Source organism: Strigops habroptila, chromosome 2 (genome assembly GCF_004027225.2).
Source record: "Strigops habroptila isolate Jane chromosome 2, bStrHab1.2.pri, whole genome shotgun sequence".
Taxonomy (NCBI): Eukaryota; Metazoa; Chordata; class Aves; order Psittaciformes; family Psittacidae; genus Strigops; species Strigops habroptila.
The window spans coordinates 92443865-92515953 of record NC_044278.2 but is presented as its reverse complement, the minus strand read 5'-3'; the positions used below and the strand labels follow the sequence as shown (position 1 = coordinate 92515953).

General features: G+C 41.1%; 1 protein-coding gene across 1 annotated transcript; it reads right to left on the bottom strand.

Annotated features, from left to right (window-relative positions):
* Positions 1 to 15743: 15743 nt before the first annotated feature.
* TNFSF11 (TNF superfamily member 11) lies at positions 15744 to 39612 on the bottom strand. Its single transcript, XM_030476362.1, has 5 exons — positions 39388 to 39612; positions 31333 to 31500; positions 24532 to 24577; positions 24351 to 24449; positions 15744 to 16809 (listed from the first exon to the last, which is right to left on the bottom strand). The coding sequence occupies exons 1-5, from the start codon at positions 39610 to 39612 to the stop codon at positions 16388 to 16390; spliced, it is 960 nt and encodes a 319-aa protein (XP_030332222.1). The 3' UTR covers positions 15744 to 16387.
* Between the last annotated feature and the right edge of the window lie 32477 nt (positions 39613 to 72089).

Sequence of the window (72089 nt, the reverse complement as noted above, 5' to 3'; positions counted from 1 at the left end):
CAGGTGTATTTATATATCCAATGGTTGTTTTAAATAGGAGCTAAGTTCTACAAAATCCTCTGAGAATCTAATCCTACCTTGAAAGGAGACTGGATGTTCAGCCACACTTTACTGAAAAGAAACCCATAGAAAGAGTTATACAAGGCTAAGGGCTAATTACAGGGTACTAGAAAAAAAAGTGTTGCTCTTATGAGTGATATGTGCATTACAGCAGTCATCACCATTATAGCAGACAGGATCATGGCTGGCTGTAAGCAAGCGATCAACTCCCTAGGCCATAACAAGGGACGAAGTTGTTCCTGAAATATCCAGAAGCACTCTGGCTAAGGAAAGACTGTATAAGGAGAGGTAACACTGGTCAATCTGCTCCCACGTACATGCAAAATAATAATTTTTACCTCACTTACGTAGCGTATACATCTTTGATCAAGATTGTGTTTAATATTGGATAACATAACCTCTCAAATGCTTAATATTCAGTGATTCTGCAGGAATTGAGTACTCTAGAACACCAGAAGGTCTTTCCCTGACCTCACTCCCTGGAGACACAGCACCAAATCCCACAGTGTTCTGCAGGCATCGGGGTGCACTGGAGTCCTGCACCTGGCTCCACCAGAGTAACTCGAAAATTAGGAAGAATATTCAGAGGTAGAAGTCTTGACACTTGAAACAGTAAATGTTGCAGTTAGGAACTGCAGAAATGCAGACAGGCAGACAAAGCCTGAGCTCAAGATGTAGAGGGAAACAAAATAACTTCTTTTGTGGCACAGATTTTTAAAGATGTTTAGGCTCCTAAATCTTGAGGAATCAGTGGGAGTTGGCTGTCCCTGAGGCTGTGCAACATGCTGATTTCTTTGACAGACATATTCTTATTCATCTCCTGTCTCTATGCTCTCTCTCCTTTCTTTCTCCTGCACAGCTTTGTGGAGGAAAGGCAGTTTTACTGCACATTTCCAGATAAAGGTGCTATTCCTTAACATCTCTCTAGGGAAGACCTACACAGAAATTGGTATTTGGGGTAAGGAGAATTAGACTATAAAACACCATGACCTGGACAGGGGTCCAAAACTAACCCACTGAATTTTGACATCTCCAGATTCCCACTGCAATTCTTTACCTGAGCTGTGATCTGGGTGATGTTTCTCCCTTTGGATTAGCTTTCTCCGGTTAACACCATTCGGCTCTGCATTTTTCTTCTTACCATCCCCAGAGACTATATTTGTTAATATTTTGCCAAGAATACAGAGGATTTTGAAGTCTGATGTGCTCTCTTTATTTCTGTAAATTGATACGCTCTGTTCATTTACTCAAAGGAGTTTGGCAGCAGTAGCCACAGCTCAGTTGTGCATGGCACACACTGCAGATTGCAGAGAGATCAGCATACAGATATGCCTACTCTGCTTACCAAGCATATCGTTTGCTGCTTTGCAAACAGTGAAAGGCTTGATTAAATTCAGGTTTTGTGTGTTTGCCAACCTGGCTTGAGGTCGTAGCCGGTGGAATCAAAATCTCATTAGAACTGAATTGTACACTCAAGAATAAATCACTATCTTTTTCATATGCAGCTCTTCACTGTCTTACATGCATTGTTCCTGTGTGCACAGTTTGATTCAGATTGGTCCTCAATAATAAATGCTGTATCCAGTTACTTCCTGATGACAAGAAGACATTGTTTGACACTGTATGGCTTGGATACATTTTCAGGTTGTTCTCATCTGTATTATTCTTCTGCTGAAGGCACAGGATCAGCAAGAAAGATGCCACAATAGGCATCTGCTACAGATTGCCTAGTCAAGAAGAGAGAGTAGGTGAAGTCTTCCTTAAACAACTGGCCTTGGTTCTCAAGGTGGGGGTTTACACACTCCAGCATCTGCTGAAAGAGCAGTGTGCGGGGCTCAGACAAGCCAGGAGATTTCTGGAATGTGCAGAGGGCAATTTTTTGCAAAGGTACTGGACAGGACAACTTAGGAAGGTCTTGGCCAATTCAGCTGCTCACAGATAATGGAAGACCACGGGTCAAACTTAAACAGGGGAAGTTTAGGAAGAAGTTCTTTACTGTGAGGGTGGTGAGGCACTGGAACAGATTGCCCAAAGAAGTGGTAAATGCTCCATCCCTGGCAGTGTTCAAGGCCAGGTTGGATGGAGTCTCACATGACATGGTTTAGGGTGTGGTGCCCCTGCCCATGGCAGGGGTTTGGAACTAGATGATCTTAAGGTCCTTTCCAACCCTAACTATTCTATGATTCTATGACCAATCAAGGATGTTAGCAGACTTGCCTGTGGGGACCATGAGACGCTAGAGCCTCAGCTCCTGAGGGAACTGAGGAAGGCAACTAGTGCAAAAATCATTACAAATTTCAGGAGGGTGGAATCCATTTTTTCAGGGCAGTAGTAGGCAGGATCCATGGAAGACTTTTCAAAAAGCCTGGGAGAGCTGGCTGAGCAACCTCCTCATTGCACAAGAATAGCCCACTCCAATGTGCAAGAAAATGCTCGCAGCATTAGTACAGCAGGAAGCCAGCCTGGTTGAATAGGGAAATGCCAGGTGAGCTCAAATGCCAAAAGGGGATGTTAGGGAAGAGGGGAGCAGAGACAGGCTATCAGGAAAGAATATAAAGACATTGCCAGAGCATGACAGAAGGACAAAGAGTGTGGTTGAAACTGGTGTGAAAGGCAAAATGGAGCAAAACAGCTTGGACAGTCATGACTCTCTGGACTTCCACATCCTTGAGAGATTGACCCCACACAGAGTCATTGCTTCAAAGTCTATTATGTCAGCTTTGCACCAATAACACAGAAATAGCTGGAATTATTTTAGTGTGAAAATAACACTTCCCTCACAAAAAGGCAATTATCCACGAGAAAACTTTCAGTCTTGCTCAAAAATGGTTTGATTTTTTGTCAAGCAAATTGAGTAGACAGCAGCCCAGCTGCTGAACTTGGAAAGTGTGTTTCATGGTGGCAAAAAGTCAAATCAACCAAAGCCTGCCAAGGAGGAAGCTAAAGGCCACATTCATCCTCTTTGGTTTACAGTCTTCTCATCTCCTTCATTTACCAGTGTCTAGCAGGAAGGCTGAGTTTCTCAGCCCTCTGCCTCACTGTCTTCTGCTCAGCACATCTCCAACCATCAGGGCAGGAGGGGAAGGTGGGCAGCTGGTGCTGTGGCTGCTGGAGCTGTGGGGACCAAGTCTTTTCTCCTCCTACACCCAAGCTCTGTGGAAACCACCAGGTGATTTCACCTGGCACCCACTCTTCAGGTGAGCAGCCAGAAACCTTCCCCCTGAGGTCGCTTTGGTTCTTGACATCCCTTTTGCAATATTCACCTCTACTTGGCAAGTCTGAGGCCAAGCCCTCAGGTGGGCTCCCAGCCATCCTGCAGAGAGCTGAGCCCCATGTCCTGTTTGATGAGAGGTGGTACCTGCAGCAGCAAACAGCATAGCCACAGATACACAGCACACAGCACAAGCGAGCCTGTGCTCCAGCTTGCTTCCTGCTCCTCTTCTATTTAGCAGCACAGCCATACTCTTTGGTGCAGACTAGGACCTTGCTGCAGACCACTCCAACATATATGCTATTGCACAACAGGGCAACTTACAGCATCTTCTGAGCCCTCCTTACCCCTTTTGCCACTGGCAGAGGTGATCTCTCCCACCAGTCTCTCGTGTTCTGGAGAGCTCAGCAGTAGCCCATTTTCCTCTACCCTCAGCAACTTGTCCTCCTGCTCAGAGAAACATTTGTCTGTGCCGGAAGGCTTCTGTGGGGTGGTCTCAGAAATTTGGTTTTGCCACTGATACCGAAAGCTGTCCTCACCAGAAACAAACAAGTCCATCTAGATAGCTCTGGTGGGGTAGAGAAGTCTCCTGGAAGCATCTAAAAGTTAGGTATATGGAGCCTCCATGAGCCAGTGGGATGAACACCTTCACAAGGAGTATCCTCCCACCTCTTCTACCTCCTCTTTTACAGCAGATTTTGCGCCATCTAGGACACCTGCTGTCTCCACTGACTGTTTGAAGAGCCTGAATACAGACCTCACCTAGATGGCTGAAACTGAGGTAGCTTCACCACCAAGTTGGCATCACATAATGCTCTTTACTCTGATTTTTGTTTAAATTCACCTCCTTTTAGAAGGACAGCCCAAGGCCTATTTACCTCTTTAGATACCACAACTCTTCTTCCATCTTCTGGTCTTGTTTATGCCTTTACATGGGATTTAAAAAATGTCTCAGAAACCTAATCCTCACATGACTGGCACTTGAAAGGCCAAGGACCACTGTGCCCATTTTATCTAGTCAGTTAATGGCTGTGTTTCTCTGAAACTGATAATGTTTAAACATTTATTAAGGGATGTGTTTTATCAGAGAGCAGAACTTCTTTGGACCCATTCATGTTGCTGTGGTTGCAGGGAAACCAAATGAAGTCAATTCAGAAGTGAAAGTTTTCATTTGTGAGTGTATATCTAGAAAATATGTAAGGACATACATGTATATACGTGCTCTTCATCATAACCCTATTGCGTAATTTACACTGACACCTGTGAATTTCAGCTCCTAGATGAAAGCTGGAAGTGCCATTTTGGAGAAATAACCAGCAGATAATAGAGCAGAATGTGTGTGTCTACACCTTCACTAGCAGAATTTAAATGAGCAACAGCTCATCACAATTGAGCTGATTTCAAGGACTGGAAGGCAGGTGGTGAATTCTAGCATGGGCTGAGGTTATGCCAGGTAACAACATCATTTGAAATTTCACCAGATAAGCTGTTTCCTGCTTCAGATTTTTATTTTGCATTTCAAGTGAAGAGGAAATTCTAGGTAGTGCGGCTGCCTTGCTGTGTTACACGACTCCAGTCTGCCAGTGCCTGATTGCTGGTGCAGTTCTAGCACTGTGGATGCTGACTCGGAGTACGATAAGCAGCATAGGTCCTGATTAATGCAGATACTTCCTTTGGTTCTGCAACAGAGGCCAAATTAAATACTGCAGATATCTCAGTATCTTGCTTGATATGAAGCAGCTGCCATCACACTATGCAAAAGAAGGTCCCTAAATCTGGGCCATTTATGGCGCATCACACCTGAAGAACTTTGTGTGTTTTGGGGTGAGGAGGAGATATTGTTAGAAAATAGGGATCTACTTGGGTCTGGGAAGTATTTAGATTTTGGACATCTTTTAGAAGGAGGTAGGGTCTTCCCAGTGACAGTCACTGGAAGAGTGGGGCTGACAGCTCCCTAACCAGAGGAGAAAGAGGGGTCCTGGGAGGACACATGTTCTTTCTGAATCATCTAAGCCAGCACACTAATACTGGGTCAGAAGAGGGGAGGACAAGTACCCCCTCACCTCCCTTGAGGGGATGTGTGCTGTCCTGTCTGTGCTGCAAAGAGGGAAAGCTTTCCAGTGCATAGGTATAGGAGTCAAAAAAACCTGCACTTGTCTCATTTGCTGACCCACTGGTGAAAGTTACTTCAGCTCTATGTAAAACATAGCTTTAATCACAATGATTACAGTGATGCTGAAGGATTAATCAAGGATTCCACCAAACTAGGGACTGCACGGACACAAAGAAGCAGTCTCTGTCCTTAACACCTGCACCCAAAATGGGCATTGGTGGGGTCAGCTAGGACTCACAGCAAATGAAAAACAAGTCATCGGGGCAAAGACCCTATCAGTGCCAAATGGGTGCAAGGCTTCTGCAGGGTGGGAAAGGAGATGTTGTGGGACAGGCAAGCTAGGAAAGAGTGAGGGAGAGGGACAAAGTACGGAGGAGAAGAGAACCTGAGCTGAGCAGAGGTGAAGTGACAGAACAACAGAGATGCTGCAAGGAACAGGATGTGAACAAGCTGACTGTCAGCACAGGGAGAGAAAATGAAGGCGGCAAAAGTCCCTGGTGTGCTTTCTCAAGCCTCCCGGCTGCAGGATTTCCCCAGGGCCCTGAGCAGAGGCAAAACATGCGTTGTCATGTAAGTCAGAGAGGATTTAATGTCAAGAGGGATCTCCCCTTACCAGCCTGGGGTCGGAGGGAAGGTACTACTTTGGGAAAATGTGGCTCAGTTTTATCTCTCCCCAACAGTCATCCCAATATTGCTTATTCTCTGTTACAGACATTAGTCTGGACACTTCTCTTTCCACACAGTGGACAGGAAGATTCAGAGGAGGACAGCTTAGCCCGTGTTTTTCTGAGCCAGTAAAGGAATTTCAGCGCTCAGCTCTCAGCAAAATTAGTAGCTATACCCCTGAGTTCAGCTTCAAAAATCAGCCAGATCATTCACTGCTGTTGCTATTCTATATTCAGATAATTTTGGCCAGGTTTATTATTTACGATCTTAAACAATGTCCCAGTTACTGTTTGCTATGACACCGAGCTAGGACACAATGGTTATGTTAAGAAGAACCTACAGGTACCAGCCCTTTCTTGCACAGAAATCAATGCTTGCAGACATCAGCACAGAGATGTCAAATTGTCAGAAGAGTTACTTTCGATCAATTGATTCCACAGACGTGGTGGGCGTCTGAGGCTGATTTTCCCATTAGTAAATCTGAAGAAGCTATTGAGTATTCTAGGTTTTGATATATAATTTCCAAGAGCTACCTACGTTGCATGGTATTGTGACAATAATTAATATTAAAATGATTTGTTGATTAATTTAGAAAGTGAAGGTCTAAATTTCTTCTCTGATCCCTGCAAACGCAAGTCATTTTCAAGCTTGGCAGAGCAAACCTCCCCCTGACTTATGCAACTTACAGGAATGGATCCAGAAAAGCCTGTGTCAAATGTTCCTGCACACAAAACTTTAAATGACTCAGTAGCAGCTTAAATCATTGGCAGCATCAATGTTTGCACACCAATTATTTTGAAAGGGAAATATATTTCCATTTTCATGAAGTGGAGGAAGATAAAGTGATGTTATATGAACTTCCTCTTATGTGTCAAGCTGGCTTGTTTGATTTTTTGGATAGCACTTAATCATGCTGGGTCTTTTTCAGGAAATGATAATTTACAAGCTTTTGAAACTCATACTCCTCCTCTTCACTAGTCAGAAAGTATGACCTAGTTTAAGTTACAGCTTCAAGATGTGACCTAGTTTTACAGGTAGCCTACATCCATTCTGCTCAACTTAGCATTGTAAAAATTGGAGATCTCCTCATGAGATGTCACCTTGGATCATTGCTCCTTTTTTTCTGTCCCCTGAAAAGTTGAGTATTGCCTAATTTAGAAAGGTCAGGACAAAAATAAATTATAAGTATTTTATCTCATAGATTTGGGTCCTCAGAAATACTTTGCTGCCCAGCCTCAGTAATGAAAAAGGCCTAGGGGTTCTTCTGTAAATTACTGCAAAGGATAGTCACCTGAAGTCCACAGTTTAAGACTTCACCACTGAAGACATGGCTGGGATGCCCAGTGGTTGGGAAGCACAGGTACAGTGAATGGCTGACACTGCTGACATAAGAACAACTTTGGGAAAACACAGAAAGACATGAGGAGTGCACAGCTGTGGGGTTTTTTCCTTCTCACACAAACAGAATGCAGTTATGGAGGAAAATGCTCCTTGCTTTTCTGATCTTCCCACTTCATGGCTGAATGTCTGAGCACCTCTAAACATTGAGAAAATACACTGTTTTACAAAGAGCCAGGACTTATTCGTGACTTCAATGTTATCTTAGTACAGCAGTTGGCCTATTTGCTTTGGAGCAGAGAGCACCAGTGCACCTTCTGTCTACATCTCTACCTGGATTAGGAAGGAGTTGCTCTGATGAAGCAGACCATGTGCAAATCAGAAAAAAATGCAGCCTTAAAAGCAAAGACAGATGGTGATGGTAGGTCCTTCTACATAGAAGTGCTCTGGCAGGCTTTCTGGAAGCAGTTTTCCTCTTAAATGCTTTGATAAGTCACAGATATAGCAAAGGCATCAAAACCTTAGTGACTATATCGTAACTGCTAACTACTGTTTGTAGAGATCTCCATGTGGTCTCCTGCTACTTTTCCAAACTTTTCACTGCATTGAATAAGGTTCTGGAAATAACTGAAAGCACTGTTTGTTGCTACATCCAAACAAATGAACAAGAATTGAAATAATATTAAAGAGAAAAGTTTGTGGTGGTTAACCAGGGAAGCACTGATGCAACTAAAATGAAGGGTTGAGGGTCCTCCATGTGGAAAGCTACACATGATCACATCCATCACACCAGTGGCTTTAGAGCAACAAGCCATGCATCTAACAAACAGCTCACTTCAATAGCAGAAGAAACACCAAAACATTTGGCATTGAAATTTAGGAGAGACACAGAACTTGTGCCTTCAGAGGCAAGTACTGAGTTAAACTTTCTCTTCGTGAAAAATAATTGCCAAACAAACACAAGTATGGGGGAGTCATAGTGACGATTATATGTCACCTCCTTTGCATATAAATAGGAATGGGTTAGGTGAACATGGTATTGCAAGGGTTATTTGCACCACCTAAATCTAGGTCACATCAAGAAATTCAAAGAAAAACTTCTGAGTTTACCGACACATTTTTAGCAAGTACCACATTTCCGACTATGCAGGAGTTGATAATATGAGAAATACCAGTATTTCGTTTAGCCTGGCCTTTTCTCACTTTAAAATTAGTGCTGTGGTGAACTTTTGGGTAAGGGTTATACAATGCGAAACAAACTCGTAGGAAGGGCTTTGGTCTAGATCACACTCATCTGCTTGTTTTGATGGCTTGAAGTAGCACCATGCTCACTGTCACCTTCAGTCCTATTTTACTCTCCATGAGAAGGTGACTGGCATGTGTTGGTCTTGATGTTCAACTCAAACTACTGACTCCAAACAAAAGACCATGATGAAAGATAGTTCATCGGTAACCATTGGGCAACATCAGCTATAATTACTTCAGGAGGAGGAGCTGGTATTAAACCCATGGTACATTCTTGGTGTTGGTCCTTATTTTAGTGGCTCTTATAGTCTGTTATTTTTTCCTCCCTCTAATGGCCAAGAGGGAGAGGAGATCCTGCCCTGACAGCGGGAACTTGCTCCAGCAGACTCTTTGGTAACTGGCCCATTCCCATTGTTGATTCAGACTGTCTCGTGTTGGGAGCAAACCCACATTCGTATACTTTTTCTTTTTTTTTTTCTGTAAGAACTTAAATTACTTTTCGTTGAATGTGTCTCCAGCCCATAATGGTCATAAAGGCCATCTCTGCTCCCAGGCATTTGGCTCGCAAGCAGAGGACAGCAGATGCTGACTGGAGCCTCCTCTGTTGTCTGCCTTTCAGTTTCATGAGTGTCATCAATACCTGGGCAAACCCAACAAAAATCAAAACAAAAACAGCCTCCCTACCACTAAGGCAGCATTTCTGCTTGAGTCATATTTTACACACATTGCACAAGCACATTTGATAAGGCAATGTGAAAGTCAAGTGTGTCATAGCTCTTGTCCCTCACTAGATTATGGCCTCTAGTCAGAATGGAGCAAGTACGAGATCTTGTTCCCGTTCCTGGCTGGGATGCTGACAAGAGATGGGTACTTCCGGGCATTTGGTGAGCAAAGACAGCATTTCTATCACCTATTCATTAGGTATTGATACTGCCAATGTCATTTGGTATCATTTTTTTAACTCAGGCACAGAAATGCCAGAACAAGTTATAATCTTCTTTTGTGACAGATCTCAAAAGAGGTACAAAGAGAAGAGATGTTACCAACGAGCAAATATTATTCCCAGGGCTATATTATTCTCAATTACATGTAGACTGTATATGCTATATTTTAAATAGATACAACTAATGGATCTTACATAGAAGAAACATTACTTGTATTGTTACTATGTTTTAAAGCACTTTATACTGCAAAGTGACAAATACCAGCATACCCTAATATAGCCTCCTCCTGAGAAAAGCTTAAAAAGAAACGGTCTTGTATAAGACCATTTATAATACTAATCTTATTGATGTCAGCAGGAAAATGTCCACTGATTTCAAAGTGAGAAACTAAGCTCTTTCTTACCAGTACAATATTAACAAAGATTAATAAAACTGAATGAATCGTACCAAGCAACTTGTGTATTTAGGGGGAATTATTTCCCATTCAGCAAGTGTCAGAGCACAGCTGGGCCAATAGTGTTCTCAATTATCTTTTTTTATGTGAGCTGCTTTGTTTCACAATCTCACACATCAGCAAAATTCTGCAAGTGTACAGATGGCACATACTAGAGACCAAGAGCAAACTTGAGGAAATGTGTTTAGATATTTTCAAATAAATCATGGGAGCATTTCTATTTGGCTTGTATTTTTGAAAGAGAAAAAAAAAAAGTTTTTTAAAATGTAATTTTCAGCCAAATTGCAAACAAGAAAAATATTCAGATGACAAAGCAGAAATAGAATAAAGTACTACTAATCCACAGGCAGCAGTCCAACACTTAATACTAATTTATACTATTTCTTTTTACATTTGTAATAAGGCTAATGAGATTTAAATGAAATTCTCATCTTGTTCATAGTGGTATAATAGGGCTGTTTGTTAGAGAGAAGATGCAGATTCACATAAGCAGAATTTCAACTATACATTTACAGGTGACAAGAGATAGTAAAATCAACAGCTCTTTCAGGAAATACTAAACAAATTAAAAATGCTTTGTGCTACCACATTATTCTCTAATTTATTACTCTCTAGCGACAATGATAGATCAAATTAAAAGGCAGAAACTCAGGCCTTGACCTTTGTTGCCCACATGGGTTTATTTTAGCTCTCTTGCTGGCTCTGTTTTGACCTGCTTAGAGGAGCCCTCTCTGTTGAGCCCCAGGGTGTGCAGCACATATGCTCAGTTTCATGCGATAGAAACACAGCTTAGAGGGCTGCAACTTGGTAGGATCTTCTGCTTAAAGGGAGGCTGCCTTAAGCTGCAAGTGCCTCACAACTCCAGCCCTCTTCCAGTTAGCAGGACAGAAATAACCTAACTATCCATTTCCAGAACTGCAGCTGTTTTTCCAGGGCAAAGATCTGGAGCCATGATGAATGATAAAACATTAAACCAGATGGATCTTGTTTTGTTTAAGCTGTGTTATTGCATGTGATATTGTACTGCAGAAAAAATATTTAGTGATGCTAGCGTTGCAAAATGCTGCAGGTAGCCAGGGAGCTGGTCAGACTTCTATGTAACACAGAAAACATTGTATTTGGGAGATGTTTAAAGGAGTAGACAATCTCCAAATTGTTAGCTACATCAGTGTCATTAGTTACTAGTTCCCAGAAGGAAAAATAAGTATGCACAGGTTATGCCATTTGCCATACATCAACTCCCCAGGATCTCAGCAGGGTGCGGATACGTACTACTCTTCACAATTAATAGTGAAGAGTAGGTTAAAACCTTTCAGACTGGAGGGACAGCAGGTGAAAACATTGTGTACGAGAGAGTATTTGAACTTCCCAAACAGTCATGGTTCTGTACTCCAAAACCCATGACCTGCTGGGAAGAGGACAGGGGGAATCCTCCCCTTATGAAGTTGGGGTCCCCATAACCACCCACCAGGCAGACTTATTCACGCGTGGTAGTAGACTTAGGGACTGAGAGAGTTTGGGACCTACAGGATGAGGCAGCAGCTACATCATGGTTACAAAGACATGATAGCACCTAAAAGGTGAGCTCGGCAGTCAAAGAAGGTTTCTGTCATCCTCTACTAAAGGAACAACCAGGAGTCTCTCATGCAGTGAATAAATCAAGAACCAGAAGGTTGGAAAAATTCATCTATCATTTTGTGACTTGCAGCATGTAAGGAGCTGAAAGCAATTGGACTTCCTGCTTGTCTTCTGCCACAGCCAAGCATAAATTGGAGTTGGGTGATGTGTGGTCTGGGGAAAAGCAATGTCTCACACAAGAGGGCAGGTGGTAAGGAGCACATAGCTCAAATGCTGAACAAATGGCATGAAAATAGGCCCTCCCTAAACTTCATCAAATGGATTGTGAACAGAGTAATTAATCAGAGATATCCAGCCCCTCACCACCACCCCAGCACAAGTATTTCCTTGGAAACCCAGCTAAAAACCAAAACGCATTCAGATTTAAGGCTAAAAAAAGCAGAAAAAAAACCCAACAGCTGAAGTTGTCTAGAAATTTGTGAAATCTGATTTAAACAACCCCAAGCTGTCAGTTTTCTCAGCTTTTTATGACCGAGCTTTGCTTTGCATCTAGTCACAAAGGCAAAAGTATGGAATCTACAGGTCAGGCCCCAGTGAGCTAAACAAAAAAAACCACCAAAAAAAACCCCACAACAGTTGGCAAAGTCCACAGGTTGTGATCCCAAATACCAGCAACCAGGAAATACCGGACAAGACACTAATACAGAGGGAGAAAGAGCAAGAAATTGCCAATGTATACATATACGAATGCATATTTCTGGTTTAGATAGAGTTTTTTCAAATCACTGCAGCAAAGTGCTGCATATGATCATGTTTGTGATGTTTTGCTAGCAACTGACTTTGCAACAGCAAAAGTAGAAGCATGCGATAATTGTTTGAAGCCCTCCGAAGCTGGTGCCTCAAACCGAAGGGCAGTACTGACTGCTTTGTGTGTCTGATCTGCTGGTTCCTTATTCCCCAGCTACTTTTCTTTGTTCCTATCCAGCTCAGCCCTTGCATCAATGCTTCAAAAATCTTCTTGAAAACACAATTCTTCTTGTTTTCCACCCAAAGACACAGCAAAGCCACCTGAAAGTAAGCCGAATAAGGGGAAGTATGCCTAGATCTACCTCAAGGCTGCTGCTACTAGCAGGAAAAAGAACCGTAAGTCAGTGAGAGTGGGGTGGTCAGGAGACACTGGCAGCTGGAAGGAGCCAGAGAAAAGGAAGTGGGATAGACAGAAAAAGAAACACTCACTGGCTGGGAAGAGCTTGGGAAGGCAGGGTGGAGGAGGAGCACCCAGGTGCCAAAATATGCAATCATAACCCCATGTATGCAAAGTTACTTTTTTAGCAAGAACACAGTATGAATATACAGATGTTTACATGCACGCAAATACACTGAATTCCAAATAAACTATTTCTAAGTAAGATTTTTTTAACTTCAAATTTCAGCAAATAATCATTCTCTATCCACAGACCAAAACCCAAAACTATCTTTTGAAGATTATAAAATCGGAACCACACATACCTTTCTTAGCCAGAAGTGCATTACCTTCTTCTCAAGGTAACTCTCTTCATTGATTGATTAGTCTACTATTTTCATTAATTGTGTTCCAATGAAGAAATCAAATAAACGAAGCAGACAGAAAAGAACAGATTACTTGGTTTAAAGGAAGGTGGTGATTTTACTTCACCACCTTGGCCTAAGCGTCCAGGCTGCCTCCAGTGACAAGAGCAAAATCAAACTGTACTAACAGCTCTACACAGAGCTTCCTGCTTCCTTTTAAATGCTTGTGAGGGTAAGAAGGGGCAAGGGCCAGAGCAAGGCAGGCAGGACAGGACGTATCTGCTTCCTGATTTGTAGAGAGGATAGCCAGAGCTTTGCTTTTTATCATATTCCTCATGGTAGCTTATTTAGCCCCATGAGAACTATTTTATCATATCCCTTCCAGCTAGTTCATCACATCACTGGTCAATTTGCACCCAAAGGATGCTGGGGGGGGGGGGGGGGAATAAAAAATTAAAAAAAAAAAAAAAAAAAATCAAAAACCAAAACCCCTCAACCCCAAAATCATTTTCGCCTCAAAGTCATCACACAAGGGAAATTTAAAGCCCCGTATGTGCATTGTGAAATTCAGATGCTCAAAGGATTCCTAATGTGTACGGCTGTACGAAGCTAAGCCTCAGAAGCCCTCTTGTACTCTCTGGTGGCTTCAGATGCCCAGGTAACCAAGAAGTGTCTTCTCAGGGGTTCAGCACACGCTACAGGTGCTGTAGCTCCTCTAGCACACACTCAGCAGAGCCCACAGCCACAGTCATGCAGACAACATTTAGTGCTAGTGGTTCCCCTCCTTCACAGAACACCATACTTAGGCAGAGCATTTGCTAAGGTCAACTACTAAGTGCCAAGTCTAACTTGACTTTCAAACTATTCGAACCCCGACCTCTACCTCCCCCAAGCGTGATTTAACTACCAGAACAGACACAGAGTTGACATTTTTTTCACAGCCTGCTACTGGACATCTCTATAGCGGAAAAAATACAATTGAGTGTGACCTGTAGCTCTTGAAATTTCAAAAGCCTCAGATTCTTCAGTCCTTTACAGTTTTGAATGACAACTGTTTGGTGTAAAACATAAATAGGAAGTTCTCCAGCTAAATTTCCAACCCCTGATGATTTAAACCCTATTTGAAAGTGGTGGATGCATATCTGGAGCCAAATTACAATTCACTGCCATCATCTCAAACCAGTCAATTGATGCCTCAGTTTTCTTGAAGGAGTTACACCATACCCAGCCTGCATGTTCTGAAATCAGAACAAAATGATAGAAGCTGCACAAGAAATACAAGGACACAGGAAAATAAAGAAATCACAAAGGTGGGTTTGGTTTTTTTTTTCTTAGAAATATATTTTGTAAGAAAACAACATTAACATTAAAAAGAAATGTTTATTATACAGTATAAAATAATTGCTTGAATTCAACTCGGTTCCTTACTACAACAAAATAAAAAAGAGCCTGAGGATTTTTATGAAGCCTCAATTCCTACAGATTTGAGTCTTTTGCCTTCTGTGATTCCTACCACATTAAAGAGCGGGTTATCCTCACATCATCCTTAGAGCACACAAACGCTTCTAAAAACTCCCCCATTCCCTCCCCATTATGTTAATGTTCCCTGCCCAGATGTGCTCTAAACATCACCTGTAGTATTTGCCGCTCTCTCCTGTGTTCCCCACACCCACCCTCAGATTCCATTCACCTACCTCTTTTGGCCAAGCAACTACACAAGCAACACCACGCGTTACAGCTACCTAGGAGTCTCCCCCTATTAATCTGTTGGCTAATACGAACAGTGGCCAGCCACTGACAAATAATGTGTAACGGCTGAGTTGTTCTCAGCTGTCTGTTCTCATAAAACCTGTAAGAACACCTCTTCACGCCGCTGTTCACCTGCCAAACCTGGCAAAGGCGTGCAGAGTTTTAAAAGCTAGAAGGGGAGACAAGGACAGGCAAAGCAATGACATCAGGTTCACTTTTTCAGGAAACTAAGCTAAAAAAGTCATTATTCAATTGCAGAATCTACAACTTGCAAATTTTCTTGTAGGAAAATATGCCTGTTCAGTAACTATAAATACCCCCAATGCACTTATGTGGCTTAATATGTATTAATTTCTTATTATTTTTTTGTAGGCAACGCCAGCTTTGTTATGTCAATTACCCTCCAGGTTTGAAAGCACCCAGTGACCAGCATTCTGGTGTAATTATTTCTGACATTGGTGTGATTCTCCCCCGCCCAGTAATACTGACAAGTTTAACAGAAATCTATTAAGTTAAAAAGAACAAAGTTATATATTACATTTGCTAATTGCAAACAACCTCTTTTAGCTGCAATTTTTCCCATTGGGATTAAAAAGTGCACCAGTTTAACATGTCTGTACATTAAAAACAGTTTAAAACATTAAATATACAAACAGCAAGAGATTTTAAATATTTTGTATCAAATACTATAGGACAATATAATTTACATATTTTTTTTTACACAAAACATTACACCTGAAATATAACTTTAGATATTACAGAATATAAAAATACATACTTTTCGTCTAAAAAATGTCTTTGCAGATTCTGGCACAGTGTAATACTTTAAAGGCACACTGTATTTTGGCAATCTATATTTGGAATTAACTGTGCATCAATAATAAAAATGACCTGTAATTAACCTTTTAGAACTTTTAATCAGGTAAAGACTTCAGCTGAACTGTTTAGGTGTTCTACAACTCATTTCTGCCACAGCCTGAGCTCTCCAACCCTAATCCAGCAAAGCAAGAACAGGCTTAACTAAGCATGTGAAAAGCCACAGCAAATGCAATGGGATTAGTTACACTTTCATAATCTTTGCCGTTTCAGGGTCAGAACGCTCAACCCCAATGCAAGCTGGGAGCCAAGTTCTGTCCTGTCCTGTTTGCACAGGTTAAAGAGTCAGGGCAGAACTTGGAAGCAGAAGTTCAATAATATTAATTGCTCTGATTTCAACTACACGAATGCAAAAGTCATGATGACTCTACTGAAGCCAGTGGAGACATGAAGTAAAACTGCTATAAGACCGAATCAGGAGAACTATGTAATTTTGTCCTTCTATCCGTTTGTGGGACTCCTGCTGGAGTCAGCACAGGGCAAAACGTGTCCTTAGAGATATATGGCTTATACAGATGCAATTGGGTTGCAAAAGATTTTCAGTTCTGTCTTCAAGTTGTTTCTGGGTGACTAAAAATTCAATTTTCAGCACACTGAAAACAGATTTAGTCTAAATCCCTAACTTTAAATGCCCCAAAATAAGTTGCTTCTTGTGATGAATCCAGTAGCAATGGATTTGATACCTGGATACTTATCATTTCACCAGATTTTAATTTAAAAAACCCTCCCACATTTACAGAATAAAAATGAAATTCTGAATTCCCTGACCAGTACTTGGTGCTTCCTCCCTTCATCAACACATCAGAGCGCCTTATTTTAAGGTTTGTCTTTGTCATATATACCATCAGCTGGAGCCCTCTTTTAGTCAGGTTTCCTGAAGTTTCATGATGTCTAAAACAAATGTTGGCATAAAGGTAGTAAAAACCATCTTGATTTACAATCAGCTTTCCATCTTTGAATGTCATATTTGATAAGTTTGCCTGGCCTTTGTCATGATGCCAGGATGTGAGGTTCACTTTGCGAGTTCCTAAACAGGGGAGAAAAAAAATAGTTATTTATAAACCTTTAACAAACCCCAACATTTCAGAAAACTATCTCTGGGGTTTTAGAATCAATAGCAACTACAGTTACATAGGCTGAAGTGAATATTAGACAATTATGATAATGCATAAATTTCCTTTTTTCATCATGTACTGCCACATTTGCTTTGCTATTTATAACTGTCTGTCCTCCCACCAGAACATTTGCTGGGTCATTGTACAAAACACTTGTTTGGCCAATAGTTCGGTAATGCTAAGCAATCATGCAACAAGCTCTGTATAGAAATTGCATTCCACCTAAAACTTTGAGTAACAAATACTTGAGAGGAATCTGAAAAGAAAAATCACTCATGATAAAACAGCAAATATTATTAATCTTTAATCTTTAAGTGTTTGCAAGGAGTAACCAAATAAAATCTGAAACCAAGTTGAACTGATAATTACTTTCATAAACTTATAAAACCCTCTTATATTCTATGTTCTTGTGACTGTAGTCGTACAAAGGTAAACATATTTTCATTTGAGAACACCAAAAACAATGGGGAAAGAAATCAGTACAGTTGTGCATCTTTAGTACTACACAGACTTCAGTACTTCCCTAGACTTCAGATAGCACTTCAAGAATTTATGACATAACAAACCTTTTTATGCAAAGCCAATATTTAGACTTAACCTAGTGCTTGCATATAGCAGAAAAAGGCTCCACAATTAGCACGATCCTAATTCTTTGATAATTGTACAAATACAATAATAGTTGGGCAATTACAGCTATTTGGGAGCTAAACTCAGATTCTTTGCCTAACATCTAGTAGAAGGTCTTAGAAAAAGAGCTTTAGGAAGACACATGTGACTCTGGATGCATTGCTCTTTTTTTCCTTTTCTTATTTTTATTTATTTTAAAGTATCTTAAATTTCAAACTATAAACAATGAGCTGATATTCCATGCTTGGAGGATAACAGTCCCCTTTAACTTGACTTGAGCTGAAGATCCACAAATTAGGAAAGAAAATCATAATATTCTCTCTGTCTCACCATAGAACATCACGCATGTGGGAATCAAAATACACGTGTAACAGTCACCAAATCTGACTACCAAAAAAGGCAGATTAATAGAATTAACATATGCAAACAAGCATTATTGAATTCTTTCTAACAGGTATACTTAAGCCTTTTCAGCTTTGCCTGCAAGATGGTGGTCTGGTAAACAGGAAGCTGTTCCTTATCTGTTAAGGTGACTGAATGCTTTGTGAAGAGAACAAAAAGGACCTGAGAGACAGGAGATGTTTTGATTAGTTTGTCAGCTCATCACTGTAGCTGAAAGCTGACTTCACACACAGAGGTACAAATGTCCACCAGGAACTCTGGCCCAAAAGGCGCCTCCTGGGTACTGCCATCGGTCGGTCACATTTGTACCATCTTTTGGAGGTTTCAAGCTGGTCAAGTCTCAGATGTCATTTCAATTATATCCTGTGCAGTTCTGGTGTCCTCAACATAAGAAGGACATGAAGCTGTTGGAGCAAGTGCAGAGGAAAGCCACGAGGACAGTCAGGGGGCTGCAGCACCTCTCTTATGAAGACAGGTTGAGAAAGTTGGGGCTGTTCAGCCTGGAGAAGCTGCGTGGTGACCTCATAGAAGCCTTCCAATACCTGAGGGGGGCCTACTGGAGAGGAACTCTTCATCAGGGACTGTAGCGATAGGACAAAGGGTAATGTGTTCAAACTTAAACAGGGGAAGTTCAGGTTAGATAGAAGGAAGAAGTTCTTTACTGTGGGGGTGGTGAGGCACTGGAACAGATTGCCCAAAGAAGTGGTAAATGCTCCACCCCTGGCAGTGTTCAAGGCCAGGCTGGACAGAGCCTTGGGCGACATGGTCTAGTGTGAGGCGTCCCTGCCCGTGGCAGGGGGTTGGAACTAGATGATCTTAAGGTCCTTTCCAACCCTAACTATTCTATGATTCTACTATTGAGGCTGTGCTAAGAGATGGTCTGGCAGCAAGTCAGACAGGCACTGGAAGAGAGCATTTGAGTCTTCCTCCCAAACCTGGTGACATTTGACACTTCAGACTGGTTTTGGTGGCACAGTGTTATGCAATAGCCTTCAACACCAGCCCAGATAGCATTACTACTACAGCACATGTATCATGCAGAGGTTTTTCACAGTATTTTCTGTCGAGGAGCATGCCCTGCACCACACACCCCACAGTCCCTTCCACCCCCCCAGCAGAATAAGCAACAGTGGGAGAAGAAGATCCAGGCAAGGCCCAAGGGCAAGCTCATGCAGAGGAAACACCACTGTCCTAAGAAAATCAAGCAGGCCCTGACTCTTCCTGATAGGCACAAGCCACTGTCACTCTACTATTTATTTGGTGTAATACACTGGGCATAACACAACAGATGAGAGTTGGCTAACTTGTCCTCCTAAACACTAGTAATTTTCAATACAGAAGGCTAACTCCATTTGCTCCTTCCCACAACAATTTGCCCACAAGGCACAGGAGGACCTTACACCTTTGGCTCTCAGCGCATTTAAATGCCTGCTTGGAATATTCAATACTTTATTCTCCCAACATCAAACCAAACCTATCTATTCCCTCCAAACTTTCCATGGCACATGTCAGGCAGCAGTGTTCTCTCCTCCAGGTATGTATCAAGGCATACCCCAGAACCACCAGTGCTCACAAGCATGCTGAGGAAATGCCCCAGGTATATTTGATTAGTTAAAAAGATGTCTCTTGGATTTGTTTGTGCAGAAAAAAGTGAGGGAAAGTAGAGACAGGGGAATTTCAGAGCTACAAGCCTTCCCTAACCACCAAGGGGAAGCAAGTTTTGCATGTGAGAGGAATACTTTAATAGTCCAGAACAAAAAGCTGCTGGCATTCTTACACAAAGACTTGAAGCAAAGCACAGGCTGTCAAAGGCAAATGATAGTTAGTTACTCCCCCATGGCTCCGGTGCAGCCAGGTAGAAATAATACAAGCCTTCTTCCATGCAGTGCCTCAAAAAAGCCTCTGAAAACCATCAATTAATTGGAAGTGACACTAAGATCTTAAGACTCTTAGCCTGGAATTATTCATTTGCAAGAGATGCTGAGTTAGGGGTTCCAGAGTACACCTCTGAAGCACTGGGGACAGCTGAGTAAGTTATAGAACTTTTTGTGCAGTGTTAAGTCTGCCAGAAATACTGCTCCAAGGAGGTTGGGCTACCTTCGAGATGAGGAGGATAGACAAGAAACCACTGCTTGGATCAGAGGAAGGGCGCATCAGAGAAATGGAATGGGGATGTATATATATATGATGGAACAGAAAGGCATGCTGACATGTTATGACTGACTGGTGGCACACCTAGTAGATGCTAGGCAGATTTTATTTAAACTTTTAAGTTGCCAGTCTTAATCAAACAGCAATTTTGAAGAAATCCTTAGTGGGAATACACAATTCTCTGCTGAAGAAGGGGGAAGAGAGAAAATAGGTACCACAGTTGCTTGTAATTGAGATCCTGAGAGGGACTCTGGGTGAAGTTTGTTCACACTTCTTTGGTGTTAAGGGGAATATGCATCATTCAGCCATGGTTAGGTGTTAGGGACAGGCCAAGAGATGATGGAAGATGAGGCACTGGTAGGAGTTATGCCATGCAGCCTTCAATGGAAGGAGCAAGCAGGCTCTCAGCACTTCTGGTGGTAATACACCTAAATTTAGAGGCATCAAAACAATTAGTACCCCAGAACAAAGGCAGAGGAGAAAACTAGAGCATACAAATGCCAAATCAGTTGTCCATATATCAGAAACACTGAAACATAACTCAAGCCATGGGACAGTCAGAAATGCTGCAATACAGTACCTTCTGTGATAAAATTTACAATGGAGCCATGAAAAAAAAGCAGAAGGTAAGTCACGTTGACAGAGAAGGAAGAGGACAGACAAATAATGAGTAAAACAACCTTCCAAGTATGGTAAAAAGCATTATAAAAAAAGTCAAGATAATACACAGCCTTTCTGGTAACTGAAGACAGCTCGAAACAATGTCCTGTATATTTGTGAGCATGAACTAAGAGTAATACAAATGAGCATTCATAAAATTCATTAGTAAGAAGGAAAATGATGGGAGAGGAGAAAGTAGCCCTGTATTGACAATTTGTTTGCACCCCAGTAGCTTTCAGGTATAAATAAAATCTTAGGGAAGGACCAAAGCACTGTTTGCCCTGAAAAACTGTTTTGGAGGCAAAGGGCAGTTAAGCTGAACCTGCAGCTGTAAATAGTTCTGAATACCACAGCGTTTCTTTAGACAACTAAAGGTATCAATTCACATCCCAAAGATAAATTTCACATTTACTTCTGTTTGTGATTTTCTCCTTTAAACTGTGACTAATTTCTGTAATCAATTTATAAACCAAAATTCACTGTTTTCATTTAAAACCTAGGTAGCATTTATAGTGAGCTCTGGTAAAATCCAACCAGCAAGCATCCAGCTTTAACCTAAGACAGCAAACCTAAAAAATACACACAGCAAGCCAAACCACTATGGCTTCTGCAGCCAAATGATGGGTGGGGACACCAAGATCTGGGAAGGGTTATTTTCCCCCTCCCTTGCACTCCCCCCCAGCTGCAAAAGTCTATTTGGGGCTTGATGTTATTGTGAACCAGGTAAAAGGAAAATGTTCCCTCACAGACACTGCTTAGTGTCCCCTCAAGAAGGGCATTCAGTGGCAAAGACTTAAAATAAAATCCTGTTGGACAGTGATGAAGACTGATTATTTTTTTGTCCTGACATTGTTTATTTTGGGTCAGACTGATGATAGTAGAGAACCTTAAAATACTAAGAACAGATCTGTCCAGACTCACAGATGGCCTAAAACAGTTTAGGATTTCAGACATGTAGGTTAAGGAATCAGGAGAAGAACATAGAAACTACAATCAGAGGAAATAGGATGAAAGAGAAAAACTCCCAGTGACGCTCAGGCAAATTCTTCATCCTTTATGCCTGTCATTAACCTCTATGCCACACACCCAAGTGGGTACTGCCTCATACCAGTGAGCATGATACTAATGTGCCTCATGACCAGCAGGTTCAGGGTTCCAGCTACCCATAAGGGGACCCAGACCCTCACTGCTGCAATGTCCACCTGGACTGCAAAAGCTGTGCTCATGTAACATCCTAGCAATGCTCTTCCAAAAGAGGCAGAAGCCATATGTGCCAGATCAGTAGGAACTATGTCCAACTCATCACATTGGTAAGGAGTTGATCTGCTCCAAGGAGAAACAAAGCAGTTTGTTGTCACAGTCACTGTATTTCTGAGAGTTCCTGAAGCCTGTGCTATCAAAAAAAAGTAAGTGAAGAGAGCAAGAGCAATGCCTCTCTTGCCATTACCCCCAGATGTGCTACATCACTCCCTTGAAGGTTAATGCAATTATGCACAACAGCAAAAATTATCAGCTGCTATCCCTGATAAAAATACAATTTACAGTAACATCCAGGTAGACAGCAAACAAATTCCCCACAGGAATAGGTGAATTTCATGAAGTGTGCACTGACACGCTCCACTTCTGTAGATGTAAGTGATCTGTCTCTATGATTAGCAAATTAGTTGAATCCTTCCAAAGACAAAATGCTAAGAGAAGTTTACTGATACTGCATCTTCTACTGTTGACCCATGTCAAAAACCAAAATCTGATTGAAATAGAAGCTGGTCAGGAGGCATTTGAGCTGATAGGAAAGCTTGTAGAAGTTCCGACTGCCATCTGACAAGCTGCTTAAGCTCTCTGCTTATAAACCTCCAGATCTTGGCAATGGCAATACACTTGAAGGGAGAAAGGATCCTATCTCTGCAGGCAAGAAACCGGGAAGAAATGGTTTGTCTTTAAATAGTGCAAGAGCAAGGTATTACTGTGCATACTGCTGAAATCTCAGATTTCAAGCCTCAACACAGCATTCCCCTTCAGTTTGGTTATATAAAACAGAAAAGCAATGCACTCCTTAATTAGCAAGGAGTTCTGCAGAATGTATACAGCTTTAGAGGAAGACAGTGGTGATCAATGTCCCCTCTTATCTTGAGATCTTCTGTCCGATAGCTTCAGGAAAAAAAATCTGGCTTACTTCTACCACATCAATGATGATTGTTGTGTTGAGAATACAGAGAGAAAAATCTCTACTGACAGTGCCTTAGGGCAAAGGAGGAAGCAGTACTGAAAATTGTAGGAATGAATCTTTTCCTCTGGGGAGTGTTCTAAGGCAAACTCTTGTCTCATTCTCTCATATTGTACTAGCGAAGATATTCCCAAAGCCACCCAAAGATACCTGTGGGTAGAGGATACAAGCTCTGGCAAGATAAAAGAATGCCACCCTCTTACCATAGGGGCAGATAAAAGCCACAGAAACATATTTCCCCCTACTCAATAGCTCAGAAACATACTGCATCCAAGTCAACACACTAACAAGAAAACCTGTCGCTCAGAGTACAACGTTATGACCTTTGATCTTCTTGCTACTGAACTAATGGATGCAGCCAGACCCTTGTGAAGCTTTGGCATGTTTGAACATCAGGAAGGCCCTGGAAGTCTTTATGGGAAAAAGTTTATACCGGTCCTGTGACAATAAATGGAACATGACAAACCTTTTCAATATGCCACTAACAGAAGGAAACACTTGCTGTAAATTCAGCCATATGCTGAGAGTGCAATGTACCCACAGAGGGCAGGGAACTTGCAGGCAAGTTATTATAATGACATTGGGACTGCAGTTCTAGGTTTTTAACACATCAAAATAAACAATGTGATTCCTTTATGGCAAGTTTTTCCACTGATGGGCACGTGACATGCCTGTGTGTTGTGCATTCATATAGGATTCTGAACTTCCAGATCCACCCTGAAGACGAATGCTGCATCACTCAGTACAGACCTGATTACACTTCAGCACACAAAAGGAGGGTTGCTATGAAGGATTGAATAGGTGGACATAAGACATCCTTGAATTTTACAACCGAAGGCAACACTTTTCTTTATCTGACAACAAGACCAAAAAAATCTTAGGCTCAATGGAAGGGAAACATCTTCCAGCCTGCAAGATCTGGATTCTGGCCAATCTTTGTGCTGTGTATGTATGCATACATATGTGTGTATGTATACCTATAGCTGATGTCCAATTAGAGTGAAGAACTCCAGATGGCCCCTACTAACCAAAGAAGATAAGAAATTTCAGAGAAAAACATTCAATGTATACTTTTATTCCTCACCTGAAGACAGCACAAAGAGGCAGGCCAAACCCTCAGAGCTTGATCATGAAAACTGGTAATTTGAAATGGAGGCCATTAAGCACGTAAGAGACTGCTATAAGAGACCCGACGCAAAGGGGAGCTATCCTACTGTGAGCATTACCTCTGCTACCTTTGAAAGTCTAACACGTCCTATTTATTCTCATTATCAAAAATAATTTCTGAAATTCCAGTTTGTTGCAGGTATTGCTGAACTATTTTCATATACTTCACTGTTTAATACATTTATAGTAGCATTGGAAGTATTCACTTAAAGCTGAACTTACCAGATGGAATATTCTTATCATCAATAATGAGATGGGCAAATGGCTGCTTCTCAGGTTTGTTTCTCTTGTACAGATCCATTCCTAATGCCTCCATTGCAGCTAGAGATAAAAGAATTTCATTATTTCAGAAAGACAAGTTAAATAGAAGTAAAATCTTTCTTATTCATAAACCAGCACCTACCTTTTTCTGGTCTTAGTGGTGCTCTTCCCCTGACACGTAGGACTTCCTAAAATGAGAAAGAGCCATTGCTTTGATATTGTCTTGGTTTCGTAATACTGCATACTGCAGATAGCTTGCACAAGTACAACACACTCTGTGTATGTTCTACCAACAGTATATTCAGAAGCCTGGGATACACATTCTCACAGTTACATGATGTATAATATGAGCACACAGATTAGCTGCCACAATCAAATTACTTCCTCTGTCTAATATTTCTGATAAAGCTGGATAGGAATGATGGTGTCTTTACTCACTGCAGTATTTACTGAAGTAGTGCTGACAGGAGATTTACAACCTTTCCTACTTAGAGCACTTCGGATATTTCTCTGCTGGAACAATGATAAGAATGCATCACATAAAACAATGGCATTTATGAACTGATTTAATTGCTTGGGGTCAAAAGGTAATGAAAGAGGCACTTCTACATAGGGACTTTTGTGTAACCACATGAGCAACTAAGGAAAGCTAAGCTCTGAATTTCATTTGTGATGAAATAAATGAAAACCTCCAGCCATCATGCTTGACCGCTAGCGAGGAAGGTTCAAAGACTACAAGGCCTTAAAATCAAGGCTCACTTCTAAAAAAGGTATGCAGGAACTGAAAGATTAAGCATCTTCAATATCTGTCAATGGAACAAATAGACAGGGTGCCTGAGCGCATTCTTCAAAACTGCAGATGAATTTTAATATGAATTAAACCCATGCTACCCAAAATCAAGAACAGCACAAGTAACAGACATCAGGCGCCACAAAATGCCTTGCTTTTAGTAATCCACAACTGTTTCCTCTTGAGAAAACAAACAGCACTTCCCAAAAATCTAAGCATGCTGTTGTTACAAGCCCAGACTGAGTCTTGGTAATATTAAGTTCAATCCTCAGTTGTCCCGTTTCTCCCATGATTCTCTTCATCTCTGTTTTCTAAATAACAGGGCTAATATTCTACTTACTATTCAGAATACCTCATACCATGGAGCCATCAGGAAGATGTTTAGTAAAAGGAAACATTTTGCTGAAGATAGCAAATCATAATATTGAAACCTAAAAGTGGTCCTTTGTTTCTGTCTTTATGCCAAACATATTGCTGTTTGTCTGATTCAACACCATATAGATACAATACGCCTCAGATTTGGCTAGATCAGCAATGTTTCACTGTGCTCTCAATCACTGCAGTGTTTTAGGGTTTGAAATCCTGCTTTGAAAACACCTAAAGTCTTGCTTTTATGTAATTTTGCAGCCACAGTGAAATCTGTAACGCCTTCGCCAGTGCATTTATTACTCTCACTTTCCCCTTTCAGTAGGTGTTTAAATGTTAAACCAAAATGAAAAGCCACAGCAGTATGGAAGTTGTACTATGACTATCAAAGCATAATGTTTCAGCAGAGATATGCTGATTTTGTAGATAAGAATTATTAATATGCTTTCTGCTGTAGAGATGAGAAGAAAAGCAGAAGAATCTCAACTTCAAAAGAAGCAAAACTCACATCCACCTCCCCCATTTACATTCACTTGCCCTCTCTGATCTTCCCACTGCAATGTCAGTTCTAGGAGCATGAAAATGAAGCTCATTTCTAGGAGCTGCACACCAGCATCAGCCTCTAGCCACTCTAGAGCTCTTTAACTTCATCAGATGTAGGAAGATGACAAAAAATTGCACGTATAGGTACTGCAAAAAGCGGTAAAAGCCTCTGAAGAGAACAGGAGAAGGTAAGAGAGACGGAGAGATGAACCACACTCTCAGAGATTACTGCACCACACTCCCAACCCTTTCCCTAGAAAGGGAAGACTCCTTTGTTTTCCTACTTTCTTACTGGAAACTTCTCAGATGTGGAGTCTGCTTTTGTATCCTTTCCTTCTGGGGGATGTGATAATGTCCTTGCCTGGGGAGCCTAGTGGGCAGATCCAAAAAGAGCTATGTACATTTTAATCTCTCCTATCTAAACTGGTACTAAAAAAAAATCTCATGGTTGGTGACTGCACAGCCCTTGAAGTCCCTGAACTGGCCAAAGACTATCCTCCTCTTAACCTACATTTTTATTAGGCATATAGAGTTCTGCTTTTGCACATTTCCAAAGATGTCTTAGCTTGAGCAGCTGGGTACCTCACCTGAGATCCAGCAGCCTGACTCAGTTTACCTTTCATGTGGAAAGGCTGTGCTCATCGTGAAATGCAGTCTGAGCTGCTTTCTTTCTAACTGCTGGTGGTGCTGTTCATCTGCAACATCACTTGGTAAGCAGAACAGCTACCAAGGAAAACTTGGGTCCACAACTCTCCTTGTCCTGATGGTCTTGAGCCTACTTTCCTGTCTCCTGAGAGCATCTCCCTCTGCCAGGAACACTCTCCTGTTGTCCTATTGTAGCTATGCTACTGTGCAATTAGGAATGCAAGCATCTTTGCAACAAAAGAGAGATTATAAGCGTGAGCCCAAAACTAACACACTGAGAAGAGCTGGAAGCTGACTCATGTTCATTGACGCTTGTGTATGTTTGTCATTGGATTAGAAATGGCCTGTGACCAGAAAACAGAAATCCTCCATCATTTCTCCAAACACTGGACTACTGTCAAGTTCTTTACTTGATTCTCACCAGCCCCACAAAATTTTCATATTCATTTCTGTTCTGTTGCCCAGGCTTCCAGAAGGAAGCTGAAATACATTAACTAGTCCCTAGATAACAGAAATGGAGCTGTGGGTTTCCTCCTGAGGAATAAACAGTTCAGCACTTCTCTTGATATTTTGCTTAAAGTTTCTACAGTTCCAAATAGCTTATATACAACCTACCTTAGAAAAGCATTTCAGCATGTACTTGCTTTTGACCCTGAAGAACACCTAATCACAATGCACACTACCATTAAGAAAGCAGAAACAGCTCAACAGAACCTGTCATTAAGACACTGCTATAATGGCATGAGAACTGCTGACAAAATATAGCCAGTGACTTCTCTTAAGACTGCCACCCACAGAATCATGTACGCTACCAAGCTGTTGAGTAATTTTTAGCAAAACTGTACACAAAAAATCACACCACTCTGTTAGTCTTATGATAAGCTGCACTTGCACACCTTTGTGTCACTTGCTTACTGTCCACCAAGTCAACTCTGCTGGCCTGCTTCCCACATTCCAACCTCCTTCATACAGTCACTGTTTAAAAAGCAGACAAGCAGCCAGTCACAGAAATGAAAATCCTTCAACCAAAAACTTTAAGCCGTTTGTAAGCTGCAAAACTTTCAGATTTTAAAAGCTAAAATCATGCATTAAGTGCCCAGAATGTTGGGAACTGTTCTTTCCTCATCCACAGCAGGGTGCAGGTTTTAACCGTTAGCATATCAGTATCTTCAAACCAAAAACAACTCTTGCTCTTCAAGTTATGTCCAATGTGGAGGATGCAGAGACAAGGCTACATTTGAACATGTGACATTTGTGAATGTTTTTCCCTCTCTTCTGGCTTTTACAATATATATCTCAGTATCTACTTTGAGCAGCTACAGTAGTCTTCTGAGACCAATCAAAAGAGAAGCCCTCTGGAAATTCATGTATTGCTTCAGCTGTGATCTTAAAGCTCCTGTATGCAGTTTCTTCTACTACCCGAGTGCTTTAAGTCCAGCTAATATCAGGAAGAAAGTGTCTGATTAACTTGCCAGAAATTCAGCAATATGAAGACTGCTAATCAGGAAGGAAGTGAAATAGAAAGGACATGAACCAATATTCATGAGAAGATAGTTTAGAGATCAACACTACAATCTCTATTCAAATGAGTAGTCTATTTCCTGCAGAGGAAAAAAAAAAGGCATGTAAGGTTGTAGGGTGGAAACTGAAATTTTAACAACTTAAAGCAATCACACATGAAACTTTGACTTTGTCCATAACTACAAGCACTTTAAATGTCTGCTAAATATATAGATCTCTTTAGAAGTACTGCCCTGGAGGTCTAGCAAAGTACTCTGTTGGTATGTGGGAGACTAATTTACGCCTGAACTCCCCAAGCTGCTAGAAGCTGGGAGCATTGCCAAGGAAAGTTACTTATGAATTGACCCAAGATATGTTTGTAGTCCTTTCTACTTCAGGCTCATAAGAGGCTTCATAAGAACTGTGGTTAGTGCATCTGGACTGCTAAAAGGTTTTTAGGTTTACATGCAAAACAAATTAAGCAAACAGACAGACTACAACAGTATATTATTTGTCTGCTTGAAAGTTTATATGTAACATTGAAAATGCGCTTTCTACTGAGTCAGCTGCTCCCTAAGCAGTATTTTTATCCTGGAATATATTAAGGAATTCACCATTAGATTTTTACTAAAAGAAAAAAAATTTTTAATTATTTTTTCAGGAGACAAATATTTCTAGACAGGACCTTGCAGCCGTACTACACTGGATTTCATAAGAGCACTTTCATTTTCAACAACAATCCCTGCTTTAAATTTAAGCATTAGGTCTACAGGTGTGCAAAGAAAAGAGATGAGAACCACTGTAGTAAGCTTAAAACTGTAACCAGACCATAAACCTGAGCAAAAGCAAGTTGTCTATTTTCATTTCCTGAACAGCTTGAATTGCAAAAGACAAAATATTGAAAAATCACAAAACATAGCTGGTGTTTTAAAGTGTTCTATTTCAGTCACTTCACAAGCTGCCAATTCAAACAAGGATACTGGTTCTTAAAACACACACAGGTTAGATTCTCCTTCAGGAAAGTGAAGAAAGCACAGAAGATAGGAAACCTCTTTCAAGTCACATTAGCTGCATTCCCACAGATGAAGGACTACAACTGGAAGATTCAGCTGCTTCTCTGCCCTTCATTGTAGCAGAGCCAAAGAAAGGCGGAGCTAACAGAACATTATAAAGTATAGCTTTGCATTTTGCTTTCACACCGTTTCTTTCAGTTCCTTTATGTACCGAAAAGATGCAAATGTAGCAGCCCAGGCAAGCATCTTCCTATCTTTATTTTCTTCTGTGTCATCAATATCTGATGACAAAGCATCCAGAACACTGATGCAACTGCTTAATACATTCTGTTGCATTCAAAGGAAATTTAGAATCTGATTACCTTGGCAAGGGAAATTTTATTGTTCTCAAAACAATGGTCATCAGCCAAAAAAAGTTATCCCTACTCACTACTTATCTTGGCCACGGACGTTGCAGCATTTAACCTCCATCCAGAATGGCAGGATATGCAGCCTCAGCTAAAGCAAATGCTTTTGTTGAGTAACCAGCAGCAAATGGTCAGAATACAGGGCTTCCCATCCGCCTACTGTAACAAGCTCCTTACTCTGCCATGGGAGTCTCATGAACAAGCAGCACTCAGAGAAGAATTAGACTGTGAGAGTCTCTGTAAAATGCTGGAGGAAAGAACTAATCCTACAGAGTTAACCCTTCCCCCCCCACACTTTAGTTTTCAAAGGAGGTGGCTAGCAAAAGGGACAAGACATGAACTCCTAGGTTTCTTTAAGTTTTATTCACAAAAAGATCTGTCACTCAGGGTACTCTGTTAAAAGCAAACACTGCATTAGCACAATTAAAGTACTATATAATTAACTCAAGTACAATTCACTCTGTAAAGTGCATGTGAGTTCAGCTCAAGATAACAGCCTCAAGTTGTGCCAGGGGAGGCTTAAATTGGGTATTTGGAAAAATTTCTTCACTGAAAGGGTGATCAGGCATTGGGACAGGCTTCCCAGGGAAGTGGTGGAATCACTGTCCCTGGAAGTGTTGAAAAAACATGTAGATGAGGCCCTTAGTGACACAAGTTAGTGGTGGACTTGGCAGTCCTGCACTAACAGTTGGATTCGATGATCTTAAGGGTCTTTTCCAACCTAGTTGATTCTATGATTCTATCATCCTCTATGAAAACCTGACAGTCCTATGCAGATGTGTCACTGAATGTAGATGTGAAGAAGTTGTAATGGACCTGGTAAGCCAGGAAGACGAAATACCATAGCAGACATTCAGCTGCTGAAAAGCCCATAATTAGCACTAAACACTATTATGAACATGCAAAGAGATCAAAGGCAATAACTGCAGTGAGAGGTGATTGTGACATATACCCAGCTTGCCTAGGAAGGCTTCTTCATTATGTCTGACTTCTTTAGCTGACTGCTTTTGTTATTTGTTTGGGAACGAGCTGTTATTTTCAACTGCTGGGCAAAGACTGCCCAGTTATTGTGCTATGGCAAAGTAGCTCTTCTGCCAGTGTGGGAATGATCTGTACAGAACAGAGAACTGGCGAAGTGAGCAAAAAAAGAAAAAGGAGATACTATCCCTCATTTTGAGTTGCAGAAAAAGTAACAAAAGCAAATGAGAGCAAATGTTACATCCTCTGTTTTTCAGTTAATACTTTGCTTGTCAATGATCTTGACTTGGGAGAATCTTGTCAGAAACAATCAGGAAGATTGCTTTGGAAAAAATGTGGAGCTGCCCTTTTTTATGAACATCTAAAGTGTTGGCAAATACATACAAATATTAGGATAAATGACTACTATTCAGGCCCATCCGAATGTCAGAATGGCCAATCAACTAACTGCAACCACAGTTTTCTCAGTGCAACTTCAAGTCCTCCTTTCTTAAAACAAAAAACAAACAAAACAAAACAAAACAAAACAAAACAAAACAAAAAAAAAAAACACCAAAAAGAGTGAAATCTTGGATGCAACTTCAGGTATAATTCAAATACCAGCAAACACTTTATAGAACTTACCTCCAAGTACAGCTGTTGGAAAAACTGTTCTAACAGGAGCAGGAAATAAAGGAACACACAGTCTGTTTGCCACTTACCTTCTGCACAACTCTTTGGAGAGCTTGTTCCATGCTTCTACATGATTCTGGCATTAACTTTGCTTCTTGATTTTCAAAGGATGTATCATGCAAATCTGTATTTTCTAGATGTCCAAAAAGTGTTCTGACACAGTGTGCATGTTCTTTCGAAATTCTAGTAGGGTCCATCTGAAACAAAAATATAAGTACAACCATAGTTTTAAGTGTCTGTCCAAGAGACATTAAGAGCATTTAAGACATGGAGAACTTTCAACCATCTAAAAGTTTGAAACCTATCTAAGTTATTATCTAAATTTTTGTTGTGAACAATGAAGAAAGAAAAAGTTTCCCACATGGAGGTTTATTTCATCCAACAAGCATGTGAGATAGAAGAATGAATTATCTTTTGGAGCTGCCTAGTTAATTACCTTAGACTAGATATGCGACTTCCAAAAATTAAAGATAAATCCCAGTCTTACAGTACAATCAATAATCCTGAAATCAATTTTTTAACCACTCAGAGCAATATCACAATTATTTTAGCAGGCCATCCTATCTGCAAAAACTATAGTTTGCAAGATGACACACAAATGTCAAGTAGAGGAACTTGGGGAAAGTATGTACAACATTTAGCACATCATCTTCAAGAGGAGAAACAGAAGAATGAAAGCCAGTTATCGCTGAAACTATTTTGTGGGTGTGCTGGTTTTAGCTGTTATAGGGTTAATTTTCTTCACAGTAGCTGGTATGAGGCTGTGTTTTGGATTTGTGCTGAAAACAGTGTTGATAACACAGGGATGTTTTTGTTGTTGCTGAGCAGTGCTTACACAGAGACACGGCCTTTTCTGCTCCTCACAATACTCCACCCGCGAGCAGGCTGGGGGTGCACAAGGAGTTGGAGAGGACACAGCCAGGACAGCTGACCCCAACTGACCAGAGGGATATCCCAGGCCATATGGTGTCATGCTCAGCATGTAAAGCTGGGGGAAGAAGGAAAGGGGAGATGTCTGGAGTGATGATGTTTGTCTTCCCAAGTAACTGCTACGTGTGCTGGAGCCCTGCTTTCCTGGGGATGGCTGAACACCTGCCTGATCATGGGAAGTGGTAAATGACTTCCTTGTTTTGCTTTGCTTGTGTGCGTGACTTCTGCTTTACCTGTTAAACTGTCTTTATCTCAACCCACAATTTTTCTCACTTTTATTCTTCCGATTCTCTCCCCTGTCCCACTGGGAGATAGTGCTTAGTGAGCAAGCAGCTGAGTGGTCCGTAGTTGCTGGCTGGGGTTAAACCATGCCACTGGGGAAGAGATATTGCTGTGTGAAACAGTCACCAAATAAGACAGCACAAATTCGGAAAGACCGAAAGATGATAAAACTGTACCACAAAATACCTGTTTCATGGGACAAAGACTGGTAAATATAGAATATCTGTAAGATATTTTTAGCTATCAGTCTTTGCAATTGAATCAAATATACTTTTAAACTGTAAGCTTAGAATACTCCTGAACTCTATCAGTTAGATAAACTGGAAGGGTATTACAAAGATTAAGATTGTGCCTTCGCAAAGTTTAATTGCATAAATATTGTTCAAACCATTTCACTTTCTCTTCCCACACTCCATATGCTTTACACTCAAGAGAGATTAACCACTGCCTTTCAGAGACAGCCTAAAACTCTCAGCAATTGTTCTCAACTTGTATTTATTCCACTTTTACTTCAGGCTTGGAAAAGGGTTTGTGCACTCAAAACCTTGTCTAAGTTCTCTAACTGTAATAGCTGGTCTAATCAAAAGCATTTACTTCTATCTTTCTGTATAACGTGGAAGGAACAATTTTATCTCAGTTACAAAAGGTAATGCATTATCTATCATCATAATGAGGGAATGCCAAGGCATTATGGATAGTGCATCTCCAGCATTCAGTTTTCTTTAACATAGCACTGCACAAAACAGAACATCAAAAGGAAGTTTTGCAGAATATGGAACAGCCAGACTGAATAAAATATTACATCATTTGTTGACACGAACATCAATTCAACTCCCTAACCCAAAAAAGAGCTGAACTTGAAAGAATAAGGTTGGGATTATGGAGGTGAATTTAAGCCTACAACAGGCACGCAGCCGTCCAACAGGCACACACTGCAGAGAAACACTTGTTGCACAGATGGCAACACCAAATGCTGCCTCCTCCATCACCATCCTTCTGAAGTCTCCAGATGAGAAGTGTTTGCCCAATTCATTCAAACCAACGTCAGCCTTTGTGACGTGATTTAGCTGTCTCAGTTATCCCTGCAGATTTGGAATGAAATGGGTCAGAAATGGTTCACCTGAAGATGCCACAGTTTTGAGCAGATGAGTTGAGATGAGTTACAGAATGGCTTGGAGGCAGTGACATCTTCCTGGGATGACATAGCTGAATACAAAAGGAAATCTGTATATAGCTAATACAGCTCTATGAATTAAATACTAACAACTACACTTATGAATTCTGAAATCAGCTAGTGCCATACAGCCCTATTAACTGTTTAAGATGATCTATACCAGCACCTCTGTGCTTTCACCTTCTTCACCCCAAAACTTCACTCCTGGTTCTCAGTCTCCTCTCCTAAATAAATAATCTGGGAGGACTTTTTGCTGATCTAATTTCCTGAAAGTTTTGCACCATGAAACCAACTCCAGGTATCAGACCAGTATCACAGCCAGTACAGGGACAAGCATAGGAATGAATGAACGAATGAATGAATGAATGAATGGGCAAGAAGGCAGCACTAGCTTTAACAACTGTAAGACGGCACCCTAAAAGCATCTCTCCCAGTATGTTCCACTAGTACCCAAAATTCAAAATTACTGTAAAATGAAACGGGGGGAAAAAAAAAAGCAGCACAAAATGTTTACCAACAGCTGCTAAAAGACAATTAATACAGAATGCCTTGGGTTGGAAGGTATCTCTGGATGTCTCTAGTCCAGCCCCCTGCTTGAAGCAGGGCCAACTTGTAACCTAGATCAGGTTGGTCAAGTCCCTGTCTAGACAAGCTTTGTGGAATCTTCATTGATGGAGACTTTCAACCTCTCTGGGCAAACTGTCCTACAATTTAACCACTTTTACTGTGTAAAAACACTGGGTTTGATGTCCAGCTACAGTTCTTGCTGCAATTTATGATTGTGCCTCTCGGGTTTGCTGCACGCTTCCGAAGAGCCTGCCTCTACCCTCAAGTAGCCAAAACCAGTGATTAGCTTCCCTGACCTTAGTATGTTCTTTGTTAGGTTCAAAAAATCCAGTTCTCCATTTCCAATACACTATGGGCCCTACCTATCACAGCGACCTTCTGCTGGGCTCTCTCCAGTTTGTTGATATGCCTCTGGTCCTGAGGAACTCAAAATAGGATCCATTATTCGAGATGTAGCCTCTTATGTTGGTATTGTTAGAGACAATAGACCACAGCAAATAACTGCCAGTAGATACTCATTTTTTATCACTAATTCTACCAGTGAGAGACTATTATCCCAGACAAGTAGACAAGAAAAGTAGGTTTTACAATACAAAGATCATGAAATTTGTAAAGGCCTGAGCATCCAGCATGACCAATTGTGCGTAGCATAGACTTACAGCTACCACGCATCAGCAATCAGTCAAATGTGTCATACGACACTGCCAGAACAGTACCAGCAGATTGTGCAGAAGCACTTACTCGGGTTATATCTTATCTGCTGAAGACAGAACACTAGCATTTCTGCACCTACAGTTAAAAGATTGAAGGCTTAATGGAAACACTGTAACAATAGCTTCAGCAACTTAAAGCTGTGCAGCTCATCATGACAAACTGCAAGCCTCTAGAGATCTAGTGTTTGATATGGTGAAGCACTGATCTTGGGACTAGCTAACCTACCAGATTGCTCTTACCTTTTTCAGAGAATACCTACTTTTCACCACATTTAACCATGGAAATTAGCTCACTTGTCTGAAAAGGCATTCTCAGAAATCCTGCATCTTTTATCTTTACAAAGAACATGCACTGAACTGCCATGGCTGTAAACAGTCATCACCAAGCACCAAGACCAAAAATGTGGGCAAGAAGTGATGCACAGAAAAAATTTCAAGGACTTTTGATAAGAACTTCTGAAGAGCCAGATGAAATACCAGAATGGTCTACAAGCAGCAGCTTGCTACCTTGCAAGGCACAGACCTTCTGCATCAAGTCCTAAAGATTTAATACCTGAAGAAACATCAAGATGCAACCAAAAGTATTGAAGAAAGCTTTCTAACACATTAGGTAAACTAAATGTCCTAGAGGAATCAACCTATTTAAAGAGAGGACTGTCTAGCTTATTTTTCCTATGTTACTACTGTGTATGCATCCATTGCGTCTGACCTTGGAATCAAATCTTTCTGTGCCCCTTGATATTCAGCATCTCTCATCACTCTCATTGCATCTCTGGACTCTTTTCACCTAAATCAGGCAGCCAAGAAAAGAACTCCAGCATTGTGGGTGAGACCAAATGAATTTACAGAGGAACTTGTTTTCCAATGTTAAAAAGATTCAGTTTGGTTTTAAAAGATACAATACATTCCAGACACCCTTACCTACATGTTGCCTCAGTTATGCAGTGTTACAGTATCACATTCTGTACTTATTCCTTACAATAAATGTTTAACTTTTAGACTTGCACTTATTTTCAAACTTAAACCAATTTCCATATTATCGAATACCACTTTGCACGCCATAATCCTTCTTAACCACTAAGGAGTCTTCCAAAAGTGCTACTGATCCCCAGCAAGCTGTTTTCTGTTAGACACTGCTCTACAATGCTCACAAAACTTTAGATGAAGTCTTAAAGGTGGTTGTTTAAAAAGAAACTCTAATGAAAGTCAGAGTTCCACAGACGCATGAAAAGACAATAAAAATCTGACTTTCAGGTCCCCATTTATCCAAGTGTGAATTCTTCAATATGGTAGAATATTTAAGATTTGTAATGGGAGTTAGAGATACAGCCCCCAAGTTTGGATTTGAGCACTTGCAGCTTGTACCACTGCCATCCAGTTCAGTCAGTGTTCAATCGATTTCCCACTCCTTTATAATCTAAGTACATTAAGGAAACGGGCCAGAAAGAAAAGTTTGAAAGCAAAGCTTTTGGAAACTATGCTTTAGCATTTACCAGTGAAAGTCAAACAAAATACTTTGCTCTCTCACCTTGCACTGTACATGAGCCTCTGTTACATGATGCTCTCCAGCTGCTGCGAGCATCTAACTAAATTCTCATGTAATTTTCCCTGGTCATGAGTAAATATTCCTCACGAAGTACAAGCAAAATAAATACATAAGTCCAATACATTTTGGAAGTATTCAATTTCCTGGATTCAGTACACTGCACAAGATGGTCCAAAAAGAAAAACTAGAGAGAGCATTTTAATGTTTTTACATTTCAGAACACTATTATGAGAATATTGGTAAAATCCAGTTCTTAGCTTTTTTCTTTCTTTTTTAGATATACCAGCTCATTGTCTCATCTGCATTGCACTGCATTATTTCTTGGCCACAAACATGTGTTTACCCGTGAAAATCTAGTGTCAGTCTTAGTTACGTGTCTTGTGAAATTTCAAATGCTCAAGCCACAAAATAAACAGAACTAAGGAAAAACCAAAACCTCAACCATTGTCTCAGCTCATATTGTGTCATGATCCAGCCCAAATGATTTTATGCAAATACACCTAAAATGTGTACGGTAAAACTGAGTCAGAGTTTACTCAGCCTCTTAGGCCTCTTAGTTTAAAGGGCTTATAAAATGTATCATTTCTTAATATCAGCCTATACAGTCAAATCATGCTAATTCATTTGGTTAATTCACCAGCCAAGCAATTCAAATGTTTTGATCCACAGCTGCTACTACTGACCTCCCATTATTTCAACAAAATATATCACAATAATAAGTTCTGTTATTAAAGTACAAATTTAGATAGCTGAAGTTTGTGCTGAAGTGTACAAATTGAGATAGCTTAACAGAACCAAATCTGATGGCAATCTTTTGAAAAGAAAATAGGTTGGATCATGTCCCATAAAAATAAAACAATCTTCAAGACAGTTGAATAAGATTTAACTTCTGCAGGGCCTACTATATTTTTCCATCTTATTTCACAAAAAGAAATTAGTGAATAAATATGGATTACCATATGTTATTACTGTGAATGATGTACTTCAAAAGTATACTTATTGTTATATTTTTCAGTGACAGCAAAGAAGACATTTTCTACACTAGAAATTTTCCAGGCAATGACTTCAGTCAAGTCTACTTCTAGCTACATCATCTCTTTTAGATGTTTCAAAAGCTCAAGTTTACAAAGGACTCCATCCAACAGCATTACTCCGAATCTACACGAACAAGAAACTTGCAAGACAATTAAGCTGCCAAATGCAGAATTACACCCAGGCTATGTAATTATTTAAATTAAGGAAGCAGAAGAATATCCATGATAGTAAGAAAGCTCTTTTTAGCCTGTGTTAGGAATGTGTGAAGCACTGACACGAACCTATCAGAAAGAGTCCTTAATAAGGGAGGGGAAAGGTAAAGAGGATGGAAAAATTGGGTTTTCAAAAGGTATACTTTGATTCATTATTTTGATTGCAATGGCTCTCTAACCTACTAATTAATGTATAGCTGTGCATTTCTATGAGCTATGTTTTGACAAAGATGTCTTCAAGTTCATGCAGACCTGGAGCGAAAAACATTTCTCTGACACAAGCTGAAGCAGGCATTAATTTACTTCACTGTCAAGCAAACAAGTAGCTTTAAGCTACTTTACAATAAGTCCCAGAAATTAAATGTCACTCTTCTGAAGCATACAGGATATGTCATTCTTCTGAAGCATACAGGATATGATTAACTAAGCACTGTATTGCTGTTCCATTTTATTTTTCTAAAAATGGCAAAGCCATTGTCAGTAAAAAAATATGAATTGGTCTACATAATAAACGATCTGCAGTGTTACTGTGTATTTGATAGTCATTCATCTGTTTAAGTGGGTATACATTTGTGCAGGTATAGTCTGTTTCCAGTGTGCACTTTGTTAAGAAATCCAGTCTGCTACATCAAGATCAAGTGCATCTACCTAGAAAGTAAACCGAAAGAAACAGGTTTCCACTCCCCACTGACTTCACATGAAAAGTACACACAGCAGAAGTACCACTTCCATGAAGGCAGTGAGACTGTATGAATAGAACTAATTAGCACCCAACATAAAAGCCGAGCAGAAAGCTAATACCTAGCCCTGAGAAGCAACCAGCCAGCAGCCCCCCACTTCCTCTGAGAGGGCTCAGCCGTGCGGGGTAGGAGACGCAGCAGTGAGTGAATCCAGCCCGCCAGCCGAGCCATTTCCAAGAAGCGGGCTGTCTTCTCTCCGAAAGCCTAACCGCTCGTCACCTCATCTCCCCCACAGCGACGCCTCCCTGCGCTCCTTTCCGCAGGCACTGCTGCCTCTTCTGAAGCATCCCCTGGCAGGCCTGGGGCCTAGCGGGCGAGAGGCAGCTGTCCCTCACGAGTGAGCCCCCAGCCGATGCCCGCTCACACAGGGACCCCACTCCACAGTGCCCCTGCACAGTCTGAAGGGCAAACAATGGTGTTGTGTGGTGGCTTTTTTTTCCTTACAGGCATTTCTCCCACTGGTGAAACATTTATGGCAGTCAAAGACCTCAACCATGTCGATCCTCTGCCAAGTAAATGACTGAAAGTCGATCATCAAAAACTACAGCCCTGCAAGACCATGAAGCTGCTTCCCAAGTTTGGGACCCCTCACGTCCGACCCAGTAGCCCAATACACACCCGCCGGCAGGAGCACTACCTAGAACAAACACCTCGGGCTGAGCAGCTCTAGTGAATAGCACAGGCCAGGCAGGTACCGGGAGCTCTCCAGCCTGACCCTCTCTCAAAGCTGAGCCAACTTCAGAGCCACATAACGGCGTTTTCTCACTTCCTTTTGTGCTAACTGCCTCAGTCCCACCGACGCGAGGACCTTCCCCCCGCCCCTTCTGCAAGGTGTGAAGCCCACCCCCTGACCCTCACCCCGCCGCCAGCAGAAGCGCCACTTACCTGCGCTCGGAAGTAAAGGAAGAGGGCGACGCTGCAGACCACCTGCCCCAGCCCCAGGAGAACGAGGGCGGCGAGGAGGGAGCGGGAGGCGGGCGGCGGGTGCGGGTGTGCCGGCGGTAGCGGCGGTGGCGGCGGCGGCGGCGGGGCGCTCTCGTGTGCGGCGCCGCTGCCCAGCTCCTCGGAGCCGCGCAAGTACTTGGTGTAATCTCGACTGGCGCGCCGCATCGCGCCGCGGGCAGCTCCGCTCGGTCGGCTCCACAGGCAGCCAGCGGCACGGCGGAGCTCCCCAGCCTCGGCCAACAACCCCGCCGTCCCGGCTGGGCACCTCTTATAAACTGGGCGGCCAATCAGCCCCGGGCGTCGTACCTCTGCCTGCCCTCCCCGTCGCCGCCACACACATCACCACCGCCCCTCCTCGCCTGCCCTCCCCTCGCCGGGCACAGATCGGCCCCCGCCGGCCCGCAGCAGGAGGGTCGGGTCGGGTCGGGTCGGGTCGGGCCCGCCCCTGCCCGCCCCTGCCCCCGGAGCCCCGGCCTCCGCCGCCGGGCAGGTCGCCCAGCGTTCGCGGTCGGCGCTGCTGCTTCTCGCGGAGCGAAATTCTTCACCTCCCCTCCACCATAAGAGAGCAAAGTACAGGCAGCCCCGCCTCGGCCGGCTCCTGCCCTGCTCGGTCCCCTCGTCACCCTGGTCCCCGCTCAGGTGTGGAATGCACCCGGACGGCCCTTGGCAGCCAAGGCATCTCCGAGCCCGGGGTTGCATCTGGAGGGTCCTTTTCCCTAGATCCCTGGAAGCAGCGGCACCCGGGGTGGGCCCTCTCGGTCGTCCCCTCGCCCCTTTGGTGGTCCATGTCCTCAGAGGACCTGTCAACCCCTCCATGTCTTAACCCACTCTTCACTCAGGCCAGGCTAAAATGAGGATAAACGGTGTTGACTAGCGCTGTCCAAAACAGGCAACACAGCTCAGTGTGGGGTGAAGAAATGGCAGAAAACTCTGCTGGCTCCTGGCTGCCACAGTGACCAGATCGAAGCTGCCCCATCTGCCCTCATGCAGCTGCTCTGCTACAGAGGCATTTTCAAACATTCGGTTAGGAACACCTTCCTGTGCTTCCATACCTCAGCTTGCATTCAGTACTGAAACTTCTTCCTTGTAAAATCTTGCTATGGTTTGTAGGCACCTCCCTTCATATACTTGCTCATTTAGAGTTTATTTAGCATCTTTCCTGCCTCCATGAAGTCTTTCCTCCCTCTGGACTTAAGCTCATCAAGTTATCTACACTTTTGGAGATGTGACTATCTCCTTGGAAGATCCATTTTGTGTGCCTGACCCGTCCATTTTGCAGAAAACATTCTCCTAAATCCTACAAAAGTGCTTGTTGCAAAGGCAGTGCAGGTATATTAGGTCTGTAACCCTGTAAAATTCAGTGGCGTAATGGTGCAGACATAAAGGCAAATGAAGTCCGGCCCAGGCTTTGAAGAACATGAGAGAATAACACAGATCCATTTTTGGACAGTCATTTTGACTGTAGAAAGTCAGTCTAGTTTGACTCTTGATACGCAACAGAATATCCCATTTAGGTCTGCCTAAGCTAAGAAACTGAGAAACTTTACCTCCCAAAGAGGCTGACCAAGCCAGACATGATTACATGCTCCAACAAATTAAAGGAAACTGTCTGAAATACATCAAAACCACCACACGACAAATTACTATCAAAATAAGCTGATACCATTTAACACTGGACTCAAATGGTGCAATAACAATTACTTCACCAACAGTGAGACACATCTGAGAAATGATGGTGAGAGCACCTGTTTCTTAACATAACTCACCAGGAAGTCATGGAGCAATACCCCAACCTTGAATGGCTACCTCCACCTCTTCTTTCCAACTGCTTAAATTTATGCCCAAAAACATTGCTAGCATTGTGATCTGTAACGAATTGCAGCAATTGTTTCTCTAAGTGTGTCTCAACTTTTCTGAAAACAAAATGAAGCTAACTAGCCACCATCCCCTGTAAAATAACCATGAAAATAGTCTCACATTATATTGAGCTGGACTCCTAAAATGAGTTTTGTGTTGGTCTACAATAACAATTTTTTCAGGAGAATAACAGTGAAATAATTTTTTACAGTGATACAACTGGGGTTTTTTAGGGTCTACATAGTTTTTAAAATTCAGTCACCAGTTAGTTATTAAACAGTTGATAAAGGAGAAGTTGAGATAACATCAGCAATGCTAGCAGATGACTTTTGATGCTTTCATATGAGAACTCAAGAAAGAACTCTGCTCTTCTCATCTTGGAGTTCAAATCTCTTCCTAATGTAGAAAGAAATTGTGTAAACTCTTTCATGTTCTTTTCTACGTTTTTGCTGAAGGAAACACAAGGAGACTTTCACTGAAGATCTATGAGGATCTGCAGACACCATCTTTAAATACTTTTTTATGCAAGAAAGCAGCTTTCTCTAGGGGGGGAAAAAAAAAGTGCTTCCTCCAGGATCACTGCTTCATAAACTTTCTTACTGGCACCATCTTTTGTGTTATCATCATTATGGCACACCAGGGAAGGATTACACCTGATCTGCATGTGGATATTAGGCTCTTGAGGATTCAGCTCAAGAAAAAGACTTTAACCTTCTCACCAAACCAGCATGGGACCCAAGGATACACTAGGATATAGGATACACTAGGATACATAGATGACATATGTACTGAAAACTTGGATTCCCTCATTGATTTCTACCACAAATTCAGCAACTAGAATTGTCCATCAGACTATCTCTGGAAAACTTACATCATCATCAACTTTCTAGACACCAAGGTCAACATAAAAAATAGCAACCTTCAAACTACCATATGCAGAAAATCCACAGACCAACACACCTCCTTCCACAAACCATCAGCTGCCCAAAACACCAGAAAGACTGATACGCAACTATCCCCCAGACATCACCTCATTTGCTCTGACGAGAACATGCATGACACGCCCTCACAAAGTTCCAGATGATGACACTCCTCTAGGATCACGTTTTTGAAGTAGCCACCTAAACCTTGTACAAACTTACTGCAACACAGAGAGAAAATCCCCTACTGGGTATCACGTACCACAGTATGCAAGAAATGTATACTGGAAAATATTAACAAGTTGTGACTTATGTTGGAAGAAAATCATACCTTGAAATGATTTTTCCTAGAAACACTCCTCCTTCCATTCAAAAAACATCATCATTAGCTCTGATTGAAAGCAAGTTTCTGTCAGACCAGCATAGCTCAAGAAATGAGATCAAAATCTTGCCACAACCCTCATGATAAACACCTGCAACACCAGAACCACCAGAATCCACAGGTCCTACACATGTGCATCCTGGCATGTCATAGGCATCACACGACTCATTCCCTGCTGTTAGGGAACTCTGTGAGTGAAACCAATGAACCACCATATGCTACTACCTAGTTCAGAAAGAACAGCAACACCCAGTTACCAGCTGGAAAGCTATATTCCCAAAACGACTACTCCATCTCCAACCTTGCAGTCCTGACACTGCAAGATCATAGATGGGCAAGAGAACTAAAATGACAGACACCATATCAGCAGGATTTGAGACAGGCCTCAGCGTTTCCTCACATCTCAAATCTTGCTGATCTTTGGTGGGAATTACTGTTTCCTCTGATCATTTAGCTTCTATCACCTCTTATACTCTCAGCAGGGTCAGGATCACCCTCTGCTCCCAAAATAGCAAACACTTGTCTCTCAAATGTCTGACTGATTAAACAGTTAAGTGTAATTCAGAGTAACAAACTACAATTGCTTTCATATTCTTTCTATGTTTTGGACCCAAAGGGTAGTTCATCTACCTGAAAATGAATCTGCTTTATCTAATACCTGCTTTACCCAACTGTTGGCCTAATAAAAGATATTCTCTTCCTAAAAAATGTGTCTTTCTTTGGATTGTGTGAGGACTAATGACATAGGTAACAGTTCCTAGGAACAAAGCCTTGGCTCTGTAGTGCACTCTTGGCCCCTGAGCACAATACAGCTTTTTGCTATTGTCTACAAAATACTTGTGTTGCAGGAGACTACCATGAATGTACTACCTGTTGTGATAAGACTGCATAACTGCTAGGATTTTTTCATCATTTTGCTTTGAAGCAAAACAGGAAACATAGTGTTTACATAAAAGGCTGTGTTGAAAGTAGGTTCTCATTGCAAAGTTGAAAGTCTTGAAAAATCTGAAAATGTCAAAGAGCAGCAAGCCTGCAGGTCAAAGTAAAACATTAGAAAAAAAGTCCTTTTGTTTTATTTTAGTTTGTTCTCCTTCAGAATAGGGAGAATCTCTAAAAGTTCTTCTCCCAGCCTTCACTTCAAATGAGGCAGCATTTGTTAACTCAAAGGGGATTATGCAGCTGAAATATTCCATTTCAGTAAAGCAGTAAGATCATTCAACCAACTGCACCAGTTTGTTGGGTTTTTTTTTAACAAGCATTGTGAAGTGTTATATTCTGCCACTACCAAGATTTTATTCTGTGGAGAGATGTTTGTAACTAACTTCTCTGCTATTACTATTGGTTGGAATATTGTTGGGAAAATTATCTCATTAACAACAGTTTGGTTTGGACCTGGCACAGATGTTTAATTGAGATGTATCAGTTTTGAGCATGTTTCGGACAGTAAGTTTTCCAAGCCACAGAACAGACTCTTTAGGGGATGTAAAGAGAACCTGTACTGAAACTCTATATAGTGAGTGTGAATAGGGACATTTTGATGCAAGTAGTGAAAATACAGAGAGAGATGTTTTCCATGCACATTAGGAGGAAATTAAATTTTTCAACCCCCAAAACTGTCATGAAATTAACTTAACCATATCCTTTCACTTCTCCACATGATATATATATTAACCACTGGATTAATATAAATAAATGTGTGAATGTAAAATGAAGGATGGCAAAATACGGCAAATAACACAGAATGCCTCACTGAAAACTTATGCTTTTATTTCAGACAGTATTCTAGAAAAGGCTGGCAAACAGCAATTGATATACAAGAAAATAATTGCTATATTTGAAAACAGTGGAATAATGCATTAAAATGTCAGTTACATTTCCCAGTGAATTGCCATTCTGCTTCTTTCCAGTCTAGTGGGTTTATAAAGGTCAAAGCAATGAAGCTGATTTTGAAATCTCAACAGAAATAATTAGTATATGAAAGTCTTTTATGAGTATGTAAAAACTCTTATATGAAGGTAGTAAAAATAGCATTTTTCCCTGTTCAGGAAAAAAAAAATTACTAGAAATTGTAGGAATGCTCTTACATTGTATTAGAACTGAAGTCAGCAACAGAGTGTTGGGGAAAACACCAGGCAATAAATAAGAGAACAGTTCACGGCTGTCTACATTTGGTAAAACAAAAAAACCCCACATTGCTTGTGAGTAGTTAAAGTCCTCAGAGCCTGTTAAAAAGCTCAAAGAAATTGGTGTATATATTATTCAGACATTAATAGGTTATGGAACAGGTTTCTCCACTCAGGAGGCTTGAAGTCACCTTATATAAATTTACACAATTTATTTCTGCATTGTACAAGCTTCACACACTGGGATTATATCACCTCAAGGCCTCTTTTGCAGAAGAGGGACTTTCTGGGTATTTCTTTAAGGCAGGTATTCTGAAACATTTCTGTATTGAAAACATTCCTTTAGCATCACTTGACTGTCATAGCACATCTCTTTATAGTGCCGAAGTTTCAGGTATTCTCAGCTAGGTGCTGAGAATGGTCCATGACTGAGTTACTGGTGACATGCAGAGCTGTGAGACTCCTGCCATGCCTATGAGAAGGGAGTCCATCCCAGTAATGACAGTCCATCCCAGAAGGATAGGCAGTGAAGCATGTTGGTCAGAAGAGTTTGATACTGGATAAAGTCACTCTGATCATAGTATAAATTCAAAGTGTCTTGATTTTATTTTTCCAAACAAAACAAGCCAAAACAAAACAGCATACAATAAATTGATTAAATCAAAGCATCGCAGAAATAGTATTTATCATTAAATGGCATGGTCAGAATTAGTTGAACATTTTATATCTAGTTTCACTGAGCAGCCTTTCCTTCTCCATGACTTTATGATGAAATACATGTAGCCCTAAGTTTTTATTAAGACCATCTGCCTAACTTAAGATTCCAATTTACAATGCAGTTAGGAGCTGTATAACTTTACCTCCTTGTGGCCATCTTCCAAGCCACTACTACACATTACTGGTTTCAGCACTGCCTAGAAATGGTGAAATTGCTCCGATGCCAAGAAAGAACCTGTTGATGCTATTGCTTACCAGATTTAGTTAAGATACATAGAATTGAAAACAAATCATTTCTTGACAACATTTATGCCGAGGGACAATTTGCTCACACAGGAGGATAAGAACAGTGCTGAGTCAGACGGACGTCCCTCTAGCCCACATTCATTCGCCTGTGTGGGTGGCAGTTGATGCAGAGTAAGAGTTGCCATGTCCAGCTGTGGAAAGCAGTGTGGCTAGCCCAAGCCCTGCTCTTTGGAAACCAGACTGCAGTTCCCTGAGTTCTGTCCTTCACAAGGATGGCTTTATTAATGGATTCTGGAGCTCCAGATACCACCACACTGGAATTTCTGGGTCTGAGACTCCTGAACTGGCTGGAAAAGTGGCTCAGGCCAAAACAAAATTCCCAAACACAGGATCATGCCCTAGCACCTACAGTTCACCATCCACAGTAACAGGGAGCAGAACAGTAGCATGCCGATTCAATATCCAGGCTCTCTTGCTGCCCAAGAAACCAACAGCCGCAAAATCAGTAGTGAGTAAACCTAGCTAAGACAAGAGAATAACGTTCTGATTTCAGAAGCAGCAGTGTCCAATACTCTATGCCCAGGAAAAAAGTAAAATAAGAGGGCAAGCATGTAATTGGACTTCCCAGTACACTCTAGCAGCTTGTGGCTCAGAGCTGTCCTAAGCCAGTGGTGGTATCTTTTTGTGTTTAAGGCTGTGCCTGAAGATGCCTGAGGATTCTGATGGTGTGTGTGCATGTAATGGAGCCTCGGTGGGAGCTGAGTCTTGCATGGGATGTGCAGAAATAGACGTGATACAAAAAGAAAAGACATAACACAGCAGCAATTACAACAGAGAATATGAGTCAGAAGCTGTCAGACATACCCAGCAGTGCTTGTGGCTCACAAGAGGGGACACAGAGTACCAGATGATGTAGCAAAGGTCCCTTCAAGACAGTACTGAACAAGGAAGACCTGAAAACATTAAGTACTGGATGAAGACATTTGGGAACAAAGCAAGACTGAAACACTGGAGATCAATGCAATAGAGAAGCTTCTTCTTAAAAAGTAACGTCCCTAAGTATGACTGTCATTGTTACTACTAAGTACAAAGTGATATCTGAAAGGGAGTTTTTTGAGATAAATTAACTGCCAATTGATGTAGACAAATCTTTATCTTACAAAAGGGATATGGCATTCCCAGGACATATGGGAGGAGGAAAGAGGAACTCCTTTTGGAAGAGAAAAGGCAGTTCCTCTATTCTTCTTGTTTAAGTTTTGACAGCACTCTCATCTAATCCCATCAAATTTCAAAAACTACTTTTTTCCATTCATCTCACTGGCACTAGTCATGTCGGTAGGTGCTCTCAGAGCACTGGACTGGACTTGACACAGAACAGCCCTTGAGGAGGAGGTGCTGGGCTCTCCCACAGGCACACTGTTTCAGCTACTAAGTCGTGGATCAGAGCACTCCACAGGATGTGGGAGACTTGCCTTCACATTCCTCTTTCTCCAGTGGGATTCAAGCCCACACATATTCCAGGATCCCCAAGAAGAAATCCTAACCACATATCTGTGTGCTGGCTGAAGGATGGGCTCTCCCAGTTTGCACAGCAGTTGTAGGGATTTAGAGGAGGGAGGAAACAGGAAGAAGGAGAATATATGTGTGCATGTATGAGTGGTGTGTTCCCATAAAAAGCAAAATCTGCCTTAGAGATAATATCTATCTGGAACATCTGTCTTCATCTCTCACTCCACACACTTCAGTGGTTAAAGTATGGGTCAAGAGCATCTGGATTCAATTCTGACTCCATGAAAGAAGGCACAGCATCATGTCCCACTTCCCCGGAAAGTAGTACAATCATCTGCTCTTCTGACGTGGGAGCAAAGGCATTTACGTAAGCCCACCTGTCAAAGCCATTCCACATTGCTTGAAATAATTAGAAGGAAAGAAAATTGGGGTTTTCCAACTTAGTAGGATGCTCAGTGCAAAAAGGAGGAAGCATGATTTGGAGAAGGGTTTAATGTAAATTATGATGTGATGTTGAATGTTCATCCTAAAGCAGGGATGCAGGGCTGAGGTGATGTCTGCCTCTTTGCAGATGTCTGCCCTAATTATCAAGCTCACTCTCTCTTTCTGCTCTTTCCCTGCAACACAAGGGAACCTGCTGCTCAGCACCAGACCCTGAGAGTTTCATTCCAAGTACTACGGAGAATATCAACTATAGACCTAGTTCAGGACAGTGTCCACCAGTGCTTTGGCAAGGATCACATGAAATTTGGTGTCACGGTGCTCAACATGGCAGCCTCAATGCACTGCGGAAGATCAAAGCCTACACAGTAGCCAGAATAACCTGCTGAAACACACATCCACTGTTTTTTCCTCCTTTATTATTTCATTTGATTCTGCAGCTGGTGACACTTAATAGTTCAAATAAAGACTGTGGTAAAAGCTGCCCAGGAGCATTACAAAGCAGAGGCAGGGTTTACAGAACGAGGCCACTAACACTGTAGCATAGTCAATAGCAAAGAAATGCACTTGTTACCTTTTATTTGCTTTACCTTTATTTTATCCATAATAATCAGTTATCAGTAGGTCAGAATTCCTAAAACTTGTCCAACTTCTTCAACAAGTGCACCAAGAGTGCACAAAATCAGCAATGGTTTCAGGTCCAATGAACATAGTAACCAACTCCCTCAGCATCATTTAGCTTGGGGCCAGTTGAAATAGGATAGTTTCTTCAATAACTACTTTCGGATGATTACACCCTATTCTGCTTCATCATACAAAATCACAATAAAAGAATGAACTGAAACAGGGGACACTGCTGTTTATCTGCCACACTTCTGAAGATCTGAATCTTAATTACATTTCATAAAATACTCTGACACCTCATATAAAGGCAAAGTGCGAAAATAATACTTTGCTAGTTTAGAACTTCCTACTCATCATAGTTTGAAATGTTTTTATTTACTCAAAGGCAATTACCACCAAGCTGGTGAAGCAGGGCGAGACTCCAAATACAATGCTCTTTTTCCAGTTCTATTTCCACAGGGGACAGGGTTAAGGCCCCAGTGAGATCCTACAATCTGCCCCAATCTGGTACCCACATTCAAGAAAGATGATTTCAAACTGGAAGCAGAACAGGGAAATGCAACCAGAATATCAGAGGAGTGGAGAGCTTTCAAAGTCAAGACTGAAGGGGTATAATTGCTAGCCATAAATACATTAAGGATATGAGAGAGGAAAAAAGACTTCATTTAAATTAAAGGTTTACAGACAAACGAATATAAACCAGCAAGGAATATTTTCAAGCAGGAAATCAGAAGAAGGCTTGCATTGAATCAGAGTCATTTAGGTTGGAAAAGACCCTTAAGATCAAGTCCAGCCATGAACCTAACACTGCCAAGTCCACCACTAAACCATGTCTCTAAGAACCACATCTACGTATCTTTTAAGTACCTCCAGGGATGGTGACTCCACCACATCCCTGGGAAGCCTGTTCCAATGTTTGACAACCCTTTCAGCAAACAGATTTTTCCTAATATCCAGTCTAAACCTCCTCTGATACAACTTGAGGCCATTTCCTCTTATCCTGTCTCTTGTTACTTGGGAAAAGAGACCAACACCCACCTTTCTACAAACCTCTTTTCAGGTAGTTGTGGAGAGTGATAGGCTCCTTACAACCCCAGTTCATTCAGCAGCTCCTCATAAGGCTTACTCTTTAGACTATTCACCAGCTTTGTTGGTCTTCCTTTACTCTTTTAAGGAGTGATGTTCTGGAATAACCTACCAGTTAGAGCAGAGGGGGTACTGAACCTCTCTAGAAACCTTACTAGATAGACTTTATCTGTGAAGGGGATTATTTAAGTATTTTATAAGTCTTGCAATAGCAAAGGTCTATCTCAGGAGGTCTTTTGCAGCCCTTCTTCTGTTTCGACTTCTGCTTCTGGATGTCAAGCGCTTTCTAATACTAAGGGGAAGATGCTGCTTTGTTTGTGCAAGGGGCATGTACCCTGAAGCACAGTGGAATTATGCAGTTTCTAGCTTAGAGGAGCAGAGTATGTGGTTCTATACAGTAAGGCTGTGTTGCACAGACTCATAGAATGGTTTGGGTTAAAAGGGACCATAAAGCTCATCGAGTTCCAGCCCCAGACCAATCTTCCACTAGAAGCTTCCACTAGACCAGGCTGCTCAAAGCCCTGTCCAACCTGGCCTTGAACACTTCCAGGGATGGGGCAGCCACAGCTTCTCTGGGCAACATGTGCCGGTGTCTCACCACTCTCACAGTGAAGGATTTCTTCCTAATATCTAATCTAAATCTACAGTTTTGCAGTTTAAAGCCATTTCATGCAATTTTAAAAAGTATAATAGGAAGTAGTTTGTATTGGGCAAAGGCTAAACATCCAGGCATTGTTATCAACATGAACAGAGAGGTTTAGAGGCTGAAGCTGCCATGCAAGATTGCAACTTTAAGGTCTATGCAGCTTTCTTCCCTCAGAGACCAATTCCTATTCTGCTTGTAATTGGCACAGAACTGAATCCCACAAAGAAAAGGGGAAGTTTTAAACTTGCAGTAGACCAGACACCACTGGTGGAAAGATCTCCAGGTTAATCACTTTGCAAATTGAGAAGTGAATCTGGAAGGGAGTATTCTGCTCCATGGCAATTCTCTGGCATTGGAGCCAACATACAGTGCAAGTCCTTGAATGGTATATGCTAGCGATGTTTTTATCGCCCTTTTTAACAAAGCAATGTCTTTCCCTGGCAAAAAGTCAACAGCTTAGCCTGTTTATCACTTTTACTTATTTTTGTTCTTCAGGCATCTTTTAATGAAAAAAACTCCACCACTTGGCCCAAGGTTCGTTTCTAGTTACAAGACTCACCATTAATTAGATGGCAGTTTTTCAATCCCATCACCACACTTATGGACAGCAGAGTTCAAGAAGTTCATGAACTGGTTCCCCACAGTTATCTTGAACATGAACTCACTGTTTAGTCAATGGCTTAGAAAAACAAGGCTGGACAGCTGGTCTCTGTGCTACTTACCACAGTCTCAGGGCAGGGACAGAGGAAATTTAGAGAATATTTCCAAATACAGTCTGCCAGATTATTCAAATCTACAATACAGCCGCATAGATGTTTGGTATTATTTGCTCTAGTATTTAATGCACACTGTAATATGCTCCTGTTTTATGAAGTGCGAAGGCTGACATCTGAAATTAGTGCTATTTCATAGCCCCGTATCCAGTTGCTACATCTGGCTGTGTCATGTAGTCTGGGGAAGTGCCCTACCACAAGGACTCAAGCCACAGAGGATGGTGAGACAGATGAAGCTAGATAATCTTTTTTATGTCCATGAGGGTCAGTCTTTCAACACCAAGAAGAACTAAAACAAATAAACAGAAATGGGACACACTGTAATTAATGGCTCCAGAACACGATAAATCTGAACAGCTTCTTACTTTCAAACTGTGGCTCACTTCAGCCTAATATGAAAGGTTAGAGGGAAAAAAAGATAACCTAGTCATTTCTTTCCTCTTAGCTATTGAATTGGATCTTTCTGACAGAACCAATTTCAAACTAAATATGCACACAGACAGAACACTCCTCACACCTAAGGTCTCATTATATATGTATACATGTCTGTGCCAGTATGTCATTTGAGAGGCTTTTTCCTTTCCCACTGTTTCCTCATCCTAAGAAAACATCATGTCCTCATGCTATAACTGTGTAAGAGCATTTCAAAAATGTTGCCACATGGACTTAGATATCCAGTACAATTTGATCCTGCTCAGCTTTTTGTATTCTCCGGCAATCCAAATTGATTTTCATTTTAAAGTCCTTAAACATCAGCCTCGAGGAAGAGACAGAACAAATGGCTGCAAAGAGTATTTTCAGCATAGATATTACCAGATTCACACACATGTCACTGCAGCTGTGTAGTATGACAAGATTTGCCTTATCAGAAACTAAAGATTAATTGAATGGGTTGATAAACATGATGGATTACTACTACCCTCAGCCCTCAACACATGCATGTACATGCACATATGAAAACTGTAGTCTGGACTCAGCAATCACTTTCATCTTCCCAATTGTATGATTCTGAATCTTACTTATTGCATACTGGTCACTTTTAAGTTTGTTGAGTATGATAGACCTCATTCAAAACACACTGAAGTCAATGAAATATTTCCACTTAGAGTCAGAGACTGACTCCTTCTCTTTTACACCTCACCTCTGGCACCCCAAGGCATCGTCTAGCCCCCTCCTCTTTGGCTTTGGCACCAGAGAAAGAAGGGAGAAAAAGCAGGGAAGGGGGAGGAGGGACATGAGGAGGGAAATGAAATTCCTGGGGAAGGCCATCACTTGTGCAAGCTTCATGTTCTGATGTCTGTTCAGATACAGCCTGTGATTTTGCACACTGACTGCCAAATACACATTGCATGATTTGAAGAAAAGCTTCTGGTTAAACATCACTCCTTGAGGCTGGCTCTTTTGTAGCATGTTCTTAACAGCTGATTTTGAAGTAGTTTATCTCATTTTATTATGAAAGTTCAGGCAGTACCTCTCTATGAGATGTGTTAATCCACCCCCACTATTGGTTTGGGGTTTTTTATTTATTTATTTTGAAGTGATCCACTCATGTGGATTGTCAGTGTGCCAACCCTTGTTGCAAATAGCACGCTGTCCTTCTGTGCCCTGGGCCTCCTGGTTGGTCTGGGAAATGCAGTGTGCTAGGAGTTTCTGGCCTCCTTTGGGGTTAGGTATGATGGTCTCCGTTGTGCGTAAGCAAGTGGTTTCAATCCTTAATTGCAATGGGGAAGTGGTCAGACAACATACAGTCCTGGCAGAATAATGGCAAAATGTCTTGGAGGAAAACCAGAAAATAACAAATATGTTACATATGAAGTGAATATGAATTTCTAACGTAACCTGGAAAATGTGTAACATATAGTAAAGCAAAATATAATTTTTTTTTTAATTATTATTATGCTTATTTGAAACAGGAGCATTATCTCATACTATTCCCTTATTCCTCTTTACTGAAATTAAAGAACTGGTCTAAACATTTTCTTCTTACATCACTAGTACACAAATCCAAACACTTACTATGAAGAAATGGATGTGGGTTTTGACTATAATTATGAATTGAAAGTGAGCTGCCAGTCATCAGTAATGAAGCACCATGTTACAAGATTTTGTCTTGTTTTATCTAGGAAAGAGAATTGCTTCATAACAGGAGAACACTAATACCTTGCACTAGACAGCTCACCTCTTCTGAACAGACAGGAAATCTTTCACAATATCATTTTGGTAACTCACTATATCCTTCTGAGATGTATTTTACTTTACTCACTTTACAGAGGATTAAACAGAGATGTGGAAAACTTAGCAGCTCTAAGTCTCTCTATAGTTCAACATGACAGCTGGGAATTACTTCCAGGAATTGTGTTTCCAGTGCTTTCTTACGATCATTTTTATGATTGTCTTGAAAACGTGTTGGCTGGGATAAAATCCAGCTCACACTCCCAGTCTTGTTCAGGAGGCTGATTAGCAGAATAAAGACCAGTTATCATGCAAATCCCTGAAGGAAAAAGAAAACATAAACCAAACAAAAACCCAAAACCCCAAACAACAAATAAGCAGCAAACCTTTCATCTAAGATTTTCAAAGTGGGCTACTTGGCCTCACAGCTCTCACCACTATTTTCAGACAAAGCTGCACATCATTTACATTTCGGCACTTCTGTGCTTCAACTGTTTTTTACGGGTGTGGATGCATTCTCCCTCTTGCTGACCTCCCTTTTTTAATCCATGATCACTTCACGCTACAGATATAAAGGTGCCAGGACATCATGTATGTAAGGTAATACAGGTAATAGCAACGCTAAAGATGTCGGTGCCCATTTCACAGCTGGCAGTCCTCTCTCCCACATGAATCTCCAAGTACATTTCTAAACATATCAGTAGCATTGTATTCATCTAACAGACAGGGAAATTGAGGCACAGGCACCTGAGGGTGGTCTGGAAACCAGTTCAACTCTGTCATGAAGATGGAAAATGAAAACACTTTTCCACTGCCAAATCCCATAGACATCTCATTTGGCAGTGCTGTCTGCTCTCCGCCCATGTAATTTTTTGAGAGCCAAGCCAATGCTACCTCTGCACAATGCATCAAGAATATGTATACAAATACTAATAAAGCAGCAAGTCACTAACTCACCTTCTGAAGTGATGCACAGCAGCTTTGTCCTCAACCCACTCCTCTCACACCTGCTTTTCTGCCCTTTCCAGAGTGGAACTCCTAAACACGCATGAAAAACTGTACGACCATGAGCAGCACTGCTGGTTTTAGATCACAGGCTTTCCTAGCTATGTAATAAATCCTCTGGCTTGTTAAGTAAAGGTCCAAGCCTGTCTCTGATTTTACGTGAGAAATGCACAAATAACAGTAACTCCTACTTGGTCCCAGTCCAAAATAAAACATCACTTGGAAGGTAATCGTTTAAAACTTTCTGACAGTAGAAATTATTCCTTTATTGTCTTAGAATATATGCACAGAAAAAGGCACAAGGGTGGTAGTTTAATTCAGCAAGAAATTTATTACTTACATCACCTGAGAAGTAATGGCAATAATTCTTCCAGAGCAGGTCAAGGTCTCATCCTAAATCATTTCTGTCTTCAGAAATACGGGTGTTGGCACTTGATGTCAGTGGGACTGTGGAGCCATCTTGCTCTACCAGAAGAGGTGCATGTATGCCTCCATCTTCTCCAGGACATATTTTACTCTAAATCTATCTTGATTCTAGGGGACATATGTGGATTTTCATAGCTTGAGAAATATTTATAGCATCTCATGTCGCTACCTGTGACGACATGAACAGCATATCCTGATATATCCAGCATTGCTCCAGCTCCTCCAGGAGAAGCCAAAACTTGACAAGGAGCTTTCCTTAGCCAATCTGGTGCTGGGTGAAAAATTCTTCCACACTTCCCACAAGGCAACATCCCTAAGATATTATAAAACCTGGCATATGTGAAACCGCTACTCTAGGGCTGATTGATTTGGATATATCTCCCAGTTTTTATATGCATCTAAAGTTTATAATTCACCTGAAGTGCACTAGCTTGTTAGCAGCTCAGTCACCATAATGTGGGAAGAGAGGAAATATTCATTTAAAAGTTATTAGACTCTTTACCTGCCAGTCCCAATGCCTTTGCTGATATTAAAGGGCTTGGACTTGGAGGCTCCGCTCAGCCTGACCAGAATTGACAATTAAATGGATAACTGCGGCTGTTGTTTTGTCTACATTTTATAAGGAAAAAGAGAGTAGGAGAGGAGATGTCATATTACATCAGGGTTATATTTCTGAACTAAAAATACATAATTTTTATGAAAATGAGGATTCGTCTATTAAAAAGTCCCTATATATTGTGGGGGGTGGGAAAAGAGCGGTTCTACTGAGGCACAGTTTCAGTTGTTTATAATCAGAGACCTTTTTTCTCTTCTTACTTAGGATTGACCAGGTACCGCACATAAAAATATCTTGGGGAAATGTCACTGCCATTTTTCAATATATTAGAATGGTTTCAGATGGTTAGAGAAAACTGCTAAGACATTTTCCACCCAAGATGACATTCAGAGCTCTGAAGCATAACTGAAAACAGCAAATTGGTTTGTGCAATTTTCATTTGCTCTTTTCACTTGCTTGCAATACAACACTTTCAGTATTAGACCTCAATACGTGGGGAGTTAGTTATCACAAAAGAAGTGTAGCTTTCCATTCTGGTAAGAGTTTCCCAAAGGTCGAGTGTTGTTCACTCTAAAACTGTGTTAAAATTTAAGTTTCGCATATGGTTTTTAGAGGTTGCATTATATGGTCTCTATGGGTGTCACTGTTGAATTTTTTTGGGGAAGAGGTGCATTAAGCCTAAAAATCAACCTGAAAGTAGCTCTGCAAGGTATAGTCAACATATAAAATATAAAAATAACAGACAAGAAAGAGTGGACAATTTATATTCTCTTATACATTTTTAATTACCAGGGTGCAAGATGATTGGTAGTCCCCAGTCAAGTTCGAAAGCTAAAAAGGAAACTGCCTTTGTTGCAGGTTTGTTGAAGAATTTGCCTTCCAATATCGTAATATTCTATTGTATAGATAGTTTATAGTGTAAAACAAATGTGTGCCTTCCATCCTTTTGTTAGTCTTGAAGATAACACTAATATACCTAAAGGTCCAATTCAGTTCAAATTAAAAAAAAAAAAAAAATTAATCCAGCCAGGAATATGTAGGGTTAGATGCCAAATACCTGCTTTTGAAAAATCTCTCTTTTTCCAGGTTAAAAATAGTGGCATTTATCAGAGAAATTAACCAAATCTTTTTTACTATTATAGAATATCCATCTGCCAGTATGAGGAAATACTACTTTCTCAAATGTCAAGCGGTAAATAAATTCAAAATGCTGAAAAAAACCCTGAAAGAACCACTCAAAATAAAGACATTAGCACCATGTTTTAATTCTTTGTAACTCAACTTCCTGTTCTGTAATCAATTGCTTAAACTTTTACTGGATTAACCTTATTTTCATCATTAACCTTGTCCAGTAAAAGTGAAAGCAATGTGGCAGGTGCAGGTTAGTCTGTTCCCACAGTAACAGGTAATCTATTTAGAGGGTAAATTTGCATAGTATTGATGAGTTTACAACCCAACATGTCTCACAAGGCAGCTGCAGGACTCAGTTTAAAGATAGCTGACAGCAGGGAGGAATTGTGTGGAGGAAAGCTCCCATTTTCCAAGCACAAAGCTGAAGGCAAAGAGGGGATGGTGGGAAGACAGCTGATTACCTAAAATGCCCATACCTAGCTTTCTTCTAGATCTCACCTTGAGTTGGCTTGAATATGAAGTCATACTATGAGTTTCTTATGTAATAAATAGCCTAAATCATTTCTCATTCTGTTGAACTCATTAACTATGGTAGTTGCAACACCAAAGTAAAGCAGTTATACCAAGAAATATGATCCAGCATCACCAGCACCAGCTTTGGAATCCAGTCTTAGATATGTTGCAATGAATATCAAACAATTCAAGAGGACAGAAGTGAGAAAGGTCAAGAGAGTTACACAGGCTTGTTGAGATTTTGGACAAAGCAACATCTTTGTGACATAATCCTGAATTTAGAAGTGTATTTGGGTTTGTTTTCTCAGCAAAGTAGATGCTGAAGGTGGTTCTTATGTCTAGTCTTGCTTAACACTTTTTGTTATAACATTCTGATTTAGCTTTTTATCAGTCAGTAGATCTTTCTACTTTTCTCCAGGTTGAAATTGTTGATGTTGGATGCCACAACTTAAGGCTAGATTTAAAAAAAAAAAAAAAAAAAAAAAAAAAATATATAGTCAAAACCATTTATTTTGGACATGGTTAGTGAGATGTTAGCAACTCGCAGATAAAAAGTCCTTTCACACTACAGATGTTTCAGTATCTGGCTTTAAAGGGATTTTCCCTGTAATTATGTTAGATTACCCACAAACTTAGTTTCTCTCTTAGTTCAAATGAAAGAAGCCCATGTACTGGATCAGAATGTTCTAGTCCCTCAAATTCACGTTGCACAACACTGTTGAGCACCGGGGCTTCTATGCTTTCAGTTTCTTTTTTTAAAAACCTAGGAAGGAGACACACAAATCTGTTAAGAGCATAAAAAAAGATTGCTAAGGAAGTTAAGAAACATGCAATGTGTATATACCTTATAGTACTTCCTGCACATATCAGAATCATATACAATTTCCATTGTTAGAGTATTTTTTAACTGTTGATTTTTTGGCAGGCCTTAAAAGGAGATATAAATGCTTTGTGGAAGGCATCAAAAGATACAGCACTGTGCGGAACTAGCCAAACTCTCTCTCTAAAGCCTCAAGCAACTCAAGACCGGCTCCCACAATTAAAGTATGTTTTGTGACCCCGTGGAAGTGGGCAGAAATGTGCCTCACAATTTTTTTAACCCCAAAACAGTAGGGTCCTCCTGGACTCACCTCTGCACCCACCCCATTTCATAGTGAGATGGGAGATTCCGGATTATCTCCTGACTGTGAACTCCTAGAGGTACTGTTCTATCTATCACTCTAAGGTCTGTGGTGAACCTCCCGTGGTTATCAGCCTGATGAAGATTTTGCCGTGTGGCTCTGCATAGGGTCAAGAGCGTTAGCAATTCCTGCCGTAGCACTTGTGTGGCTACAACAGTGGAACTGCTTTTCATTATCAGTGGCTTACTTCCTGATTTAAATAGCTGTGAGTCTCTCATTCTTTTCTTACTTAAAATCAAAGAGAAAGATAGGTTACAGTTGTATCAATTTTTATAAAGTACAATTTTTGCCTCAGTATATATTGTCCCCAGATGTTATAAGATCCCAGGAAAACAGTGATTAATGGCAAAGGAGAATATGTATTCCTGTGGCCAGAGGGATAGGGATAAAAGATGGGGGGGGGGGGGAAGGAAGGCAAGATTGTAGACTCAGAGAGAGTGATGACATTTGTTTTCTCAGATGAAAAACTATTGTCCTTTGAGAATATTTAACGTATTTATCTTTTAAGAGAGGAAAAAGAATTCCCACTGCATAGACTGAAAATTTGACAAAGGTCTGAGAAAAAAGATCTTCTCAGGCTTTGTCTGTAGGTGGGTAAAGTCATAATAGCTCTGTTTTTCTTGGTTTTCTTTACATGAGAAAAACTGAGTAAGAATGCCTTACTATGCATAACTGTAAGGATATTCATTTCTTCGAGTCTTTTTACACTGCATCTCAGTCAACTGAAAGGTCAATTTGGTTATTTTTCCCTCCCTCACATCCTATGTGAGGAATAAAAAGCCCAACACCAAAACATGTAGACAGGTCTTTCAAATTTCAATGAAAATAACAGATGTTACCCATCAAAACAGCTTCCACCCAGAGCAAGGATGACATAGCCACAGACTGACTGAGATTTTCCTTCTAACAGGCAGAGCTTTATCTCAGACAGAACTAGGCAGTACTTTTCTTTGCCAAAACAACTGTCATGATTTCACTGTAGAACATCCTCTGCTCTGGGACTGAAATGTTTGATCTAACTGCACCTAAAAAGTTATCATGTAGATAATGGAGCATATTGACTGTAAAAATTGCTAGGCTCAGCATTTGTTTTTTTGGCGTGGCGCATGCAGAAACTTTGGTTGCATATTGTTTTGCCCAGATGTAGGTTTTGCATTCCCTTCATATTGCCTGATCAGTGTGCTGGGAACATCACCAGTCTTTTGGGTGGGCTATGGAACAGACTCTTATTTCCCAGTTTATTTAAATTCAGGGCATGAAATCATTGACACAAAACCACAAAAGCCATGAAGTTTACAGACAAACTAAAGCCTCTTCTCCAGTGGCTTAGATGCAGTTACAGTATAGTATAATACTAAGCAAGCAAATATGGTTTAACAGAGACTTAATTTCTCTGCTAAGCCATGGAATAGTTAGGAAGACTGTCGTTTCACAGGTGCCTAACTACAGGCCAAGCATGGATGCAGTATAACAGTGATCTCAGTTTCAGTATGTGTTCAAACTGACTGAAATTAAGCTCCTGCTCAAACAACTTCACAACATGACAACGAAAATTTGAGCTTTATGTGCACAGCAGATCGGATAAGCTAGAAACCATCATAGACTTCCATACTGACCTTAGTCCATCAGTGTATATCTCATAGAGCAAATGCCAAAATTATAAACCAATATTGGGCAGAGAAGCTGGCTATGGGCTGGACTGTAAGATAGATAGGTCTCCTGAGCTCAGGCAGGTCATGCATGGAGCCCAGGGTACTTTTGACATCTCCTGTACCCCCTTACACCAACTATCCATGTTGGAAAATCTATTTGATAAGAACCCTTCAGCTAGAGTTTGTGGAGGGCACATACTGTGTTTCCCAATACACTCAGACCAACCATCTGTAGTCTGGGAGAGTAATAAATTGCATAAGAGCCACAAGAGATACTCAGTTTTATTAATTAAATGGAAGTAGAGCTCTCTATAAAAAAATCTAACTCTATTTGGAGGTGCACAACATGCTTGAAATTGGGTTCAAGATTATCAAGACCAAAGTGTTGCTAGTTCAAGCAGTTGTGGCAATAAAAAACCCAAGGCCAGTTATGAGAAAGGTTACTTGTCTGTGTTAAAAGGCACTAGCACCATCACCATTAATGTTTTTCTCCAGCTGATGGCTTTCTGACAGCTTTTACTTCAGCCTTCAGCAGGCTCCTTGCCTTTCTGTGCACTTTTGGATCCTGGAGGGTATCACAGTGCTGTTACTTCTGGTCCTAGGCAGGGCATCTTCCAGCAGAACTAGCATTTCAGTTCCTGAACAGCTTTTACTAATTGAGCTCTGCACATAAGTGTTTGGTTTTAAGGGATAATGTTGTGGCTTTTTATATTGTCTGCAAGTATGCAGAGCTGCTGTTCATTACCAGTGCTTCTCAAGAGACCTGTTAACTGCTTTTTAATATTTCAACCTCTGACCTGCATGTTAGTGTTTTGTTGTAATTGGAAAAGTCACTCTCCCTGACTCAGCAGTTTTACTCCATGTGTGTGTTCTGAGTCTTACTTGCTGACTTTATTGACACACATAATAATTTTATTTCTTCTCCTCTTGCTGGATACTGTTATTGCCAAGTTCCAGGCATAGAGTCTTCAGTCTTCAGTCTTGATGGGAATGCATAAACTAGGAAAGAACAAAGTCTGACTTTTTTGTATCCTGGTCTGAGACTGCAAATTTGTCAGGTAATAAAGGGAGGGGGAATGCATCTTTTCAACAGAAAAAATGTTGATCCAGTCCAGCTCTCCTGTCAATACAGGTCAGCAGAGTGCTCTTTCTAAGTCTGTCTCTGGCCATGGGGACGATTTGTTTCCCATCAGTGTAATACCTGTCCCTCCCTTAGTTTTTTAAAACTGGATTTGAGTGTCTGTTTTTTCTACTTTTCAACTTCATCCACAAAAAGCTGAACCGGAGTTCATAGAAATACAGAATCATACAACATTTCAAGTTGGAAGGGTCCCATAAGGATCACTGTGTCCAACTCCCAGCTCCTTTCAGGACTAGCTAAAACTAAACAATGTGACTAAAAGCATCATACAGATGCTTGAACTCTGACAGTCTTGGTGGCCTGGGGAGCCTATTCCAGTGACCAACCACCCTCTCACTGAAGAGTTATTCCTTGTCCTACAATTAGGCCAGATTAATTCCTGCTTAAGCATGGCCAAAAGTAGCAAACAGGTTTAGAGCATTTGATTTTAGGCAGAAGAGTGGTTGTTCAAAGTTAGGATCAACGGGAAAAGTGGAGTTTTCCTACCACCATACAGAGACCAGTAATTTGAAAAGGATGGGTTCAGTAAAAAGGAGCTCATTTGATATTATCAGTTAGCACATCCCTAGACAAGCAACTTACTACTGTCTCACATGTCCTTACATTCATTAAGATAATTTTTATTTTCTTCTTTTTGCTCCTTTGTAGGATCAGTCTTTCAGCAGAGTAGGGAAAATTGAATTTCAGCAGTTCGAGATAATAGTAAAGCTAAAACTAGACTGTGCTGGAAGCAGTTGGAAATACAACAGGAATAAATCAGTCTGTTCCAACTGTCTTCGCTGAATGCATTCATGGACAGTTGCCTCTCCATCTCATTTTGGGGGTTACATTCTGGGACTGACTCCCCACCAGCTGTGTCTAAGCCTGTGATCTCTGTGATCACTGTGTGCTGGTTCATGAAACACATCCAGCTGAGACAAATAGATTCAGTGGGGTTTTTGACAGGTCAGGTTTTAGCTATATCAGCTTCCTGAACTGACTTGCCACGTCTTCACACCCAGTAGTACCAGCACTGGAAAAGGATGGGAGCGGACATTCAAGGGCTTGAGAAGGAGAGCTGGACCGCATCATCTTCAGCTTATGTGAGCTTCAGCTATTACAAAACCACAGTGTAAGAGCTGTGGCTATGGGAGAAGGCTCAGAGCAGGGCGCACACCTGCATCACCATCTCCAAATACATTATCTGGCCATGAATCTAGTCTGATAAAGTCATGCCTGAACAGCAACTATTAGAGCAAGGTGCAATTTTTAAGCAATTAATTTCATGCAACGCTTCGCTACAGTGGTAAGAACCACAAATAACTCTTTGAGTTTCATTTCCTCCATGTGGTCATGGATTTTCCAGACGAGCTCAGCACCTTTGTCTGCAGCCCATTCAAGCAGTCCTAAAATCCCACAACAGCGATTGACATTGCGAGTGCCCTCAAATTCAGCTTCCATTTGTATCAACATTGATTTGATGTGCTGTTTGTAAACAGCAGTTGAGTACTGCAGCTCTCTTTGTCCATGCAAAAATGAGCAGCATAATCCCACAATATGAACAGACATGTACAGCAGACTGAGTCATTCTAGTATGGTTTCTCTTGTTAAACCATTGCCAACATAGCTGAGTAGCCTGTGGGAGACAGCCATTTTACCCTCTGGCTGTACAGTTTTGACAAGGATAAAGAAAATATTCTTATGGCCTGTGGGAAGGTGGATGTCTTGGTCTCAGCCGTGAAGGAGTGAAGTGTTAATCAGTCATTTCATTCCCTTAATGAGGAACTGCAGTAACTGTCATTTGCTTTATTGCTTGAAGGGTTGGGGAACTATGTTGAACTCATTCAGCTCAGATCCTGTGCACAGTGAATTTTCATTGCAAGTTCATACCTTACCATATGGAATAGATCTGTTGGAAAAATGCTGTGACTGAATACGAGTGGTCTTGTTAACTAAAGACATTCCCAAACGGCAACATCTGCTTCAACGCACCATGAGACATGGAAGCACCAGCAAACACAATAATACCAAATTCAAAACAGCAGGTACTGCTTTAAACAGTTGTCTTTTCATTTTTAGAATATGTTCCTACTTTGCCAATGTTCTATAGGTATGACAGATGACTCAATTCGATTTCTTTTTTATTATTTTCTTTATTTTGTGGCGATGTAAGGTGAAATTACAAAATACTTCTGGTAAATAGAACAAGAAAATGTATTTAATGAAAGTTAAGAACAAGCTAAAGGTCCGTTAGGTTTTTTAAACAACATGTTTTTGTTACAGAAGCTATTTTTATTTTAACCATTTTTGTTAGCACAGCAGAAATAAAAAGTATAAACAAATACTTTCCTGTTATACCAGATGCACCATTTGTCCTGTTCCAACATAAAAAAGGATTATTTTAATCATTCAAAGATGCGGGGTTTTGGATCTTGATCCAGCTCCCAGGATATCAGATGGGTGACTGTCTACTCCTGGTTCCAAACTGCTGTGCAGCAGAGAGGAACAGCACATTTCAGGCCTCTTTCTACACCTGTGGAAAGCTGGGATTTGCTGCAAAGCCAGGTAGCACAGAAGCTAAATCATTTGGAGACATCCTCTGCCAGGATACAGGCTCAACATATGCCCCAGTTCTGCTCTGGCATAGTCACAGGGGGCATTTCCACCCTGCAGGGATGGTACTGAGGGCAGCAGGTTCTGCCTACAGGGTCTAGCTACCATGTACCCCTGAAGATTGAAAGCAGTGGCTTGCTGCTGGGAGGAAAAGGCTGGAAAAAGCTGATGGCTTTGGGGGCAGCAGCTCATTTCCAGGTGAAAAGCACCACTAAAACGTCCTGCTGGCTGCAGCCCATTGCTGGGGACTGCTGTGAGAGGAAGGATGATATGGGAGAAGGGCATTTTCCGACTTCCCATTACTGTGCTTCCATTTAAGGGAAGTTGTCACTGAGTAGCTAAATGTTTCATGTCTTTGGAAGTATCCTGGGCACCCAGGAATACCTTGCCCTCTCCCCTTTTAGAGGGTGAGGGTGACCACACACACTTAACCATGGCCACTCAGGGAAATCAGGTCCCTTTTTGGACTTTGTCACATGTTTTTGCCACCTTTTTTCCCCTACACCAGGCAGAAATCTCTGAGTACTTGTAACCATTATACATTATCATAGAATCATAGAATAGTTAGGGTTGGAAAGGACCTTAAGATGGGCAGGGAAGCCTCACACTAGACCACGTCACCCAAGGCCATGTCCAACTTGGCCTTGAACACTGCCAGGGATGGAGCATTTACCACTTCTTTGGGCAACCCGTTCCAGTGCCTCACCACCCTCACAGCAAAGAACTTCTTCCTTTTATCTAACCTGAACTTCCCCTTTTAAGTTTGAACACATTACCCCTTGTCCTGTCGCTACAGTCCCTGATGAAGAGTCCCTCCCCAGCACCCTTATAGGCCCCCTTCAGATACTGGAAGGCTGCTCTGAGGTCTCCATGCAGCTTCTCTTCTCAAGGCTGAACAGCCCCAATTTTCTCAGCCTGTCTTCACACGGGAGGTGTTTCAGCCCCCTGATCATCCTTGTGGCCCTTCTCTGGACTTGATCCAACAGCTCCATGTCCTGATGTTGATCTTCAGGAACTGAGACCTGAGTGCCTAGGTGCCTTGATTGAGTTTTGGTTTTTCAGCAGTTAGCTACATCTATAAAATTTTGCTCTGAACAATGAGAATTCATACTATCTAGTTCTCGATATTTGACTTGTCATGCTCCAGACTGTTCCCAAGCTAAATAATGAAGGTGTTCTAATAGAAATGTTGTGCACTCAAAGGAAAAATTCATAAGGAAAAACACAGTCTTTTTAAAAATAGCATAATACAATGCTGCACTGCAATGTTGCAGGAAATCCTTACATTTAATGTATTACCAAAAGAGCAGAAAGAGAACCATAAAGGAGGTTAAACCCATCTGTTTGTTATCTTACATATTATTTGGGAAAAGAAAAAAAAAGTTGCAGTTTGGGTATGTGTAATCTCAGAAGGTCTCGGCCTCAAACGCAGACAAGAAATGCATATATAAGTTACAAATTGGAACAAACTCAGGTGTCATTTTCACTTTCTTTCACTGGTCTGAAGATAGCTGGCTAAGCAAAACACTTCTGTATCTCTGGGTAACAAAACAGAATCTGGCTGTTCTTCAGGGCTGTGGGTGTTCGCTGTGGGTTTTACTGACACATTCTTGTACAATTTAGGGGGAAACTGTCTTAGTGTGGGCTGTTCAGAAAGGGTTAAGAACCCACTGCTGTTGTGTGTGATAACATTTTTTCACTATTTCATTTTCACTGTGGACTAATTCTGCTTTAGTTTGTTAATGGACTGAGCACTGCCATCTTGTGTTTTTTCTATCAAGTGCAATTATTCTTTAAAATACCTCAAAGGGCAGGAATAAAAGGTATCCAAGAAGATCTTGCTGGTGGATTACTTGCCACCTCCATTATGATGCCTCAGTTTACATCGGTGATCTTTGGGTGTCTGAACCTAAAAATGCAAGGAATAAAGTTGAATTAAAAGTGTAACATAAGCTGACTTGTGTAGCTTTGATACATATTCAGATTTGAACCTTTCTTCCTACATATTTTTTGGGTGGAGGTTTGACAGTATCATGTGAACTTCACAATCTGGGGCCTCTACATTTCTCTGCACAATTCTGAGGCCACTTCCATAGACATGAGCTCAAAATCTAGTAATTATTTTTAAGGTTTGCTGACTCATGGGCTCCTGGTGGAAGGGTGATTCTGTGAAGATATCCTGGACCCAAACCTAACAGCTCTTTATGACAGGTATTAATGGAAGAGCTGTTCTTTGAACAATGTTTTGGGCAACAGCTATGAGACAGCACCATTTGAAACACTCCAAGGTGAAATCAGGACCCCAAGATACTTCACTCTCAGGACTGCTTAGCATGGTTTTCCAGTACAGGGAGAGATGCTAATACAGCTTCGCTTTATGAAAAACATTTCAGTAAAACATAAACTTAAAAAAAGACAAAGAAATAAAACTGTCCGGCTTGCAGTCTTCTGTTTTCTAACTAATTTAGAGAAACACTTAAGGAGAATTGTCAACATAAAACAATCAAGGCATACCTACATGTCAGTGCTGTTAGAGAGGTCAAAGTGCATTACTGAGCATCAGGAAAACCAATCATATACAAGCATTGGAGTTTCTTTTCTCCAAGAGGTATTGACAATGTAAGTATATCTACAGCCATGTAGTTAAAAGTATGGCAAGAAAGAGTATTGGTGAGAAGCCACTTCAGCATATCATAATTAAAGAAAAGATGGATAATTCAGCATTATATCACAGAAATGCCCTTTAAACTGAAAAAACCCCACACAACAACTGGGAACTTAAGCTGGCCTAAATGGCTTTGGTTTGGCATCATTAGCAGTGCCATCTTTAGCAAAGCCATCAAGGACAAATTTCTTATCTACCACTTTTATTTTTGGCTTTGCAGTGTATTAAGGGGCACCATGAAAGTAACCCAGCTGGAATACCATGGAAGGAAGTTTAAGAGATCCCCTACCCCACTGCACCCACTTCTTGAGGCTGCCTGGATGAGCCCTGAGTTAGGACTGACAAGAAGCAGAGTGCGACCCAGCACCTTGCAGCCCTCGTCTGCTCCTCTTCAGTGGCTCAAGGGACAGCTTCACCTCCAGATCACTGGAAGCCAAGAAGCTGCCATACAGCCCTCATTTCCATACCAGTGAGACATGGGCTGAGAGCTATTCAAAATGGGCAGATAGAGCCATCCCTGGCTCGTGCTTCAGGTGATGTCTAGACCATCACATGGCATCAAGACCATTGGCTCAAAAACCTGCTGATTGCTCAGAGCCTGGAATAGCAGTGGTATTGTTCAAGACAAAAACATTTCTTGCTTCTTGCCAGAAATAAAGTGTGTGTCACTTGATGATAAGGGACTTTTCCTATGACTCAATGCCTGAGGTAAAAACTTCAGTGACCAAAGTCCCCCACTTACAATCCCTCAACCCAAGAATGGTGCCCTCACACCTGCCCTCCACCAGTGTTAGGGCTGTGCTAAGGTTTATGGTGAATGCAATGGATCCTGAACCAGCATTATGGGCCATCTTCAAGGAGAATACACTCAATTTGTAGGTAAAAGGTAGGAAAACAGAGGGAGGTCCCTGTGTCCACCAAGCAATCCTGCTTCCGAAGTCTCCAGAGAAAGAGAAGATACATATGGCTGTATGGTTGAGTTATGGTCGAGCAACCTGGTCTAGTGGAAGGTGCCCCTGCGCATGGAATTAGATGATCTTTAAGTTCCCTTCCAGCCCAAACCATTCTGTGATATGGTTCTTGGGTTGTTTTTATATATGGATTGCAAGTAAATCAGCCCTAAAGAAATTGCTACAGGGTTTTGCCAGTACAACAGTGACTACAACATAAATGTGCAATGTTTGCAGGCTTTTGCTGCAATGTGACTGTGCAACTCCACACCACCATGTGGACATACACAAGAGTCTCCAGTCTGGGATATGCTCATTGAACCAGTTCTTGGAAGCAACCTAAAAAAGCACACTGACGTGACCATAGGATGGCTGCTTCTCCTCCTTTGGCCTTCTAGTTCTTCCCACTGCCCCAGAAATCCTCCATCACTGATCAGAACAATTTATATGATGCACGTGCTAACAAACAGTTATCAGGAAATATGGAGGGAGGTGGTATTTAGTATGGCAACAGATTGGTTATATGGACATCAGCTAGTTTGTGTTTTTTAAAGCCTTATTTCTCCATCTGTAAAATGGGCTTAATGATAATGAGGATTGGGGTTTTTTTTCAAAGAACATTGAAAGCCACAACTTAGAATACTGCATGTACTGCAGCTTAAAACTATTAACAGTCTCTTCATGGCTCTGGTCAACAAAGTAGAAATAAATTGCTTAGCTGGAAAGGGTTACAAATAGTTTTATTAACATTTGCAAAGCACTTTGAGGCCCTAACATGGACAGTGGAAACAAATATTGTATAAACATGTTATTATTAAATGACCACTCTACTCTGGGAAATGGCATGGGAGTGGTTTTTCCATATTCATTGTGACTCAGTGATTCCAGGTAAAACACATCCATTTCACAAGTTAAAAAAAGAGAGTTGTACTCTTAGCTGTCAGCTCTGTCAACACTTCTGAGGAGTCGAAAGCCAAGCCATATTCTGCCTGGCTTGCTGTTGAACACTAGCAGCGACGACATTACAGGCCAAAAGCTCCTTGCCATTGCTTTCCATCCTATTCCACAGGATTTCACGTGAGGACATGAGTACTCTGCAGATGAAGGGCTGAGACACTGTCAGCCATTGCTTTTTTAACAGTGCTATTAACGACCACTGATTCCAAAAGCCTCCAGTTCTCCCTCCCCATTCAGTGCTGTTTCATCAGAGTTTCTACATGTTAAAACTGTTAAACATTTAATTTGACGAATAAAGGCAGCAATGACTAAATTCACATTGAGAATAGATAGACTGGGTAAGACCTGCCATTTTCACATAGTCACTCTAAAGAACGCCGTTTGAGGTATTTAATTACACAATTATTATTTGTCAAAATACCAAAAATTATTCATCTTCTCCCTGCCCTAACAACCCATCGAAACATCACTTCTTTTTCAGAGTGGCTTCTAACCACCAATATTTAGCACAGATAGTTATGCCTGTTCAAATGTAAAGTAGTGAAGTTTTGTAAAGCGTGATGCATGAAGCAGTTTTACCAGCTGTTTTCCCAAGTCTCAGTTTCTGAGCTAGACTGACATATTGTGATCCCGATGCATGACTTCTGGTGGTTTCGTGAAAAGCACCAGGAGGGGAAAACATTGTTGTATTGTATTTCTACTGTGTTTGGATTATGGCCCATGTGGGCTCCAACACCCCCAGAAGCAAGCTGAAGCTAGCCTTGTGGCCATCAACACTGCTCTGAATATGGCTTAGGGAAAAGTTCCATTTAGTTTTACACTTGCAATAACATTATGCTTTGCATGTTATTTTTTGTTAGCTGAAAAGCATATGTTTTAACTTTTCCCATCAATGTAGGAGCAATGGCTTGTATTTTAAGTAATGAGACAGAAAAGAAACAACAAAGTCAAGGTTTTCTTTCCAAACTGCACCTACGCAACATTTTTATAAGCATTTTATCTAATTTGCATAATTACTTTTTGCTATTTTTTAATCAATTTTGCTAATTATCATCACTCAGTTTTTGCACAGACTTAATGATTTTCAAGGACATTTTCAAAACATAGAAGCAAATTTTCTCTACCAGGGTATTTAATGCTGCAACTTCAGCCAAAAACCGCTGACATATATGAAACGCATCAAACATATTACCTCCTTCACTGGTCCGTAGAAAATCTAATAAAATCAAGTGGCACAGAAAACTTTTCTGCAAGGTGGTCTGACATGAGAAGCCTGGATTTCATTGCTCATAGGGATTGATTACAGCTAGTTGATTACCTAGGAATTGATTACAACTAACTCATGTCAGATCTTACATTAGTGGCCAACAGCCATCACTCTTCAGACCTTGCCATAGCAGACAGAAATTTGCTCTGGTGAGGTCATCTGTGCAGTGAAAACCTATTCAAGCTAGGAAAGGTATAAAACCTGGTGCTGGCCATAAAGGTTACTTTGTTATCTGCTGGACTTCAGATACTGTACATCCAATAGGTATTAAAAAATATAAAAAATGTACTGCTTTTCTAATACCAGTATTGCAGTTTTTGAAAAATGGCCATTCTAAAATTGAATAGCTGTAGATTTTACTAGCAGACCTATCAGCAACTCATCTTTCATTACACCAATTTCTGTTACATTATGAAAGCAAGCTCCTCCATGAGGCTGAAACATAAATAAATCATGGCAAAATGATAAGAAAACACACAAGATTTATAATGGAATGAATTCTGGAAGCATAATTATTTGAAGGTCAAGTAAAATCTGTTAATGTGAAGGGAACGATTGTAAGCACAAACTGACTGGCATGATTCAGTTTTATTTAGTTAATAAGAACTGCAATTAAAAAAAAATATCCCCTAAACTAGTGCTTATGTATTGATATAGGGTATGGCCCAGCCTACCTTTCTGAAACCATGTTGGGTGACAGCTTAATCTTCTGAATGTCTCCAGAGGCATTTTCCTCTCCCCAGTGACTACAGAGAGAATTTAAAAACATTGTTATGAAGGAACACTTCATCAAACATGCCAAATTGAGGTGCCTGCAAGCTGGGCAGGATGGATCCCATTGTAAATGTACAAAACAGCCATAAAAAAGCTGTTCAGTCATGTCAATTTACTCTCTGGATGCTGTGCTGAGGAGTAGGCATGCCCACACGAAAGCTGGCTCTGATAGCCCTCATAGCTCGTGTGAGATCCTCAGTATTTCTTATGGAGCAAATTCCCTGCCAGATGACACCCCTAAGCCAGGGGACTGGCCCCATCTCAAAGCTAGCAGCTTCATAACATCCACTTTCATAACGTGGGTCTACGTGTGACAAGAACATGGTTACATGTCAGAATGAGAATCTGCGTTCATGAACTCTGCCTTTTATTTTGTGGGATGGGGATTTCTCCCATGCTGGTTATTGCAGGCAGGGCAAGAATTAAATTAAAGATTTTTAATAAAGAATTAAAAAGCCATAGGGACAATTCAGCTTACAGGAGGGAAAACTTTAACAGCTATATATGGCCACCTCTGAGAGCATAAGAGCACGGGCAGGTATAACCATCCGTGTTCCTTGGGCTGAGCTGACATCAGGTCGGGCTCAAAAGTGGAGTTGGTGATGTGCAGGCAAGTTAGTTTGGGAATCATTAATTAGTCTTCTCTTAAATTAGCATTGAAGATATTGAAGGTATTGAAGATGTTGTCACATTCAACAGAAGGGATACTGAAATATTGATATTAAAAAAGCACTACTTTTACCTGCATCAAGAAACTTTCCTTGGAGAAACCATCCATTTGCAGAATAATGTGCACTCAAAGTTATACTCCTCAGTTAGTATCCTTGATTTTTGCTCACGGGCTGCATGTAGATAATATCTCTGTCTTTGTGACACACCATACTACACGCAGAAGAGTCAGACACAGCGGTGATTATCTTGTGGACAATCCCTCGTTTCTCTTGGAAATGTTTCAGGGATGAAGTAACAGTAACCACATTGAAAAAAAGTCAAATAAACAGTACGGTATTATGGCAACTGATTACATCTTGTTCAAAAAACATTAAGGGTTCTGCTCTCTCTTTTTTTTTTTTTTAACCTACACATATATTTTTCCCCACTTCTGTCTCCTCTCCATCCCCAATCTTCCAACAGGGATTTGTGTACAAAGCAAAATAGCTAAATTAACTGCCCAGTACTGCTCCCAGAGGAAATCCAAACTATAGGAGACATACTGGTTTAAAGGCTACTAGTCAAGTAGTGCATTTGACTGTGAAATTAAATATGACCCTGGGGATTCCTTTTGTGGTCACACAGAAGAGTAGGGTAAATCTCAATATACTATACGTAGCATTCACAGCAGGATGATCACAAAGTTGGTACTTTATGCAAATGAATGGTCATCCATGTAAAAAAATATTGCCATAATCATGCAATGATCACTTGTCACTCCTGTAACTTTGCAGATTTTTCTTCATAGTGGCAATACACAAGAGGGAAAACCAAAGCATTTAGGGAACACCAAATATTAAATTGCACCAAGAATGAAATCATGCTTGGAAATAGCCAAGCGAATATGAAGATCAGTGCTAGCCACCCCATATTATCTGGTCTTAGCTACACACATGCTTCCAAACTCCTGGAATTTATACACAGAAGTGTAAATAAGCATTTATCCTAAAACTATTTGGGATGGGAAAGAAAAAGCTCTGGTTTAGAATACATCACGAAGGATGCACTTCTGGAAGCTACATTTTTTTAAAGTCAGGACAGTCCTGGACAGTCAGCTTCCACCGACTGCAAGGCAGCGCGGCATGAAGCAAAAGTCCATTATTTAACCAAGTAAATAAAACCAGAAAGCAAATAGAGCTAAACTGTGTTGGAAACCATAAGACTGACTGTGGAACACCAGTGTCACGAATTTACACTGAATCACACCACATGTCGAGTGCTAGCTTCAGTTTCTGGAAGGGGTGAAGGTATGGTTTTATGGCAGGAGTACTGCCTAAAGTCCAGCTGATGTGTGCATAGCTCATGGTATCTAAGTCTAGACCCAGAAGCAGACACAGCTTCCTACCCACACTGGCTGAAAAAAAGTCATTTGAACCACTGCCACAGAGGGTGACCAGCCACCACCAACTTCCACCCATCTGATAGTGCTCAGGTATCACCAGATCAAGCCAGAGCTGGTATCCTCAGTCACATCATAAAGAGTAATGAAAGGGAAGGGGAAGGGAAAGAAGAAGGAAAAAGGGAGTGACTAGGGGAAAAAGGGAGAAAGAAGAGAAAAGACAAGATGAGACAACACGAGAAAGAAAAGAGAAAAATTAAAAATAGCTACAGGTTTAGTTAATCAC

What these genes read in the sequence shown, in the direction of transcription:
- TNFSF11 (XM_030476362.1), bottom strand. Translation starts at nt 39,612, where the DNA reads ATGCGGCGCGCCAGTCGAGATTACACCAAGTACTTGCGCGGCTCCGAG. An exon ending in TCCAAAGAGTTGTGCAGAAG is followed by an intron (nt 24,578 to 31,332) that starts GTAAGTGGCAAA and finishes TTCTCATTTTAG; the next exon opens with GAAGTCCTACGTGTCAGGGG. An exon ending in TGATAAGAATATTCCATCTG is followed by an intron (nt 16,810 to 24,350) that starts GTAAGTTCAGCT and finishes TCCCCTGTTTAG; the next exon opens with GAACTCGCAAAGTGAACCTC.